Source organism: Monodelphis domestica, chromosome 4 (assembly GCF_027887165.1).
Source record: "Monodelphis domestica isolate mMonDom1 chromosome 4, mMonDom1.pri, whole genome shotgun sequence".
NCBI lineage: Eukaryota > Metazoa > Chordata > Mammalia > Didelphimorphia > Didelphidae > Monodelphis > Monodelphis domestica.
The window spans coordinates 145,685,336-145,757,424 of NC_077230.1; positions in this window are offsets into that span (position 1 = coordinate 145,685,336).

Below are 72,089 nucleotides of genomic sequence, written 5' to 3' on the forward strand. Positions count from 1 at the left end.
TTCCTGTTGCAAAAATTGAGCCCCCACTGTATACCTAGAAAGGCATGACATAGGAGCTAGAATCAGAAGCTCACAGCTTTCATGGACTTAAAACATGACAAATCCTAATATTATAAATAAGGACTTTAAAATATGATGGTGACCCAAACAAATAAATTTAACTGAAACTGGGACAAACAACATCATGCACCAAAATGTTGTTTATAATTACCTGGTCATAACCTTGATCCATAAAATTAAAAAAAAAACAATCATCTTAATATATTTTCCTATACCAAATAATTCATAAACTCCAAGCTTTATAAAACAAAAAGCTTTCAAAATATGGAGATATAGCAGAAGAAGAAAAATCATTTGGAACCAGGATGTTATATATCAATTCAGCTAAATTCAATACAATTTATTAAGCAGTTACCATATGCTTGGCATTGTGTTAAATCCTATGGATACAAAAAAAGGAAAAAGATAATTTCTATCATCAAGGAGCTTACAATTTATAGGAGAGAAAACATGCAAACAAATATATACAGAGAAATTTATACAAAGAGTAAATCAGAATTAATTAATAGAGGGAAAGCACTGAAATTGAGGGATGAGGGAAGGCTTCTTAAAGAGGTGAGATTTTACCAGGTAGAAGTAACAGCGAGAAAAGAAATGGGATGATAACAAGGATAGGATTGAGGGTTTTTTATTTCAGGAAAGGGGAGATATCATGTTTGTAGGCAGTAGGAAAGGAGGCATTATAGAGGTAGAGGAACTGAGCACATTTTCCACAACTCTGCAGAAGATGAGCTATGGATTCATAATTTTATTGTGCTACAAAACAATATTATATTATCCACCTGATCATATGTTCAGAGAATATAAAATTAAAAAAAAAGGAATTTTAGCAAGATAGGGACTTATTCCAGAAATGTTTCTGTCTAAACTTCATTGAATAAGTTTTGAATCAATTTTTATACTTCTACGACTGCTGCTGCTGCTACCTTTATTACCACCACCACTATCACCACCACCAACTACTACTATTACTACTACTAGTAGTGCAAGTGAGCCTACAAAAAATAAGTTTATATTCTAATATGCTTTCAAATATAAAATAATAAAACTAATCCATTTATTCAATAATCTACAGAATATTAAAGATAAAAAAATATTTCCAAAAAACATTTCTCACTGAAATCCAAAGGAAAAGATGACCAGTGGGATGAATAATAATGATAAATGGCTGACCTCTTATTGCATTTTAAGGTTTGTGTGACAATTTACATTAAAATTAAAATTTTAAACTGCACTAAGAATTTTGGAATATCCTGTATATTATCTTCACACCAACATTGTGAAGGAGGCATTGCAAATATTATTACTCTTATTTTGCAACTATACAAATTGCCTAAGTGAAACCTTCCCATATTGTTTCGGTTGTAAGTGCTCTATCTCCCTTAAGTGATCATGTTTATACATCTACACTTATCTGTATACTTGTAAACATTCTCCAGTAGACCATTAATTCTGACAGAAATTATTTTGATTCTTTTGCCATTGTATCCTTAACACAGGTACCAGCCATATAGAGCTTAGCACAGAGGAGATACAGTAGACATTTGCTTGTTTGGATTGGATTGAGTGGAAAGGCTCATTTCACTGGGTGAAATAATAAATAGTTACTGAGTGTCAGTGAGGTACAGTTTGAATTCATGGCTGTCCTGGCTCTGAGTTCTATACTCTAATGCATGTTATTTAGTTGTATTTCCTCCCCATCTTCTGAGCTAACAAATACTCAATAACTATTAAAGAGAACTGTTTAATTTAACTGATTAAAGAGAATCCAAATTGTTGGATATAAGAAGTATGCTCATGGGGTAATCCACTTAAAAAGGTAAAGACAAAGGTTATACAATTTTAAATGTGCTATAGTTGGGGAAGAAAAGTTGAGGTGAAGAAAAAAAAGTATGAAAAGTTATCTTTTTTTTTCTCAAAAGTATCCAATGATTGTGTCTTCTTTTTTCTTTTGGCTTCATAATGTCAGAGAATGAATCACCCTGTGACTGATGAGCAAAATTCAGAAGACTTGACAGTTCTGTTCAGATCAGATAAGCAGTGGAGCCTGTTTGGGGTAAAAACTGAGCAGGAAATCTCATGAAAACTGCCTTTAAAAAAAAATTCCCATTACTTGCTGGAGTCTAAAGGGCTGGGTATACTGCAGGAATAGTCTTTAGAGTATTCGGGGATTTCATGATTGATCTCAGGAAGCACAAAAGTGTCCATTGCATTTTGAGAAGTATAATCACATCCCTCCAAACAGAGAAAAGTTTTAGATCAGCTCTTATTTTAGCCCTGAATACTTACTTAACCTTTATACCAGCCATTTTTTTCTCCTCCTTCATCAAATGACATACAGATTTTAAATATAATTTTCATGTAATAGTACTAGATAAAAAGGGTAATAAATTTGTGAAAATTAGAAAGTGACATCTTCTTATAGTATCAGTACTTAAAGCAACATATTGGGTTTCTTACTTCATAGAGACCCCACTGGGAAGCATGGAGGTGGTTCATGGGTAGAACACTGGGCCTAAGGTCAGGAAAACAATTTCAACTTTTGTCTCAGATATTTGCAGTATTAATTTTGAGATCCATGGGCAAGTCACCTAACTTATTTGAATCTTGGTGTTCTCATCCATAAAATGAAGATGATATTAGCATTTACCTTTCAGGGCTATGATGAGGATAAAATGAAATATTTACAAAGTGCTTTGAAAACTAAATCATTCAATAAATACTAGCTATTATTATTGTGAATATAAGATCACTTAAGGCAGTTTTCTTATTTAGTACCCAAATTGTAGAACATGTATCTAGTACATAGTGGGTGCTTTAAAATGCCTGTTGATTTATTAACTTTCTAAAAATGTAATGAAAGAATTAAAAGAATTGAGGAGGTAGATGAACTTGGGCAAAAAAAAAAAGTAGTCCCCAATGTAAATTTCTTATGTCGTATTACTTATCTGTTTCTTTGTTTAATGATCATGACATTGCAATGGTTGCAGGATCTAAAACTAACATAGATGTGTCCTGAAGTTGGATGTCGGTCATCACCAAAGGTTTCAAAATCACGCAAACATCATATTTTCTATCATATCATTCCCATACTAGAAACTTCAGAAACTTTCATAGGTGTCTTATTGATAAAATCCAAACTGCTGTCTTTCTGATTAAAATAGAAAAAACAGCTTTAGCACATGAATTATTAAATATCCCTGAGAAATCACGCCACGGAAGCACAAATAGAAACTATCTTCTGTAAAACACATAAACAACTGAGTTTTCTGAATATTCTCATCATTGTTTCATTATAAAGCTATGCTGATCAATTAATTCTGCTCCCCAGCATGTAACACACTGCCTGGCATGCCAAGTGTATGAAATGTGGGAATTAGAAACTCAGAATCCGGAATGACTAGAAACCTGGTGGTGGGAGTGTTAATGTACTTCCTTTATAGCTCATGTAATAAATATTTCTCCCTATGAGAAATTCACCAAGATTTTGATATAGAGCTCAATAGTGAATGCTATAGCTTTTCCCAACCTCCTCAGGTAACTGATAGAGCAAGTCAAGTTAACAAGCTTTTATTAAATGCCTACTATGTTCCAGGCACTGTGCTTTGTATCCCTGTGAGGATTCAAAGAAGGGGGGGATAAAAGCCCTTGCTCTTAAGGAGCACATAATCTAATGAGAGAAACAACATGCAAAAGTACTATGTACAAACAATATATATACATATGTACATAGTACTGTGTATATATATATATATATATATATATATATATATATACAGGATAAATTGGAGTTAATCTCAGAGGGAAGGCTCTAAGATTAACATTTGTTGTTAGCAGATATCCTGTCTCACCATTTCATGGAGGAAGGACATATGGGTTCTATTTTCCAGATATTTTCTAAAGATAAAAAGGGAAAAAAAATTTGAAAAGCAGATTATGCAAATGGAAACTTATCTATCTGCTGTGTGTGTGTATGTCCCATGTGTGTGCATGGCTTTCATTTCCTAGTTGATGTGAAGAAAAGAGTAAAAAAAAAGAATGAAAGAAATTTCACACATTCCCAACCCAGATTTTAATATCAAATATTGTAAGTGACAGTCTTTATCAATTTATGACATTTTGCTTACAGATTAGGTGACTACTATAGAAAGAAAAATCCTCACATTAACCAACATAGAAAAAATTTAAAGTTCTGTCCTCAAGATCTGAGCCATGTTTAATCCTAGAAATAGTTTTGACAATTGACTAAAAGGACTGAGATGTCAATCTGGTATAATATATCTATTTAGAATAGAGAGTTAATGGTTGATTATGTATACCAATTTGTTTTCTCCATGAAACACTGATAGCTTCACATCTTCTCAGTTCTTTTCTTCTATCTAAGCTATGTATACATGCAGACATCTACTTCAGTCATTTGAATTGAATTGCTGGTGATTAACAAAGGTCACTTACTACCTATTACCCAAATGGATTTGGGTTCTCTGCCTTAGCAGAATATTTGCCATGTATTGGGTGCTTCATAAGTGATTTTTGATGGACTGAACTGAAAATATATTTTTTTGCTCTAACAGCAAGTGCCAAGAGCTTTATTCTGCGACTTACCATCATACAAACCTAGTGATATAAACCCAGGTGCCACCTCACAAATCCTACCTTGAACTTATATTAAAAACCACATATGTATAGCCCACAAAGATTGATCCTAATAGTGGAAGAGTTTCCGTGTGCAATTGTAGGCACCTTGACAGCTTGACAGCTTAGTGGATAGACTAATGGAATCAAGAATAACAGTGTCAATCCTATCAGAAAATTAGGAGCTATATGACCCTGGGAAAATCACCTAACATTCTGCAGTCTTGGTTTTCTGTTCAGTTTAAAAAAAAAAGGAAAAATAATATCCCCTATCTTCCAAAGTTATTGAGAAGTAGAGTTATCCAACAGGAGGCTCATGAGCTGAATGAAGTTCATAATACTCTTGAATGCAATCTGAACCAGATTAAAATGTATTTGTGAAATATTGAACAAAACAAATTAAAAAAAAAAAACTTGGGTAATATTAAAATTTAAAACTAAATCAACAGATAGACTTCAGGGAGCTTTAAGTACACATTAGTGACCTTCACTTCTATTTTAGTTTGACATCATTGGTAGAAAGATCAAATGAGAAAATACTTGCAAAGTGCTTCTTAAACCTTAAAGTGCTATATAATTATTAGCTACTATTATTTCACTGAAGGGAAACCAATCAGCATATAAAATTCCCTGATTTTTAAGGTGATGGAAAGGTGTGTAAGAAAGAAAATTGCTTGAAGCAAAGTGACTGCTCTGAAATCATTAGGATGATTAGCTTCAATATGGCATATTAATTATATAACTAATTATATAATTATAATTATAACTAGTAGCATACATACATATAGGCTGATATATGAACTATGAAAAATTAGACCATTAGAAAATACTTGATAGTTTCAAAGTTTTTACAACTAATTGGTGAAAAAAAGACACAGTAAAAAGGAAACAGTTCAACAAATTCAATTTCTCCTTGTCGATTATCTGTTTCTCTACTGCCTTAAATGCATGCCCAGGTTTTCCCCATTATCACTGAATTTTCACATGATGGATATCCCTACAAACTCTGTCCTATATCTCCTTTCAGTTTCATTGTAAAATTACTTTAATTTCTGCATTTGCTTCCTCTAACTACCAACTATTTTCTTAAAAACTATTTTTCAATCTCACTACCCAACCAATCCACTATTTCCAAGATCACCAATATTTTCCAAATTTTAAATGCAGTGATTCATTCTCAGTCTTTATTCTTATCCTCTATGAAGCATTTGATATCCTTTGTCACACTTCTCTTTCTGGGCATTGTCTTTTCTCTGACGTTACTCTCTTCTGGACTTTTTACTGATTATTACTTCTTAGTCTTCTTCCTTAGATAATCATCTACATCTTTTTCCACTTAGTGCAGATATTATCTGTGCCCCTCCTCCCTTGCCCCTACTCTATTCCTCTCCCCTTCTTTCCCCTCCTCTGCTATCCTCTCATCTCTTCTCTTTTTCTTTTTGTGAACTCATTTGTTCCCACTGTGTTGTGTCACATGTTAACTCTACATCAATGTCATTTACAAACAGACATTCTCAGATATATTCACTTAATATCTCTGAATTCAACTCTCAAATCATTTACTGCCTCAAAAGATGTCTCCTAAATGCAATATTCCTAAAACTCAGTGTCCAAAGAAAAATATTATCCTCCCACCTAAACCTGCTGCTCCTCCAAACTTCTTTTTTTTTTCCTTTTGAGGGCAGCATATTCATCTGTTAATTTCATTTTAGAATCTCAGAATCATTCTTGGCTCTCTGTCAACACAGTATCCATCCAGTTGCCATATCTTGTTTATATCTCTATAAATTCTCTCTTTCATATCCAATTCCCTTCTCTCCATATACATAGCTACTGTCCTAGGACCCACCAAATTAATTCTGAATTTAGTGCACATGCAAGATTGACCTAACCCACCGAAGTTCAGAAATCTTGAGTTCAAGAGATCCACCAAGCTCCAACGACCCAAGTAACCATAGAGATCATAAGTATGTTCCACCATGCCTAGGACAACTTTTTCTTTTAACCAAGCTTCCTTTTGAAACACTGAGGTCTGAATATTTATAAATTAGAATAGAGATAGAAGAAGGGACCAGAGAGCAACCAGGGCACTTTTTACTATGAATATCTCTTACATAATAAAGATTTAGAAATAGTCTAAAGAAGGAAAAATAATATTTTGTATAAATTTATAGTTATTTAACTTAGTATAGGTTTGACCATAGTATACTAATCATTTCATATATGTCTGAAATGATATATTGATATTTATAAAAGGAATAAGGAAATGTGAATATAACTGAGATAATATCAGATTTAAAAATATTTCCCTTTGGATTGTAGCCAAATAAATGGGCTTAATCTAGCTCTAATTTTTCTTTTCTCTTCCTGCATTAAAATAAATAATGACATCAAATATGATGAACTGCTTATGACAAAGTGGTAAACAAATATAATAAACATGTACATACATATATTTGCTATTGGGCTTTACTGGCCCAAACCTAGCTTTGATTTTGATTTTTTTTTTTACTATTACTATTTCACTATTTTAATATTACTTTTACTTCTAATATTACCATTATACTTTTTGTGTGTTATGGTTACTACATCCTCATTAAAAGAGTTGGTTTTATCGCATTATTTTATTGTTTTGCTTACCATGTCATACTGTTGACTTCTTTTGATCTTATGGAACCCTAGGGCCATCTTTTTTCTCCTTTTCCCTCCCCCAAAGGACTAAGGATTGGAAGAGACATTTGGTGAATTCTGTGCCTGTTTTTTCTCAGTGAGTTGTGCAAGAACTCAAGGAGCTTAAGCAATAAGCCTATAGTCTCAAAATTTTCTCATGAATCTGTGAATTTACTAATTTGAATGTTTCTTCTATGTAGAATAAAATATCCTTTTCTGTCAATTCTATGTGATTTCTGACCCTTATTTTCCACAAATATGATACACCCATATCACCAAAGTGTAGCTTTAGGTTCACAACTTCTTACAGGATCTCCCTGATCGTTTGGTAGACAAATTCTCCCCTCAGACTCTTCCCTAGTATGGAAAAAGCATAGTGGTTTGATCTTTTGACCTGGCTTCCAACTTCCAGGGGACTTCAAAATGATCGGTTATCAATTCTCCATGTGAATTTGGGAAATTATTTCACTTCCTAAATGAGGTATCAGTTTACCTTTCTGTAAAATGAAGAGTTTGGATACACTGAACCGTCAGGGTCCTTCCAGCTCTAAAATTCTTTGTTTCTATGATTTTGTGGATCTAGATGACTTTTCCTTATTATCACTAAGGGATTTATTGTCCATGAGGAGCACTCAGGCATATGGAGAGCATAGATAAGATTTTGTACTCTATACATGTAAAACTTTGAAAGGTTATAACTTTTGAACAACGGAAGAAAATAGGGAAATAAAGAAGGGCATATAACAAAAAATGAGATTGTAGTCAAGGCCCGCTGTAAACAGTTTGCTTAACTTGTGGTTTAAAAGGCTTTGCATTAGGGCATGGCATTGCCCCTTGGTAGAATTGAAAAAAAATGGAGCACAAGTAGTAACAGTGGCATGTGATATATTAAAAAAGATTTAAAAATGTATTCTTCCACCAAATGGTGTAAATTAATGTAAGCTGTCAAAATAACAGTATAATAATGCCATCTTAGCAGTAGCACATACTGTACTACAGTTGAAATCATATCAATTTTGTAGAGAAATTACAGATGATATTGGAGAAAATAATCACTGGAAATGCTTTTCTTTGTAATTTCAGAATTATCATTACTAGCCGGAATCCACTACAAACACATAACCACAAGAATAACCATAATAAATCATGATAATTTATATCACAGCTAATTCTGGGGAAGGAGCATCAGATACACTTCATACTACTCAAACTATAATTATTTTCATTAAACTATAAAATTGCTTACAGCAGATTTACTCTAAACACATAAAATCATATCCTTAACAGTGAACATACAACCAGGCCACAAGTGTTCAAAATAACTGAAGTCAAGTGTAAAATAGCAGCCCTTGATTTATACTTTTTAATTATATATCTTTGTAGTCACAATCAATGTACTTTTGTGTGCTTTTAATGTATTCCTTTTAAAAAAATTTTAGTGAAACATTCGACAGGCTTATTCAATCACTCTCCTGTTGATTAAAAGTCAGTGTCAAAATAAACTTAGGAAAATGATGTCAGGTGCTGGTAAACACAACCTCCCAAATACTTTGTGCCTGTCAGAAGTGCAGACTCTTTTAGAAAATGGGGCTGGGGGAGGGCACTGAGAAAGCATTTTAGACTTCGTGACAAGGGAAAGTAGAGACGAATGATGTTTAGCTAATTAAGAATTATTAAGGAGACTATAATGAGGCTACTGAGCTGATGAGATAGTTCTTACTTTAAAAAAGTGGGAAAAGCCTAGAATTTGGAAGATAGATTATTTTAAAGCATATAACTTCCAATAATCCTTACTTGTCAAGAAAATAAACAGCATATACAGGTACTTGCATGTGCACATTGCATGGAGTGGCGGGGAATCAACTTGTGTTTTTGCTGTCATTGCATGGGCTGATTGGCATTGAATGCCTCATCCCACACATGGAATTTCATAGCTCTGTAATGAGTATGACCTCAGCATCCTTGTTATTTTAACACTTCTCAGGTGTCTTCTCAATTTAAACTTGTGGATCATTAACGTAAACAACTCTTTTGGTATTGATAATGTATAATGAATAAAAAAGTCCATCTATAGCTGATTTAACTTTCTCCCTTTTGGAAAAGTACATGTGATTTCAATGCTCTTAAAAATATACACAAGCTATACTATTTAAGAACATGCCAAGGTGATCATTCAGATATTCAGGGTTAGAACAGGACTCTATGATTTACAAAATCTTTATGGTTTTTGCCAGTTTAATTCAACAATCATTTATGAAGCAGCTGTTTTATTCAAGACGTTGACTCAATGGCAGATAGGATTTGTTGTCGAATGACCAGTCTTGCTAAAATCACAGAGGCTTGTCATGACATTGGCTAGAAAGTAAAGAGCTTACAGTCTTATAGAGTTATTGAAGAAATACTTTCTTTTTTGAGTTTGTGTGATAAGTAACTGCTACTGAAATAATCACCAATAGCAACTCATTTTAAGGCACAGAGAAATATCATTCTCCATAAATATAAGGCTAATTGGCAGTCATTAAATCATGGATCCCAAAAACTTTGACGCTGGTAGGACTATTATTCCTTAAAGTATCCAACTAGAAAAGGAAACATTCTAAAGAAATGGGGATTAGCCTTTTAAAAATAGTCACCACTACTCGAAAGACCTACGGGAATTGAAGCAGAGTGAAAGGGGCAGAACCAGGAGAACATTGTACACAGAGATGGATACACTGGCACAATCAAAGGCAATGGACTTCTCTACTAGCAGCAATGCAATGATCCAGGACAATCCAGAGGAACTTGGGAGAAAAAACACTATTTACTTCCAAAGAAAGAACTGTGGGAGTAGAAACACAGAAGAAAAACATATGGTTTTGTAGTTTAATGGGGATATGATTGGGGTTTTGGCATTAAAGGATTGCTTTACTGGATATATGAATAACGTGGAAATAAGTTTTGAACAATGATACATGGATAATCCAGTGGAATTGCTTGTCAGCTTGGGGAGTGAGGAGAGAAGAGTGGTGGGAGAAATCACGAATCATGTAACCATGGAAAAACATTTTAAATTAATTAAAAAATAAAAATAGTCATCACTTTTATCTTGGGTAATGACACTTGAACATTTCTTTCACTTAAGCCCTGAGAAATATAATTCAGACATTTCTCCTTCATCTCTAAGGTTAGTTCATCCAGGAAAATGAAATAACTGTTAAATTCTGTTGAATTTCAATTCAAGTTGCCAACAATGGTTTGTATAGACAGCTTTCAGTGTGAATGTTTTCAAATGAATGTCCTATCTTGATTTTCTTAGAGATTGTAGGACATCTTTCCAAAGGCAGATATTTGATTGAAATCCATTTGCACCATTACTAATGGTGATAGAATAATTAAGGACAATGATTTTTTAAATATTTTTTTTCCTAAATCACATGGAAAAGCATTTTCCCCTCTTTTTAAAAGTTTGAGCCAAATTCTCACCTTCCCTCTTCCCTTCCCTCCTCCCTCCAGCAAGCAATCTGATATAGATTTTATATGTACAAACATCGTTTCATGTAACTCATTTTGTGAAAGAGAACTTGAAAAATAAAAATGGAAAAATAAACAGAAATATAACATATCTCAGTCTGCATTCAGACTCCATCAGTTCTTTCTTTAGAGAAAGGTGGCTTTTCCATGATGATTTCTTTATTTTCTTGGATCAATGTACTACTAGGAATAGCTAAGTCATTCACAAATGTTCATCATATAATATTGCTGTTACTTTTACAATGGTCTTATGCTTTTGCTCACTTCACTTTGCATCAGTTCAAGTAGGTCTTTTCAGTTTTTTTTTTTATCATCCTTCTCATCCTTTCTTGTAACACAATATGATTATCATATGCCACAACTTGTTCAGCCTTTAACCCGATTGATGGACATCCCCTCAGTTTCTAATTCTTCACCAATACAAAAAGAGAGACTATAAATATTTTTGTGCAAACTGGTCTTCTCCCCTTTTAAAAAATAACTTTGGAATATGGACACAGTAGCAGTATTTCTGGATCAAAGGGTAAGGACAATGAATTTTTTACTCATTTCTGAGTATGTTTGGATCATAACTCTAGTTCTCCATTTCTCAAAAACTCAATATACGATCTAGATATATTCTGAAACATTAACTAAACCAAAAATTTCTGAAGAATTTTCCATTAGTGCATTGGTTAAATTAGTACAGTGGTTCTATTAGTACAGTGGTTCAATTAGTACAGGTTACATTAGTACAGTGGTTAAAAGGGGACAGAACAACTGATAGACTCATTGGTGAAAATTGCATTTATTCAATAAATCCATTAAATAAACATTTATTAAATACCAAACAATGTATATATAGATCATTTGTGCTAAGCAAACAATGAAAGATATACAAAAATTAGGTAAATCATAATCCTTGTTCTTATGGAGCTCATTGTTTAATAGTGCTATGGGAGAAATATCTTCTTTTTTGAGATTGTGTGGTAGATAATTGCTACTGAAATAAATTTACTATAATACATAAATTATAGAGGTAAAAACCTAGGTTTTGTTATATTAAAGCATAGGTTCAGGATTTTAAAAAATAACCCTAGACAAAGATAGTAGTTTCTAAAAAGTCTCTATAGAGAAAATTATGTCAGAGAAACAATTTTTAATATATAACAATCTTTATAACCTTTAAGTCCATAAAAGTCACACAGGCAGTGTCAAATAGATCCATTATCTCATGACTTTTTCAATTAAAGTTGAACAATCCAAGTTAGAATCATAATCTCTTGCATCCCCTTAGGAAATAAAACTAGTTCAAGAGACTCTACAGGTAAACTAGGAATAGCTAGATGGCTCAGTAGATAGACTGCTTGGCCTGGATTCAAGAAATCTTGAGTTCACATCTGGCTGGCCTCAGACTCCTGCTAACTGTGTGGCTTTAGGCAAGTCAATTAATATTTGTTTGCCTAGAAGGCAGTTAGGTAGCCTAGTGAATAGAGCTCTGTGCTGGAGTCAGGCTTCAGATTCTTATTAGCTATGTGACTCTGGGCTAGTCACTTAAGCTCTGTCCACTGGAGAACGAAATGGCAAACTACTCCAATATCTTTGCCAAGAATACCTCATGGATAGTTTGGTCCATGGGGTCTTCAGGTCACATGACATTTAAAGGGTTTACAATGGATTGATTGGTGGGAAGATTTAAATGCCTATAAATATGGCATCAGATGATTCCTTCCTCAAGTCAGATTATGTCAGGATGCTTTGATTCCTTTTTTTTTTTTGGCTTTTTGTTTTAGGAATGTTTGATTCACATTCCATGGGACAGATTTCAGCAAGCTCAGTAACCTCCTACCTCAGAGGAAAAAGCCCTGATCCCATTTCCTTCTCAATAAAAATGAATAAAAGGAAATAAAAAATCGAATATTCTCATAGCAGTCAGGATTATTTTCTTCATTGGATTCATACTGATGGATTCCTTTATGATGGAAAGCAAAAGGTTATATGAGGACAGAGGAGAAAGTTTTTATAAACTGGGGAATATAAGGAAGGTTGAAGAAGTGAACATTTTAGTTAGACTTTAAAGAATGAGTGAATATTTAAAAGGAGAAGAGAGTGAGCTAAAGCCGTGTTAATATGAAGAACAGTACTGAAGGCTGCATGGAACAAGGTGGGGGACAAAACCAGGCTAGTTTGGCTTTGAATATAAAGTGAGTAGAGTGAAGTAATTTGATACATGGTGACAAAAGAGTTTAACTTTATTCATAGCAATAGAGAACCATGGAAAATTTTGCCAGAAAAAAAGAACAAAATATGATGATATCATCAACAATACAGCCACTGCATTTGACTCTCAGAAAACCCTGCTAAGTAGGTGTTGTTTTATTGTCTTCATTTTATAGATGAGGAAACTGAAGAACAGAGATATTAAATTAGTTGACCAAGGTCACACAATAAAATGTGACAAAATCCATCAGGATTTTGGACTCTGGTTTTCCTGACATTTCCTATGCTCCATTCATACCCTGGGCCACATACCTGATAAGTATCAAAGAAAATATAAGATTCTAATTGTAAAATAAATAAGATATTGTAAAAGACTTTGAAAGATGGGAGCTCAAACTTTATTAAATAGGTAATTAGGGGTCGTTAAAAGCCTACATACTAAAGAACAATATGAATAGATATATATGTGAGAAAAATTATTTTGGCAAGACAATTTAGGGCATAGAATACTAGAAGACAGTAGCCAAGGAAACATTAAGATGACAGACTACATGCTAAAGGCATAGTACAGGAAGAGAGACAAAGAGAATAGGGAAGAATAAGGATTAGGTTTAAAGTGAGTGGAAGGAGGATCAGGAGAGGTAGAATAATACTTTCAACAATAATAATTGCTAATAATTATTTAGCACTTTTAGGCTTACGAAACACTTTCCATATATTGTCTTATTTGAGCCTCTCAACAACCCTGTCAGATAGGTTGCTGAATAGGAATTGATGGACAGAGAGTAGATTGTTCAAAGTTCCAGGTGTTGAAGGGTTTCTAATTAATGTATGATCTTACTGGAGTGAATTGGAGAAATCCAAGGGAGTCTAGTCACATAAGGAGTTGAGTTGACTGGTTATGACTATTGTAATCAATATAAATATTAAGAACTCAGGTTTTGTGCTAAGATTCTGAGGTTAGGAAGATCATGAACCAGCATCTGGGAAAGTTGAGCTACCCAGAGGTTGGTAGATGATAGCAACGTGAATAGGGGTGAAATGGCTAATTGTCATAGACATTGAAATGTAATGGTTATGTTATGATCTAGAAGCAGCAATGGAAGACTAGTTCTCCCCACCCCCATCTTTTCTTGGCCATCTGACTTAGTGATGAGATCAGGGAATGAAAGGAGTAGAAAGTGTTTCAAAGGATGTTTTATCATTAGGGCAGAGATGAGTTTCAGTGAAAATGAGGCATTGTAACTGAGAAATTATAGAACAAACAACACTAAACATATAGGTAATGATAGACAATATTTTCAGAGATTAAAAACAGTCAAATAACCTAATTTTGATTGTTGTCATTTTTGAAGAAAGAGACTAATATCTAACGCATAGAGAAATATATATCTATTGATCTATCGATTTATCAATATCTATCTCTGTCTATGGAACATGATTTGACCTATCTACATCTGGATTCATATATTAGCAAGTTCCATTTGTAATGGAAATAATTTTATGGATATTTGTTAAATTGAAGGTAAAAAGTTATTTAACATTTATAATAAAATTCAATATGCAAAAATATTCAGGGAATTAATTACAGGGAAAAGGCAACATATAAAAGGAATGTGGTATTCATTTGACCATATTGGGGATAATGTAGCTAGACAGCACATTGTCGTGCAAAGACTCATCTTCCCGAATTCAAATAAGTTCTCAGACACTTACCAAATATGTGATCCAGGACAAATCACTTCTATTTGATTCAGTTTCCTTACTTATAAAATAGAGGTGATCATATTTATCTCCAAGGATTATTGTGAGGACAAAATGAAATATTACCTTTGGAACTTAGCACAGTGCCTTGCATATAATAAGGTCGACATAAATGTTAATTATTATCATTTTTAATGGTGATTGAAACTAGTATAACTCAATCAAAATTTCTTTTGGCAAATTTTGGTTCCTACTTTAAATTTAGCATATGAAGTTCAGCCATTTTAAAATAATTAAAGTAGAAATTGGAAAAAAAACTGTCAATCCATGTGTAAAAGGTAAACAAACAACAGGTACTGTTGCCAACACTTTATTTTTTTAATTGCATGTAGAAACAATTTTTGAACTTTTTTCTGACATTTTGCAATTTAAATTCTCTTACTCCCACCCTTGTTCCTCCCTGAGGTGCTAAATAGATTGATGTAGGTTATACCAGTGCTTTCATATAATACTTATGTCCAAATTCCTCATGCCATAAGAGAAGACACACATCAGGCATAAAATAAAGAACTTGGTGAAGGAAATAAATTGAAAAATTTTAGACATTGATCTGCAATTAGATTTCAATAGTTTCTTTTTTAGCTGTTGATAGCATTTTTTAAATTATGAATCCTCTGTAATTATTTTGGAACTTGTTTTTCTGAAAATAATTTAGTTCTTCACAACTGATTATGATATTTCTTTTACCATCTATAGTATTCTCTTGGCTTTTCTCACATCACTGCATCAGTTCATAGAAGACTTTCCAGGATTTTTCTGATCTCATCTTCTTTGTCATTTCTTATGATGCAATAGTATTCCATTACAACCATATACAACAACTTGTTCAGCCATTCTCTAATGAATGGACATCTCCTTGGTTTCTATTTCTTTCCCACTACAAAATGATTTTTATACAAGTAGGTCCTTTTCCCTTATCTCTGATCTCTTTGGGATACAGACCCAATAGTGATATTTTTGGATTAAAAGTGCATAATTTTATGGCCCTTTGAGAGTAGTTCTATATTGCCCTCCAGAATGGTTGCATTGGGAGACTTCTGGAGAAGGAGCCAAGATGGCAGAGTAAACAGAGTAGCCCTGAATCACCACTAGAATTCTCTCCAACCAATATTAAAATATTACCACAAAACAAATATAGGAATGAAAGAACCAACAAGAAGACATCAGAGAACATCTGGGACCCCAGGGTGAGAGGGGAGCAGAGCCAGCAAGAGGCTGTAGCAAGGAGGGAAAAGCAAGTCAAAAGCAAGCCATACATCTCCATCTCACATTGACTGTCCCAGGTGTAGAACCCAAGTCCAAACTAACTTTCAGACAATGAGATCCTGCCTGTGCAAATAGTGGCCCAAGCCAACCCACACCCTTTGAAATTTCATACCTGAGGAGAAGTCAAGAATCTTAGCTCAAGACAGTTTGGACTGAAGTGGATTAATCTGTGTGGTCCCAGAGCAAAGCCATGAATCCCAGGCTGGTCTTGGGATAAGGATATAGTTCACAGTTTGAGGTGACTGATAGTATTAAGGGTGTGATGATGTATCTTTTTGCCTAAAGCACAGGGCAAAGCTCTAGGACAAGGCATTCAAGGGTGTGCCCAATTAGAACAAGTATCCACTCAGACCAAAAATTGACACCTAAACCTGAGGCTTTAATTTAAGTATTTCCTGACCTGATCAAGATGAAAGTAAGACTAAAAGCTTACCACCAAGTCTAAGGCAAGTCCTTGAGTCATCAGTATTTCAAGGGTCAATTGAATCAGCAGAGGGAAGGGTTCTCAGAGCTCTAAGCCCTCAGACCATTCCATCAGCCTCTAAGAACTGAAACTGGTAAAAATGCAGAAAATAGGCTAAAATAGCATCAAGGAAGGACTGAAGTTTAAGAGGGGACCCCAGCTTCCCAGAAAACAGAGCCTACCTATAATTAGGCAGGAAAAATGAGCAAGCTACAAAAAAAAACATGTAACTAAAGAATTTTTATGCAGACAAACAGCAAGGTATAGACACAGAAAGAGACAGTGAAAGCAAAGCAAGGACATGCAAACTCCAAAAGAAAAAAACATTGATTCTGGAAGAGCTCAAAAAGAATTCAAAAAACAATTAAGAGAGACAAAGGAAAAGTGCAAAAGAGAAATGAAAGTGACACAAGAAGAAATGGTCCATTTGGAAAAGGAGAAACAAAAACTGACAGAAAAATCAGATGTTAAAAATCAGAATTGACCATCTAGAAACTAATGACTTCGTGAGAAATCAAGAAACAATAAAGCAAAATGAAAGGAATGAAAAAAGAGGAAAACATGAAATATCTTAAGAGGGGACCCCACCTGCTTTGCTTCCCAGTTCCATCAACAGTATATTAATGTCCTAATTTCTCCCAACATTTAACATTTTCCCTCTTAGTCATGTTAGCCAATCTGGCAGGTGTGAAGTATTCTCTCAGGGTTGTCTTAATTTGTATTCCTCTAATCATAGTGATTTGGAGTATTTTTTAAATATAATTATAGATAGTTTTATTTCTTCATCTAAAAATGTCGTATCATATCCTTTGACCATTTATCAATTGGGGTATGAATTGTATTCTTATAAATTTGACTTAAGTTTTCTATATGTTTGAGAAATTAGGACTTTGTCAGAAATACTTGATATAAAAAAAAATTCCCCCAATTTGTTATTTCCCTTCTAATCTTGGTTGTACAGGTTTGTTGTTGTTTTTGTTCTTAATTTAATATAATCAAAATTATCACTTCATTTCTTTGTCATGTTCTCTTTGTCTTGTTTGGTCATAAATTCTTCCCTTATCCATAAATCTGATAGGTAAACTTTTATATGTTCCCTTAATTAGTTTATGTTATCACCATTAATTTCTAGCTCAAGTATCCATTTTGATTTTATCTCACTGTATGCTTTAAAATGGTGGTCTACACCTCATTTCTATGATACCATTTTTCAGTTATCTCAGCAATTTTTGTCAAATACTGAGTTATTCCCCCAAAAGTTTGTATCTTTGGGTTTATTGAATGCTGGGTTACTGTGTGCTAATTTCCTAACACATTCCATTGTTTCACTACTCAATTTTTAGTAGCATGAGATTGTTTTGATTACTGATTTTACAGTATAGTTTAAAGTCTGGTATGACTAGGCCTTTTTCTTTCATATTTTCCCCATTAATGCCATTGATATTTTTTATCTTTGTTTCTTCCAGATGAATTTTGTCAATATTTTTTCTAGTTCTGTGAAATAATTTTTGTGTATTTTGATTAGTAGGGTCCTGGATAAGTAAATTAATTTAGATAGGATTGTAATTTTTATCATATTGGCTCAACCTCTTCATGAGCAGTTAATATTTTTCTAATTATTTGTGTCTGACTTTGTGTGAAAAGTATTTTATAGTTGTTAGGTTTGTTTTGGTGGGTATAGCCTCAGATATTTTATATTGTCTACAGTTATTTTAAATGGAATTCCCTTTTCTGTCTCTTACTATTGAACTTTGTTGGTGATAAATAAAAATGCTAATGTTTTATATGGGTTTATTTTGTGTCTTGAAAATTTTCCAAAGTTTTAAATTGTTTCTATTAGCTTTTTTAATTATTGAGTTCTCTATGTATACCATCATATCAGCTGAAAAGAGTGATAATTTTGTTTCCTCAATACCTATTCTAATTCCTTCAATTTCTTTTTCTGCTCTTATTGCAATGGCTAGAATTTGTAGTATAATATTAAATAGTAATGGTGATAATGGTTATTCCCTGCTTCACCCCTGAAGCATTACATAAAATGTTTCCTGATGTTTTTAGATAGATGCTCTTTATCACTTTAAGAAAAATTCCCTTCATATCATATCAATGTTTTCTAATGTTTTTATAAGGAATAGGTGTTGTATTTTGTCAAAGGCTTTTTCTGCATCTATTCTGATAATAATTTCATTTCTATTGATATGGTCAATTATGCTAATAGTTTTCCGAATATTGGACTATTCCTGCATGCCTGGAATAAAAATCACCTGGTCATGTTGTATAAACCTTGTGATATAAAGTTGTAATCTACTTGCTAGCATTGTATTTTAATTTTGTTGCCTCAAACATGACAGCAAAGGAAAGTAATGAATGCTGGATGGGATGTGGCAAAGTAGGGACATTAATTCTTTGCTGGTGGAGTTGTGAATTGATCCAACCATTCTGGAGGGCAATTTGGAACTATGCCCAAAGGGCGACAAAAGACTGTCTGCCCTTTGATCCAGCCATAGCACTGCTGGGTTTGTACCCCAAAGAGATAATAAGGAAAAAGACTTGTACAAGAATATTCATAGCTGTGGTTGCAAAAAATTGGAAAATGAGGGGATGCCCTTCAATAGGGGAATGGCTGAACAAATTGTGGTATATGTTGGTGATGGAATACTATTGTGCTCAAAGGAATAATAAAGTGGAGGAATTCCATGGTGACTGGAAAGACCTCCAGGAAGTGATGCAGAACGAGAGGAGCAGAACCAGGAGAACTTTTGTACACAGAGACTAATACACTGTGGTACAATCGAATGTAATGGACTTCTCCATTAGTGGTAATTCAGTGATCCTTAACAACTTGGAGAAACCTAAGAGAAAAATCACTATCCACAGTCAGAGGAAACACTGTTGGGAGTAGAAACATAGAAGAAAAACAACTGCTTGATTACATTTGTCGAAGGGATATGGTTGGGGATATAATGATCATCCTAGTGCAAACATCAACAACATGGAAATGGGTTTTGATCAAAGACACAAGTAATACCAAATGAAATTATGAGTTGGCTTCGGGAAGGGTAGGGAAAGAGGAGGGAGGGAAATAATGTGATTATTGTAACCAAGGAATAATGTTCTAAATTGACTAAATAAATTAATTTTTAAAAAAAATTTAAAAAATCAAATTAGCTTAAGGTGGGAAGTTCCCAGTAATCTGTGTCTTTCCTGAGATATGATTGTCCCAAGGAGGTTAACTGTGTGATGCCTATGATCATTTATATCTTTCATCCTGATTAAAAAATTCTAAAATTAAAAAACAACCAATTTTTATCTATCTTATTTATTTTGTCTTAAAACTAGCTCTTTGTTTTATGTATTAGTTTAATGGTATTTCTATCACTTTAAAGGAGCCATGGACAAAATTCCAATGCTTGGTAGTTGTTTAATTGGAATAGGTAACAATGATCTCTCTGAATTTGGGATAAATATAGTCATTTGAATTGCCTCAGTATGGTCTTCTACATGGTATCTCATTTTAAAAATGAGCTTCTAGGGGGCAGCTGGGTGGCTCAGTGGATTGAGAACCAGGCCTAGATATGGGAGATCTTAGGTTCAAATCTGGCCCCATCAGATACTTCCTAGCTGTGTGAGCCTGGGCAAGTCATTTAATTCCCCATTGCCTACCCCTCACTGCTCTTCTGCCTTGGAACCAAATACATAGTATTGATTCTAAGATGGAAGGTAAGGGTTTAAATTTTTTTTTAAATAAAATATAAAAATTCACTTCTATTTCAATGTAAGATTTTGGATTTTGTTTTTCCCCTTCCAAGGTTTGTGTCTTTATCTATAGAGGCTTCCTAATTTGTAAATTAGAACACTGTTTGGCATCTGACTTGCCTAGGATCATACAACATATAAGTGTCAGAGGCAAAAATTGAACCCAGGTCTTTGTGACTCCAACCAAGTCTGGCCCTCTAGCTACTACATCCTCTTACCTCAATCTATATTGCTATACAATATTTAAAACTTGCTTTTATTATTTCAATTTTGGTCAATTTGGAATGACCAAATATTTGACATTTTTGTCTTAAAATGATGAAAAACCATCAGAGAAATAGTAAGTTGCTTTCTCATAATTCCCTTAAAATTTATGTCAGGTTATAAGATTAAAATGTACAACCAGGTTTCAGATCACCCAGTCAATTTGTCTCTCTGAAAACAGTAAAAGCAACATTTGTGATTTTTTTGTTTTTAAAATTTTGTGAACAGTAATTTACTGTGAATTAAAAGCTATTTCCCACCTTTAACATTTCTATTGCAGTAATGGTAGTCAGTCTATTTGCATACGGAATGATGACTTTAGAAATAAAATCTTGCCCCTCCTGTCTTTCTCCCTGCCCATTCATGGAGATAAAAAAATATATGAGTAGGACTTTGAAGCTGAGTCTGTATAAAACAAGTGTTTCCAGGTGCTTTATTGAGAGGGAGCCTGAAACATCGAGGGCCATTTAGTTTGTTTTGGTCTGAAAACTTCAAAGTTAGTTACAAGCATTATCAAATATCAACTGTGTCTGAAGCATAGTGCTAGCTACTACTGGGAAATATGAGTAAAGACTTTTCAGTAATTAAATTAATATAAAATATAACAATTTATACATCTAAATGAGTCTTTTCCTTCAAAGTAGTCCCCTTGAAAGTCTATTATATACTTATTTCAGTAATGCTGCCTTTTTTCCAAACATTTTTGGAGCTCATTTGAAATTGCCTTCAGAACCAGTTTATGAGATGCATAAGTAAATCTTGCTTCCTTCTATTAACACTTTATTTTGGCACAAGAATCCCATCACCCTGTGCGATTCCCCACCACATTCATTAGATTAGTTTCCAAATGTCTTTGGCTGTTGACAAAAAATCAAATCCACCCTTAAAGGAGATTTGCCAATGAGGATATTCAAAAGAACATGTCACAAACTCAGAAGGCAGCTCTTAGAGTAGTTTTAGATGATATTAGTAATGATGTTATCAGAATCATGATATTCAAGTACTCAAAAGGAGCTGTGTTTTCAGTAATTTGGAATTTCTCTCCAAAATGCAGATCATATACCAAATTCTGCCTGTCTCTCCTCCAATAATGTTGTTTATATCTTCTTATACATTTTCCAAAGGGGCTAGGGAGTCTCCCACTGTGTTCTGGAAGCCCTCCTTATTGTCCCTGAATCTCATGAGACAACCAATGGAGTAACTTGACTAGCCAACTAGCATCTTTTTTCTTAGCCATGTTACCTATTCATTTCCTTTTTTAAAACAGACAGTTATCTGTTGAAAGTTTTTGTTCCCGTTTCTTGGGATTCATCATTCATTATATATTGTAGCCTACTTAAATCTACAATATACCTCTTCTTTGCTCCCTTTCTTATTTTCATGTTCAATTGTTTAGAAACTATTAGATTATATTTCATAATGTCATATAAGCACATTGGTAGAATAGTGATATTACAGTGATGGTTGTTTCTTTCTAAGAGAAGTTTTGCCTCATTAAAGAATCTGTAATTTTTCCTCAAGGTACTTCAGCAAATTTCTATTCCTCTTAATTCAGGGCACAGTATGATGTCTGCCATCTTCTTAGATATACACATCACTACATAAGCTAGTTCTATAGGTTTTCTGTGCAATCGCATGTCATAATATGGGCAGCAAACATTTTTCATCCTTTTGGTATTGTACTGTAAGGATAGTCAGCCAACTTTTCAACATTTGTGGATATTTTCCAAGATACTTTACAAATAGTATGAATAAGCATATAATAAAACCACATTTATATCATACTTTATAATTCAGAAATTTACTTATTTATTGAGGCCAACAAATCTGACATATTTGGACTCAGGTCTTCATTTGCCCCCTTATTTTAAATTTTCAGAAATTTTAAATGCAAATATGACTTTCTGTGTATCTTATTTTTTTTATCTAGCTTATAAGTCAAGACACTAAAGATTAAAGGCAGGTTTCTCAATCTTACTGCATTGCTTCCATGTAAAATATGGCAAAACAGCCATTAAAAGTAGATTTTAATGACAAATAATACTATCCACCTCCAGAGAAGTGTTGGAGTTGGATGCAGATCAAAGCATATTATTTTTCACATTATTTATGGTTTTAGTTTTATATCAGTATTCTCTTATAATAATGACCAATATGGAAGTATGTTTTGCATGATGATACATGTATAATTGTAAACCTTAAAATTTCTTAGACTTATGAATGTTGGAAATTTCCCCATTGGGAAATTTCATACTTGAAAAAATCTCCTACAGATAGTAAGAACTCTATTGGAATATGAAACTCCTTGGCATGGGAGGATCCTTCTTCTCCCTACTTAAGACTACTTTAGGACAGAAACCTTTTGCTAAACAATGGAAAGGGCTTTGACCTATGCTTAAGCATAGAACAGGAAGTTCTTTGAGCCATGATTGATTTTAGAATTGATACAATAGAGATACTTGGAATGACAGAACCAGGTCTTGGAAACTACAATCTCCACCCTACTCAGAGTAACAGGATTTAGGAAGGGCTGCAGCAAAGATCAAGATTTAATTATTTGAGAATATGACCTTCAACAGACATGTGCAAAGGGGCCAGACCTCTGGGGGGGTCCTGGGTTAAGCTAGAGCCACCATTGGCACAGGGGAGACATTGACAGTGATTGGTGGATGTGAGAACTGAAGGGAGGGAACTTAGATTGTTGGCTTAGAAGATAGTGGGGTCTGGGGACTAGAGGAGAAGTTGTTGCTCTGAAGGAGGTCTGAGAGGAGAGGTCCTGGAGGGAGAGTTCCTGGAGAGGTTTTGAAGGAGGCTGTGGAGGTGAACTCAGAAGGAGTCAGGAGGAGAATTCTCTGGAAACATTTCTTGAAAGGAGGCTCTCTTGAAGGTGGAGCCTAAGGTTGGCATGAGAAGCCTTACCTAGAGAGATCTTGGGTGAGTGATAAAACCAACTGACTGATTTATCTCTTAGGACTGAGGTCTAGGCCTTATTGGTTTGAGGCCCTTCATTCTTATTCCTTTCTTACTTTCTCTCTTTTTCTATTGATTAATCAGTGTATTAAATTAATTTAATTAATTAACTTTTAATTAATTAAATAAATAAATTAAATTTCTCTATAAAACCCAGTTGGCTTGGGCATATTCATAAATTGGGAATATATTCCCTGGTGACCATCTTATATTTATATAACCCCAAGACACAGTAGAAAACATATTTCAGTGGTCATAATTGTTATATATATTTCCATTGCTCCCAAACATTTTAATTATCACAGTTTATGGCTCCCACTCTCTTATCTACAACAATTTAAGCCCCAAAACTATTTTAAATCTAACATAACCCAGACTAAATTGCTTACAATCTCCAAGAAGGGAGAGGGAAAGAAAGGAGGAAGACAATTTCAATTTTATAGTTTTAGAAAATTTATTATATGTAATTTGGAAAATAAAATATTTTTGAAAAAAGAAGAAAAGACAAACTATGTTTTGGGTAAACAAAGTTTATTCTTTATGACATAATTAAGTAGGAAAACGTAGACTCTTAATGAATTCAAAGCCAAAATACTGTAAGGTGACATCCTCAAGGAAAATATATTGAGTCTCCTTTTCTTTTAAAATAATATCTTTTTACTTAAAAAATAAAAGAATCTTACATTTAAAAACCATTAGTCTTCTAGATCATCCAATTACTAATAATACTTTTCTACAATAAAAGAAATGGGATTTAGGGAAGTATTTAGGGAGAATCAGGTATTCAGATCAAGATCTTCTTTTGTAAAATCCAGTGCCATTTACATAATATTCTGCTGCCTCCACAAGGACTATTTTTAAGGAAATAACTCTTATTTATATGCATAAATTTATAGATTTAAAAATGTTTTTATTATATACTTAATCAGTAAACCCAATTTTCAACATAGTTGATATATATTCAAGAAAGATGATTGTATAAAAACTGTAATTCATAATATTTTAGATTTGGGAAATACTTCAGTGGCCATCTAGTCTACCTTATATCCCAAATACATATAATTCACCAAAAATTGGACAGGTCTCTAGTCTCTTCTTGAGGAAATCTAAGGCAAAGTTGCTTAAGCTATCTGTTTCACTTTTGATAGTCATAATTTTTTAGTAAAGTTTTCTTGACATTAGGGCTAAAATTGCTTTTATGTATCTTCTACCATTCACTCTACAGTATATGGAATATTTGGGACTACCACTTCTGGTATGAGAATTAGTCAAGCCCTTTTCAGGTTTGCTTGCCTTTGATTTCCACTTTTCCCAAGTCTCACTAGTAGTTCCAAGAAGCTGTAGTATGTGCAGTTGCCACATCTTGGTAAAACTGTCTCCCCAGATGGACTAAACCAGGTTGAGAGTAACCAATAGACCTCAGACCCATCAGTGAGTTAGGGGGATGTCCACCCAATTCAGGTGAAGACTTCCCTCAGGAGAATGTATGGAGGTTATCCACTGCATTCCAGGCCATTATCAGTTGTCCTAACTTTTGTCTTACCACTGGACTTTGCTGATTCTGGAAGAGAGTGAAGTCAACAACTTTGTGCAACTCTGCCAATTAAATCTGATTCAGGTACAAGACAATGCATCACCCTATGTTGTCACTGCTTCTCTTCAAAAATGAAAGACAAAAATAACTTTTTGCTGTTGGTTATGCCATGTGGGGCCACATGGCATATTCTACTTCATGTTCACAATGACAGATCTCCCAATATATAATAGTGTTATCAGTTTCTACTTGACATTTCTCTTCTTCAGGTTGAGTAAGCATCCTGAGTTCCTTTAACGAAGTCTGAGAGTTGTATAAATGGCAATTTTGAACCCTAGACTTCCTTCCCCAGAAGTCCTTGGTATTTCCCAGAATTCCCTATAATCTCTCCTATGTCTCCATGTTGGTGAGATCACATTTTTGGTATTTAAGTGGCAGTAAGTTCTCCCACATTCTCTCCTTGCAGAATGTAGAATCAGCAGTTATGGTGGTGCATGGGGATGGCTAAAAATGGCTGGTTATGGACACATGGTTTTTATTTTATACCCTCTTTATTCCTTGATTTCTAATGATCTTTAATAAACCTCATAAAATATAATTTTAATTATTAGAGATTATAAATTTAATTTTTACAGAGTACTGGATACTTCAATGTTCAGATGATCTACTTCTTGCTCCTCAGTTTATGAATATTTTTCTTAAGCTTCAATGGCTAAAATTGAACACAACATATCATATTACAGGGCAGAAGACATAAGTACAATTACTATCTCATCCCTGGAACTTTGTTCTCTCTGAAGCAATGTAATATTGACATCACATCATTGATTGAGCATTCTGTTCTCCAAATCTTTTCTAAATTGTTGTATAACCATGGGCTGGCCATTTTATACTTTCATATCACATAAACTTAACAATTAATACCAAGTATATAGGAAAAAGAGCAGATCACTGAATCTGGCATGCAACTAAAAAAATCTAGAAAAAGAACAAATTAAAAATCTCCAATTAAAGACCAAGTTGGAAATCGTGAAAATCAAAGGAGTGATTAATAAAATTGAAAGAAAACCATTGAAATAACATGAGACATTGACCTGGTTTTATGAAAACATTTAATATAATGGATGACAAAATTGAACTGTTTCATAAAGATCTTGAATGGACTAAATAAGAAGATATCTATCAGGTATAATAGTAAATATTTAAAGATTTGATTTAAATTTAAAAAAATCAGTTTCATATGTAAAATACAGGGACGCATAGCTCGTTGTAGTTTTTGTTCTGAAAAAAACACAGTTTTTAGTGTACTTCAAAGTCATGATTTGTGAAAAATATTATATTATACCTAGGAAAGTTTACATTGAGAGGCATAACATATAGTAATACAGAGATTACACGCCCTCAGAGTGTCTGTCTCAAACCATATCAGAGTATTATATTTATTTCTTGGTAGCATATTTTGGGAAACACATTAATAAACTGAAGATGATTTAGAGTTGATCAACCAGGATTGTGAAAGACATTAAGGTTATTCTTTGACTACATCAGTTGAATGCATTAGTTCTTCTATTATAGAAGAGAAACCTCATCAGAGCATATGATAGTTATCTTCAAACATTTGAAGGACTGTCACATAGATGAAGGATTAGAATAATTAAACTTAGACCCAGATGGCAGCTCTAAAAGCAATGGGTAGAAGTTGCACAAAATTAAATTGAGGCCTTATGTCAATGAAAACCTTCAACAAAATTTTTTGAAGGGAAATGGGCTGCATGAGGAGGTAGTATGTTCTTATTGGAGGCCATTAAGAAAATGAGATGACCACTTGTCAGATATGTTGTCAAGAAGATTCTTTTTCATATAGATTGGAGTACATGACTGCTGAAGTCCCTTCAGACCGTATGATTCTGAGAGTCCTCTGTTCCTTCTTTTTCTGATATATTCCTGGAATAACAGCAGTCAATAGCAACCACTGCAGTTTTTATCACATAACTTTACTGTTGGTAATTCTGCCTTTTCCTGCTTTCTCACACTTCATATGGGAAACAATGAGTTTCTCATTCCAACTTGTAGACAATCCCACTTAAAGAATGTTTATTGTAATTATTCCCTTCTTTTCACTCCTACTACCACAGTACAGTTTAGAGTCTTACTTCTTCTCTTCTAGAATCACTTTATTAACTTTGAATATAGTAGATATAAAGAATCTGGCCACCAGCCATTGACCTTGCTAAGCCATTTCAACTCTCTGGGTCATGAATTGCTTTGTTTAGGATGATCCAAAGAATTATTGTGTTTCACCCTATAACTTTCACCTCTTAATACTTTCCCAAGACTCCTCACTATCACATTCCAAGGATATTGTGTTTCCTGGCCTTTCTTAGTCCTTAAGCTTAAAGATTTGCTATACTCTATCCATACCTACCTTCAGCCTCATTGACCTTTCTTTCTCCAATGTCTCACAGCTTCTTCAGTCCTTACTTTAATCTAACATTTGCTCCGTATTTCTCTACTCTTTATGACTCCACATGTACCAGACCAAAAAATGTTGTTTTTTAGATTTTATTAATAAAATAAAAGAAGAATATAGAAATTCATAAATAATACACACATATTACAAATTCAAACAATAAAAAATTAAGGAATCACATACTCACTACAATTTTAATAGATAAACTGTCTGACTTAATCTTTAACTGACATTCTTTAGCTAGTATGGCCCATCACTACTTCACCAAGCAAAGAATATCTAGTTCTTTTGTAAGATGGAAAGTGGTAAACTGACAGCTTTATTCGGTGGTACAATTTTACAAATTTTAGGAATGTCTCACCAGGATGCACTCTACTAAACTCCTTTATCCATTTTTTAAATTTCTAACTCTTTATCATGTGATAAAAATTCTGTGTGTTTGATGTATTTCTGCTACTACTATATAATCAATCAAACAGGTATTTTGCTTCCTTCTGCCCAAATTGGGGAAAAAGGAATAAAAATAATTATCAAATGTTCCCATCACCTTAAATCAGAATAATACAAACCAATATTTAAATATTTAATGTATATTTTTAACTGAATCAGCCTCTTAATGGATCTCTTAATGGGTCTCTTCATGTCCAGTCTCTATGCCCTGATGGAACTCACACTCTGGAGTCTTGAACTCCTGTCAGATGACTCAGTCTCCAAGAACCCTCTTTCAGGAAAGCCCCAGTCATGATTCAGCACACTCCTTCCTTTCTGGATATCTCCCTCCAAAGTATGTGACAACTAAATATTTGCCTCCCTGGAGACCATATCCTGTAGGAATTTCAGCCTCCATGTCTTACTCCTCATATTGGTGACTACCTTGCCAACTGCCATGCTACCAAATACTTTGCCTAATCTTTCCTTGCTTCCACTCCTCTCCATTTCTGGAATCATGAACAATGATAACCTCAACTCTGGATGAGATTATATATTGCTTTCCCTAATTAGAACATCTTGAATGTAGAGACTATCTTTACTTTTATATATGTATCCCCAATACTTAGCACTCTTGGCATGTATTAATTCTCAATATATTATTTTTCACTCATAAATGCTTTTTAAATTATTTCATTAATTTCTACCCTCATGCTCCTTCCTACCTAATTCTACATGTCAATTATAGATTAATCTACAACATTATTCTGTTTGGAACTGACTCTCTACCATTGACAAAATAATGTCCAAAGTCCTTAGCTTAACTTTTAAGGTCCTTGCTGCTTCAGTTCCTATCTACCTTTCTTGTCTTTCCAGTAGTTTCCAATCATTCCTTTATGTATACCCGATGATTCAGTCAAACAGGAATATTCACCATTCCCAAAAGCTCCCTAAACTTTCTAGGACAATTCCCGTGATGGTTTCTTCTACTTGTAACCTAGTTCCTGAGTACTTGTAACCTCACCAACCAGCCTGTTGAACTCTTACTCATCAATATTCAACTCAAATGCCATATTCTCCATTATACTTTTTTCTCATTCCCCTGGGTGGAAATGATTTGTCTCTTCTCTAAAGACACATGGAACTTTGCTAGAATGTGTCCTCTGACTCATGTCATGCTGTTCATATACTCAGTAGACTTGGGTTTTTACTGATGGGAGTATTTTACCATTTATGAATATAACAGCCAATGGACACCTTCTAATCTATTTTATTCTGATCATATTCCCTGATGCTTGTACATAGCAGATTAATCCAATATTTGGAAAGCTAGCTATCCTTATGTCCAGGACTCTATAAACTCATCATTTAAAAAATAGTTGCTTATTAATATAATTGATTCCCTTCGTGTTTTATTTTATGTATTTAAAATGTTATTTTGAGAAGGGGTCCATAGAATTCATTGGACAGTCAACAGTTTCCATGGCTCATAAATGTTAAGACCTCCTCTTCTGGGCCTGTTTTTGTATTGTATAAGTAACAATCCAGAACTCAAGTTGCCTTGTCCTCTAAGCCATTATTTGTGACACATGACTTCATAACCTTTCCCATATTTCAATGACTATTCAAGAAAATGTTGATCCAAACCTAAACTCTCCCACACTGCCTTCCAATTTTCTCAGCAGTTTTTATCAAATAGTGGATTTTTGTACCAAAAGCTGGGATCTTTGGGTTTATCATATACTGTCTTGCTGAGGTCACTTGCCCCAAGTCTATTTCACTGATCCTCCTTTCTGTTTCTTAGCCAGTACCAAATTGTTTTGATGACCGCTGCTTTATAATATAGTTTGGATCAACACTTCACACCCTACACCAAGATAAATTCAAAATGGGTGAATGACTTGAACATAAAGAAGGAAACTATAAGTAAATTAGGTGAACACAGAATAGTATACATGTCAGATCTTTGGGAAGGGAAAGGTTTTAAAACCAAGCAAGACTTAGAGTCACAAAATGTAAAATAAATAATTTTTACTACATCGAATTAAAAAGTTTTTGTACAAACAAAACCAATGTAACTAAAATCAGAAGGGAAACAACAAATTGGGGAACAATCTTCATAAAAACCTCTGACAAAGGTTTAATTACTCAAATTTACAAAGAGCTAAATCAATTGTACAAAAAATCAAGCCATTCTCCAATTGATAAATGGGCAAGGGACATGAATAGGCAATTTTCAGTAAAAGGAATCAAAACCATTAATAAGCACATGAAAAAGTGTTCTAAATCTCTTATAATCAGAGAGATGCAAATCAAAACAACTCTGAGGTATCACCTCACACCTAGCAGATTGGCTAACATAACAGCAAAGGAAAGTAATGAATGCTGGATGGGATGTGGCAAAGTAGGGACATTAATTCATTGCTGGTGGGGTTGTGAATTGATCCAACCATTCTGGAGGGCAATTTGGAACTATGCCCAAAGGGCGACAAAAGAATGTCTACCCTTTGATCCAGCCATAGCACTGCTGGGTTTGTACCCCAAAGAGATAATAAGGAAAAAGACTTCTACAAGAATATTCATAGCTGCACTCTTTGTGGTGGCCAAAAATTGGAAAATGAGGGGATGCCCATCAATTGGGGAATGGCTGAACAAATTGTGGTATATGTTGGTGATGGAATACTATTGTGCTAAAAGGAATAATAAAGTGGAGGAATTACATGGGGACTGGAACAACCTCCAGGAAGTGATGCAGAGTGAAAGGAGCAGAACCAGGAGAACATTGTACACAGAGACTGATACACTGTGGTACAATCGAACATAATGGAATTCTCCATTAGTGCTAATGCAATGTCCCTGAACAACTTGCAGGGATCCAGGAGAAAAAAAAAAACACCATTCATAAGCAAAGGATAAACTATGGGAGTGGAAACACCGAGGAAAAGCAACTGCCTGAATACAGAGGTTGAGGGGACATGACAGAGGAGAGACTCTAAATGAACACTCTAATGCAAATACCAACAACATGGAAATTGGTTTGAATCAAGAACACATGTGATAACCAGTGGAATTGCGCGTGGGCTATGGGAGAGGCGCATGGGGGGGGGGGAGGAAAAGAAAATGATCTTTGTCTCCAATGAATAATGTTTGGAAATGACCAAATAAAATAATGTTTAAAAATAAAGAAAAAAAGAAAGCTTCAAAAAAAAAGAAAAGAAAATGCCTCCTCTTCTTGATACAATTATTTATATTACTAACCATTTATGATGCTAGTCTCTGCTGCCAGGTCTGCCTTCTACCTGACACCAGGATGATGGTAAGGAATGAAGCAAGACTCCAAGGTCACAAGTCTTATCTTAATCATTCTTCAAAATGAGAAACAATTGACCTGAAGCTACACCAAGAAGAGATATAACTTTGTAAGGTGAAAAGTGTCTCTCCCCATGGCCTCTAGACTAAAATATGAACTCATTTGTTTGACTTTTATTGGCCTTCATGACCTGGCCCCAACTTGCCTTTTCAGCTTCATTATCCATTCCTTCCCATATTCTATGGACCATATGCCCTCCATATATGCCACTATATATCTTGTCTCCATGCCTTTCTGCTAGCTGACCCCTTATCTGGAATGCATTCCCTCCTCACCTCCAAATCTTTAATTCCCTTTCTTCAAGGTGGAGCTCAAGAACCCTGCCTACCTTCCTGGTTTTTATTTTATATTTATTCTGTATTTTTATTCTTCACATTTATTGTGGATACATTGTCTCTTTTGATATAATTAAGCTCCTTGAGATTAGGATTTCTAATTATTTTTTGTCTTCACATCCTTAGCACTGTGATAATGCCTAGAAGAGAGTAGGTGATGAATTAATGCTTGTTGATTGATCTAAAAATTCATCTAGTTATGAGAGTTGATTGGCTGCCTTGGGTTTAAAACTTAATAGTTCTTCTCATTGAGGGTCACGGTTCATTCAAATGAATTGTTCCAGAGTTGAACCTTCCTGCTATAGGGAACTTCCTGTCAGTTTTGTGGAATCATTCATTTGGAAAGTACATATTCAATTGATTTAGTTGCTCTCCAAGGAATTCAGTTATTCTATGATATGTATGTATGTATGTGTGGATGGTGTGCATGTGTATGTGTTATTTTTATCATATAGAAATGGAGAATTTTTTAATACTTTTGGCTATTACTCTATATTGTGGGAAGAATAAAAAATTCTGGTCAGTCAAAATACAATATACAGGGTAACTATTGGCTCTAGAAACAAGTCCTTGAATGGACAAGAGGCTGATGCTGGCCGTTTGAAAAGGGAAATGACACTACTATACTATTGCAGCATCTTAGAAAATCATCTGGCTTTGTCTCCAGGGTTCTTCCATGCTCTAAAATTTTGATGTCATTCCAGAGCAATTCTGGTTGTCTGGGAGAAAATTGATGTTGAGTAAGAAATAAAAGCTGATTTGAAGCTATGGCATCTGTGCTACAGATTAGATCAACTTCTTTCCTACAGCCCTGAGAGTAAATTTTGAGACTAGGGCAGCTATCATTCATTGCAGCTCACCACTGAAAATATAAACAAAACTGAAACACAACTTAACTTAAGCCTTTATTATTTTTTTTTTTGTAGCTGACCCCCATCACAGACTATGTTTTTCCATAGGCATTATTCTTTAAATAGGACACCTCCCAGCTTTCTGAAACCATGCACAGAAGAATAATGCTTGATCTCAGGCCAGCTGGAGAAGGGGTTATGTTCAAATCACCACAGATATTGTTATAAAGAGAACAATAGATATTGGCAACATTGTTTGATCACGGTGCCAAGGGCAAAATTAATGTCTTATGCTCACCCCAATTGATCCCTGGACAGATGTTTATACAGAAAGAGCAACCTCATAGGCAACATCATCATCTTCTTCCATACTATTACCTGGTATCATGAATTGGGAAAAAGTGCCCCTTGCAGTAATTTAGAACTACTGAAAAGGCTCAATAGCAATTTGATTAGATTTAAAGAAACTTGATTCATCTTCCTTTTTTGGGTTGCTCAGTGGTTTCTCTGCAGGCATTACAAGCAAACATTGCCAACAGGCAAAACCTAGTTCCCTCCTTCCCATAACTGGGGACAAATGTTCCATGATGGAATAAAGAACTCTAGGTTTCTTGGAGGATGTTTTATGAATTGGGTGGGTGCTGTGAAGTTGGCTAGGATCATCCCTGGCAACATCCTACTGTTCCCTACCTGAGTTGCTGCAAATCCAATATGCTCTCTGAATGCACCTTCAGTGCTATGTGTTGCATTGTTACAGAGATTAGTACAAAATGAACTTGGACCACTTCCCAGATTATACATCTGCCCCTTTAACTTACACCTCACCAGCCCACCCCAAGACAAGTAAATGACATGTGGTGTGCTCTGTAGTTGGATCAGCAGAAGCACAAATACAGCTGTGCATTTCTGGCACACCAGCTTTTGATTTTGTGTTTGCCTGCTAGCCAGACAGAAGCCAGATTTGGGGGAGGAATCACCCACAATTGTCTCATTGAAAAAACAGTGAGAATGAGAAATGTGGCTCTATTGCCTTTTTTCATCATCTCGTACCAAGCGAGCTATGTGCTCTCAAAGAGAGGGAGGGCTGTAGGAGCCAATGTAGTGTAATGGATGAGGGTTGGGATTGATTATTCAGTTTGGAAGACTACAGAATAATTCCATAGAGACCTTGGATACTTGGCCACCAGCTCAACTTGACTTTCAAAAACCCATGTCACTTGGACTTCATTTTGAAGTGTGGTAACTTTTGAGTAGTTGACAATAAGATCATTATCTTATTTTTCATTGTCTTGAGCATAGTAAGAATTCCTCCTTGGCTTTCCTTGAGGCAATCTCTTACACTCTATGATTTCAGTCTTAGAAGCAAACAAGATCTGTTGTAAATTTGGTCATAGTGTAGTTCTTATTTAATTGGCCACAGTTATGCCCAACTAATCTTAAAAAGAGAAAAAGAAAAAAGATAAAGACAACACACACTACCTAAAGCAGTTAATATCACTGAGGACTGATACCCGAGCTGCTTTAATTCTGCTCTTCCCAATCAATTGTGGAGATTAGAAAGTTGTTGGAGTTGGAGAGATATCACTGGAGGCTCTGGGATTTTCTTCTGAAGTCATTCTGAATTAGCAGCTAATGGGGAGCTTTCTTTGATAGCTCTTTTATAATTAAATGCAGCTGGATGAAAATCAACCACAAAGGGAACTCGTTTGTTTATCATTACTTCTGACTTTGTTAGCAGATGTTTTCTGAGTACCATAGTAGCCTGCTTAATTTGTCTCTGTGTAATGTGAAGCAGGTAAACTTTGATTAATAAACTGACAAGTACATTCCTTAATTTCTTTTCTGAAGTTTCCTTCTGTGTCTCTTATAGCACATATGTCAAATCCGGAAAGCACACGAGTAAACATTCAGTTTCTTTTTATATATAACTGGCCAGCTGAAATGGAGGTGTCAGTCGGCTGTGGGCTGGCTTGTCAAATGTTCATCTTGAAAGCTGCTCTAGTATTATCACATGTAAGTAGGCTAGTGAATAAGATAAACACATATGGCATGTATGTACCAGGCTATTTAATGACAGCTCTCAGAGCTGTAATCATCATTGGCTGGCTTTAAGGGACTCAGTATTTTTCAGTGGGATGGATCTTTTATGGGGCTAAACATTAATTCATCTATTTTAAAAGGGTAATTTTGACATATCCCTTGCTCATAATAAATGCCTCCTCCACGTCTTAACAGGCAGATTTGCTTACCACCTACTTTCTCATATCTTCCCATTTTCAAATCTGAATTTCCTTTCAGACTGCACCCTCTGCCTGCTTCCTCTTTTCATCTTTTCAAAGTCTCTCTTCCATTATTTAATCTCAATTTCTTCTAGTCAAATTTACCTCAGAGAAGCATCCAAGTGGCATGACTCAGTCTCTCTTCATGTTTCATTTTTATCTCAGTAACCACAGTGCCTGAAAAAGTGATTGGCATAGAGTAGCTACTTAATAAGTGCCTGTTGAATGAATAAAAGTTGGGTGATAAAAATCCATCACTCATACATCAGTGTACTTGTGCATAGTAGGTCTGTAGTCTACTGTACTTAAGATAAAAGGTAAAGGTTTTAAAAAAAGATTATCACATTGGGTGAGAAACAAATTATGTGATATATTTTATTCTATAATAGCTTGATTATGTGGTAAGAAAAGATGATGAATTGGTGGACATTGCTCTATTATAATGTTAGGAGATAGCAAGAAAGATCATTAGTCATTAAGTAGAAACCTTATAATGTTATGAGGGACCATAGAAGAATCACTCAGAATGGATAATTATAGATAGGTTATCATTTGCATTGGATGAGATCTCAGCTCGACTGGAGTAATCAAAACAATGGGAAGCCACTAAAAGTTTTTGAAATAGAGAACTGGTGTGATCAATTCCATATTAACTAGCTGTTCATTATCAAAATAATCTTTCCATCTAATGATTGGACTTCTTGATCACAGTTTTCTTCTTTCTCATTTCTGTATTTATCTATCCATACATACATGCATATGTGTGAATATGTATATAAATATATAGGAATATATAATACATATATGTATATAGATATTTTAACCTGGAAATAGACAAAATATAATCACCATGTTTTTTTAAAAGATAGCAACATACATTTATGATAAGGCTGGTGGAGTGTTAGGCATTGAAAAGGAATTTCAATTGTAGTAAAGAATTATTTGGAGACTTTGGCAAAGCCTCCATGTTTCTTATTTTGAAAAACAGAATGACCTATATCAGAGTGATATGAACAAAAATAACTGCAGCCATTGCCCAAGTTTCCAGTTAATAATATGTAGCCATAATTGCTTAAATAATCCTAATTAAACTTTAGGAGGCTGGGTGTTATGACAAGAAGGAGATTTCATAATCACTGGGCATCTTCTTGAATGATTTGTGATAACAAGGATAATATATTAGTATAGAAGATATACTTCAGAATAATAAACTGAAATGTGCTTAAGAATAATTTTGGGGAGGCCTCGGGATGGAATCAGACTTTGAAATCTGCTGAAGTGACTTATTTAAAGTCTTAGAAAGTTATTTGGGCACTGAGAGGTTTGCCTGTATTCTCATTGAAACATAGCCATTATGTGTCAGAAAATGGACTTGAACTCAGGCTCGCCTGATTAGAAGGCAAGACACTGTCCGCTATGCTGCCATGCCTTTTTAAGAACTGACACCTGAGAAAGTTTGTTCTATCCCGTGCCATCAGGCAGACGGCAGATCCTTTGACTTTGATTGCTTATTTAAGACTCTACTCTTTCAGGAAAAAAAAAAGAGCATGAAGAAAGTCAGTGTAAGACGGGTGTTAAAAACTAGGAACATCAGTTCTAAAAGGTGATAACAATTCGTCCCAAATCGTACACATCTAAACAGGAGATAACTCGGAAGCATGTGCAGTTCGTTTCTGAAGTTCGGGGGGAAATGTGTCCAATTGTAAGCTGACCAACACAAACCATCTGTGAGTAGTGCCAACAGTAATTCTTCTGGTGATATGTGTCTGCTTTTAAATTTCCAGAAGCCCTGACCCTGACCTCAGTCATAGCAGCTTATCTTGTAAGCTTTTTTTTTTCTTTCTTTCTGGGCTTTAAGTCCTTTTGCTCTATGCCTGAGACACTAAGTGAGTCTCAGCCCTGAGGTGATAGTGAGAATGACCTCAGTGATTCCCCCGACTCTGATATACCTGCTGCCTCTCAGCACCGGACAAAGGCAAAGCCTAATAAGTACTATGGAATTTCTTGAAATGAAAGGGAAACAGGGAACTAATTTGAAGAACTGTTTCTCAGACCTTTACTTCTGATTTTTGCCTGGTGCCTTTTGCAAAAAGTTCTATCACAAATTTCAACAAGAGATAAATAGAAGAGATGAGAGAAACTGATGACTAATGTCTATTGATCCTCAAGAGAGGCAATAGCCATAGCATGAAAGCTAGATATACTTTTTCTTTCTTTTTTTTAAGTGGCAATGGAAGACTGACATTGAATCTTTATGAGGTTATCATTACTGTGTGTTGTCTCATGGTTTTATTTGAACAATTAATACTCGTATTTTGCCTGAATACATACATGAAGTATAGCCCCATGTTAGTATAAATCATTAAATATTCTTTTTTTCCACTTTATGAGGCTCACATCTTAAATTTTAGTATTGTAGCTATTTTCTGAGAAGCCACTTGAATAATAAAGATAATTTATGCACTGTCTTTACCCTTTTCTTTATCAGATAATGGGAGGGGAAATAATAAAAAATTACAACTTCATGAGATTTGCTTGCAGTTTTAGTTTTTGTTTTCAATGAGCCTAAACAGGTTTTTCTGATATTTGCAAAAGATTTAACTAATGATTGAACTGTAGGACAAGTTTTCTCCTCCAAATGCGGTTTCAGGAACTTCAGCTATGTCTCTGTAGTCAAATGTGGTTCATGCCAGCATTTTAATGCTTACCTTTTACAAGAGTCACATACTGGAGAATGTTTTCGTTTTAGGGGAAAAGCCTGATCAAAGACAGGTCATATGTTTCCTCCTTTGAGGGAGTGAGGGCAAATGGGCAAGATTCAGAGCAAATGTTTTTGCTAGCACCATATTCAATAGGCAACACTTGCCCTAAAGCAGGGCATGAAAGAATTAGTGGAAAGAATAATAAATTTTTTAAAAGTCTTTGTAAACCTATATAATATTAGATAGTATGTACAGAATCTTCCTTGTGGGAATTATTGAGGAAAGAGGTCTTAGGTCCAAAATTTCAGTAGTTAAGGGCAATGAGTGTACCTAATACTCCCTCAGCTTAAAAAAATAAATTGTTATATGGAAAAGGGTAATCATCTCAATGTAAGGAGGAGGGAAATGCCTCTTTACAACTACAGTTTGGCATTGAATTTTAATAAGGATTATATACCATTGCTTTGCGATAATCCTGATTCCTCTAATTCTCTAAACAGAAAAATTATTTTCAATATAATTTTGTCAAAAATTTTACTGAAACACAGAAAGGGGCTGATATGCCTACAAAGGAAGTCAGTTCCCTGTTTTTAAAGATGCCAGTACAGGAAAACATTGAATTTTCATTAATTTTATAAAAGTTTTATTATTTGTTACTAATTTCTGGTGGGAGAAATTGGATCCCAAGATGTTACACTGAAAGATACTTAAGTGTAGCTATGACTGTATCTTTTAAATTTTTAAAAATATATTTCTGTGTCCTTCATTAAATATTTCCCAATTACCTATAAATTTGTTAATAATCACTTTTAAAACTTTTGAATTCCAATTTTTCTCCCTCCACCCTGAGAAGGCAAGCTATTTAATTATGAATGTGAAGAGGCAGATAGAGACTTAGTGGACAGAATGCTGGGCCTGGAGTCAAGAAGACCTAAGTTCAAATATGGCCTCAGATACTTATTAGCTGTGTGGCTCTGGCAGCTCACTTAACCTTTATTTTAATCCATTGTAATGGAAATGGAAAGTCATTCTAGTATCCTTGCCAAAAAAACTCATAGATAGTAGAATCCACTGGGTCATGAATAGTCAGAAAGACTGAAAAACAATAACAACATACATTTGAAATCAGGCAAAAACATTTCTATATTAGGCATATTGCAGAAGAAAAAATAGACAAAAATAAAACAAGAAAAATAAAGTTTTAAAAAGGTTGTTTCAATCTGCCCTCAGATTTCATTGGTTAGCATTTTTAATTATAAATCCTTCAGGATTATCTTGAATTCATTGCTGAGAATAGCTGTCTTTCACAATTGATCATCGTACAGTATTGATGTTACTCTATACAATGTTGTGCTGGTTCTGCTCACTTTCCTGTGCATCAGTTTATAAGAAACTTTCCAGGAAATTTCCTAAAATCATCCTGTTCGTTATTTTTTATAGCATAATAGCATTCCATCATATTCGTGTCCCCAACTTGTCAGTCATTCCCCATGTTATGGACATCTCCTCAATTTCCAGTTCATCACCACAAAAAGGGTTGCTCTAAATACTTTGGTACAAATAGTTCCTTTTCCCTTTTCTCTGGTCTCTTTGTTTTATAGACCCAATAATATTATTTGATCAAAGGGCATGTGCAATTTTATGCATCTCTAGGGATAGTTCTAAATTGTTCTCCAGAATCAACGGATCAGTTCATAATTCCTCTGACTGTGTTACTGTCCTAGTTTTTATATTTCCCTTACAGCATTTGTTTTCCTTTTCTTTCATCTAGCCAATCTGATGAGTGTGAGGTGGTATGCCAGAATTTTAATTTGTATTTCTCTAATCAATAGTGATCTTTTTAAATATGACTGTTGATAGCTTTTATTTCATCTTCTGGAAATTTCCTGTTCATGTCCTTTGACCATTTATCAACTATGGAATGGCTCTTTTTTATAAATTTGGTCCAGTTCCCTATATATTTCAGAAATGAAGGCCTGCAGCTAAGTGACTCAGTGGGAAGAACATTGGGCCTGGAGTTAGGAAGAAAGTCTGAAAGACTTTAGTTCAAATCTGGACTCAAGCTTTTCCTAAATGTGTGTCACTAGGAAAGCCACTAAACCCTGTTTGCCTCTGTTTCCTTATGTGTAAAATGAACTGGAAAAAGATATAGAAAATCACTCCAGTACCTATGCCAAGAAAACCCCAAACGGGGTCACAAAAAGTGGAACACAACTAAAATGACTGAACAACAACAATAATTTACCTTGAGGGATCCCATTTTCCCTCTTCAATATTTTGATAAACATGGGTATTAATTTCATGATCTGATACACAAGTTCTTAACCTGAGATCTATGAATTTACTTTTTTAATGTTTTTTTTTCCAGATGACGTCAGTACAATTTTCAATAATTGCTCTTTGACATTTTGCAATCCATGTTCTCTCCCTCTCTCCCACTCTTTCCCCCAAGATGGCAGGTAATATGATGTAGATTATAGATCTGTTATTATACAATACATAGTTTTATATTCATCACAGGAAAGAAGATACATATAGCTTAAACTAGAGAAAAATTGATGGAGAAAATAAAATGAATAGTGGTATACTTCAATCTGCATTCAGATTTTGTCAGTTTCTTCTATGGCAGTGGATAGACATTTTGTCACAAGCCCCTTGGAGTTATCCTGGACCCTTGCGTTGCTGATAATAGTTATCATCATACTTTATTGCTGTTACTATGTAAAAGTACTTTTAAATTAATAGTTTGTTACTAGTTTGACATTGATTTTCTTTGCATTCCTATTTATTGTACATTTGAAATTATTGTGAGGATTTCGCTAGACTGCCAAATCTATTTATGACATCAAAAAGGTTAAGAACCCTTAGTTTAATAGGCTATTTTAGAGTTCTTAAACCTGTTGTTAGATCATTCAATTTCTCAAAACTAAGTTTAGGTCATCCTGCTAGATTCTTATTCCATCTCTAACTTCCTTTCTTCTCATCCTTTCTCTCTTTCTTCCATATCTTTGTTCAAATAAATCTTTAAGGGTACCATAACCTCTTTCCTGGCTACTGTAGTTATAGTTGTAACCCCTTCTCTAGGGTTAACTTATGATCCCAGGCTTAATCTTCTAAAAAAATTTCCATAATTTAGACTAGTTATCCTGGCACACATTTGGGTCCAGGTAAAACAAAACAAACAAAAACAAACAAAAGACTATTTATGAATTTAATTCATTTGTTTGTCTATGCTTTATTCAGAAATTTTTATTGAAGACACTGAACATAAGGAATTAAGGGATAGGTTGCATCTCTGAGGGTAGCTAGTTGGTATAGTAGGTAGAGTGCTACAGACTGGAGTCACAAAGATTCATCTTCCTGAATTCGAATCTCACCTCAAGTACTTACTAGGTGTGTGACCTTGGACAAGTCACTTAACCCTTTTTGCCTCCGTTTCCTCATCTGTAAAATGAACTGGAGAAGGACATGGCAATCTACTCTAATATTTTTGTCAAGAAAACCCAAAACTGGGTCACGAAGAGAAGGCTATAACTGAAATGCCTGTACAACAAAATTGTACCTTTGAGTTTATGAAGTATCTTCTCTGTTGTCAGTTTGTTTTTTTCACTTATCAGTTTTTATTTGTTTTGCTGGTGTTTTATTTAACTTTTGTTTTTACAGACATTCCTCATCTCTATTCTGTGAGACAGAGACTATGGCTTATGCTTCTTTGCATCCCAAGCACAGATCCCTGATTAAAGTCAATGCTCAATTTTTTTTTAATTTTTTATTTTGATGCTGTGGATGATGGTGATGATGATGACAATGTGCTAGTGTATTCACTGGGGAAGATACAAAGACCAATAAAACACGATCCCTGCCTGCTCTGAGCTTCCAGTTTATTAGGAAAGTCAAAGAATGTACACATATAATTCTCAAATTCATTACACTTTTCCCTTCAGCGTATTATTACTTTACATTTTGGACTGGCCCTGTGACTTCATTGCTTCTGAGAACTCCTGCTGAGGAACTTTCTTTACCATTGTTGATGGGCACCTTCTCTGTACTTTGTAATTGAGAATTGCCTTAGAGTACTGAGATGTTTGCCACACGTATCCAGGGTCTCCCAGGTATTAAATGGCAGTGGTGGGACTTGAACTGATGTTCTCTCTTGACATCAAGGTTAGCTTTCCATTCGCTTTAGCACGCCTCTTCTCACTTTCCTACTTCCAGCCTTTAAGCAAGCATTTTAAAATTGTTTAAATGTTTGTAATACTTATTTCTTCTATTAGAATATAAGCCCCGAACTGAAAAGCACTATATAAAATCTACATTTACCTGCTCGTTTGTCTTTCCTTAAAAGAAATCTATATGAAGCAACTAAGTTAAGAGGTTAAGACACAAGTTATAAAATAAGCCTGAGCTCTGTGAACCCTCATGTATGGCACTATGTTTATAGTAATTAAACATTTGCAACGTACACTCATCCTTTTGGCTAGTTAGATAACAAAGCTTGAAGTTAATCTAAGGGTATGAGGTGAAGCAGAGTAAAACAATTTAGTGAAGGACAAATTAGACCAATGAGACGCAGTTAAATGAGAATTTTTTGAATGAAGTACATTTGAATAAATAAAACTAATCAAATATACAGTCAACCAAAAAACATTTAACTACCTACTACTTAGAAGGGAAAATTTATTATTAGATTAAGAACATTATTTGTTTAAAAAGCAAGCATCCTTACCACATGGAAGTATAACTTTGTTCAATACCTCCCCTTCTTGACCTCCAATACCATGCTTTTTAGGAATAATTTCTAAAATAGAAAATGAATGATCACAGGATATTATCTACCCTTTCTAACGTGCTAAATGAGTGCTTCTTGATTTAGTAAATCAGGGTGGTAGCTGAGTGAATATAGTGATTAAACTAGAGTCAGGAAGAAACAAATTTAACACTACTCCAGATGCTTGGTAGTTGTTTGACCTAGGGCAAGTTACTTAACATCTCTCACATCTCTCAGACTCAGTTTCCTCATCTATAAAGTGGGTATAATGTTAGCCTCTGAGAGGGTTGTTACTGTCAAGAACTTTACAAATCTTAAAAGTAGTATATAAAAGGTAGCAGTTATAATTATTTTCTATTATTGTGTCATATGCAGAGAAGTTTTATGCTTTTCATTATTTTAGGATACAAGACAACTATGTCTTCTTTCACTGACATTCAGTTGAGTTTATGATGTGTAAATGAATCCTTCTTTAGACTTTCCTTTCACTACTACTGTTTTGGAATATTTCAAATGAGCATAGTAGAGACCCAATAATGAGATCCAATAATGAGACCCAATATAGGGGACAGTTATAGTCTGTTGTTCAGTCATGCCTGACTCTTTATAACTCCATGGACCATAGCTATCCAGAACACTAAATTAGTTTATCATAACCTCCAGTGTATCCTTTGCCAGGCAATAAAGATTAAGTGACTTGTCTAAGGTCACACACACAGCTGGACAGTTTCTGAGGCTTGATTTGAACTCACTCCCTTTGGGCTGCTGGGCAGAGGGTGGGTGAATTAAGGACATTTGTGGAGAGAGGAGGGGAATGGCTCAAGCACTCCAACCCCCTCCCAGCTCTGCCACATGTGAAGTACTCTGTAAGGAGTAAAATTTAGGGGTTATTGACTGAATATATTATCCTAGTGGTCACCAGGGATTAATTCAATCTCAATAAAATACTCAAGTCAGTTTGGGATTTTTATGGTGGTTTAATTACAATAGAGGGAAGAAATTAAGAAGAAGAGAGAGGAAGGAGAATTTTAAACTATTCCAGCTTGGGCTGAAACAGGCAGGAGTTCAGAGGCCTTGGCCAAGGAGCCTTCTCAATCTAGTTTGGCTACCAGCCACGAGGCCTCCTCCGAGATGAGGGGTCTCCTAGGAGGATAACATTTTAGGAGGTAAAGGAAAAAGGAATCAGCCTAAACCATTCACCAAACTGCCAAGACACAAACCGCACTGCCACAAGCCACAGGAGCGAGACAGAGAGCAATGTCTCCACCAGAGAGAGAGAGAGTCACATCTCCTTCAGAGAGAGAGCCTAGAGAGAGGAAGTGGCATGAAATATATAAACCGTTCTTTACATCACTTCCTGCATCTTGCATGTACCAATGGTAGCTTAAGCTTGGCTTAGGACAGCCTAGTGGGTCTGTCAGTTTTTTCTGATTTGCCACTTGCTAACACATGTTGGTCATAGGCCATCCTCTTAATAGTTAATCCGTAAGTGGGGGTATATACTTCATTGGTTGCTAAATTTCTAAGGGCTCAACAGGATGTAGAAAATCTAAAATTCACAACTCCCATTGGACTTCTGGGCAAAGGGGAAAGTGAAGTGAAAAAAATCTTCAAACATGGTAAAGAGGGAGAAAGAAGGGAGCAGCTCCCCTGAGTCCTTCTGCCTTTCTAGTAATGAACTCTAATGGGTGATGGCTTGCATGCCCACAGAGAAGGGTTTTCTTGTGCCTTTTTTTGGCATGCATGCCAAGGTTCACCATCATGATCCTAAGGTTATAGTTGGCTTCTTAGTAAACTAATTGCTTCTACCTATTACAGGTTAATTATAAATGGAAGCTTAGATGCAATTTGGTCTACAATTTTCTTACTCTCATGAGCATTGTTCATACCTTTCGATCTATATCTACTTATCCCCAAATAACTTATTTTCCAGTTCTGAACTTGGACTTCGTATTGTGCCCACTTCTGCTTTCCATTGTTGGTTGAGTTAGGCAGAGAGATACAACTAAGGGCAGGTATGACTTGCTAGATATCAAATCACTTTCCTATAGAAGTCACTGGTTTCACTGGAGAATCTTCTCTTTTGGTGGCAGATTGGTTATAAAAACTCTGTGGTTATGGTGATAACAATTAATTTAAGCACATTTGAGATATCAATATTTACCCAATAAATAGTTAGGATCATTTCACCACATCTATCATTTTTATATACTTTTAGGTGCAACATTTTAAAGATTTCCCTTTGGTGGTACAGTCCAGTTCATAACTATACTGTTGTGGAGTTTGTTGTGTTACCCAATCTAAATCCCTTATGCCGCAGTTTCACATTGCCCCTTCTCTCAGACTATTTTAAGGGGATTTTGATTTGTAACAGAAAGCATTTTCACTGAGTCCCTCTCCATCTGCTTTTCATTGGCTACTAGAATGTTTCTGCCTTTCACTGGTCTAATTTCTCTTTCCCTGAACAGCTTTACTCTGCCTCACCTTGTAACCTTAGATTAACTTCTAGCTGTGATTTCTGACTAGCAAAAAGGCTTGTCCATATTGCAGATACTTGGTAACTCTAAGCACAGTACCATGTAGGAAGATTCACAGGTCTCATGGGTATTTTTGAACTTGTGTCTTGAACATTTACTTTACTCCTAGGAAGGATAGGGATTTTGGCCCCGCCAAATGGTGTTAAGTGAATGTGTCAATAAACAATAAGATAATGGCACGTGCTTGAAATATACAAATAATAATAACTAATAATAACTCAGTCCATATAATACTTTATAGATATACTTCATAAAAATCATTTGAGGTAAGAAGTGAGAAATAATATCAATTCCATTTTAATCACCTTTTTTAGCTCTTATTATGGTTTAAACCCTCTAATGTCTACATGTTTTTCTTCTTTCCTTTAAAGGAACAAAAGAATTATCAAAAGAAGACAATGTAAAATATGATAAAATATTATTGCATATTGCCTAATCATTCAATATTTGATTGATCTGTGATTTCGCTATATGAACACTGTATCCAGTGATGTCAATCATCACCTTTCATACCACATCTGTGTCCTCTCATTCTGACTCTTTTCTGTGTTCTTCCAAAGCTCTTTTGGTAGGGTCCAGCCATGTTTAGGTAAGTTTCCTCAATGTCTCATGGCACTAATGATCAATAAAGTATATAGACTGATTATCAATTATATTTTTCTTTCGCTGAATTGAATGAAAGAGCTACCTTCTTTTCCTATTATACATTTCTCTGATAACATCCTTGAAACCACTTCTCTAGAATAATTCTTGGTTGCTGCTGGGTATTGGCCTATTTAGGTTAGACATATGACTTTCCATTGTATTTTGGGTGTCCAGCAAATTAAATTCTTCAGAGACTATGGTTTCCCACTAGTTAGAGCTGTACAGAATCACCAGAAGGACGTTGTTTATTAAAAAAAGACCCAACTTTGTTTTGACCAGAAGATTGGAACTGTAAAAGTCACTACCCAATTTTCCAGTTTCTTCCATATAATTTTTCCCTAGAAAAGTAGGAGATTGATTTATAATGTATTAAAAAATTTTCACTTATAATCTTACTGTGAGGAATCCCACATATTAATATTTCTATTTTATTATTAAGGAAACTGAGACCTAGAGGAGTTATTACCATGGATTTAGAACTGTAAGGACTTGGATCAAATAACTTGCTAATAGTCTAAGAGCTACATAATATTAGAGATGAGATGTGGCTTAATATATCTGAATTCATGTATCACTATATTCCCATTACTCTGAGCTGCCTGCCTCTCATGAAACACTATATTCTATAGATATAATTTGTGGTAACTTAGAATTTTTGAAAAATGCATGAAATAGATTTATCTATTTACTATCTATCTACTCTTTATTTACATCTCCGTATGCATCCATCCATCCATCTATATGTCTATCCATCTCTCTCTCTCTCTCTCTCTCTCTCTCTCTCTCTCTCTCTCTCTCTCTCTATCTATCTATCTATCTGTCTAGATTTTATTTACTATAGAAGTATCTTTTTTTTCTCATAGTCTATGCATGGCAGAAAAAGTATAGATTCTAAATCACTTGATCTTTGAGGGCTACCTTTTCCTCTAATGTAGATGTATTTCTTGATTCCTTCTTTCAATCCAATATTTACTGAGTGACTATTCTGACCCAGAAAAGCTATTGTAAGTATTATCTGAGATTAAAAAAAAGAGAGAGAGAAAGGTCTCTACTTATAGGGAGCTTGTATTCTAATTAGGAAAACGAGAGTAATAGAAGAAAAGAATGAGATCAATATAGTCTTTTTCTTTCTCTTTTCTGAAATTATATTTTTATGTCTCCATATATATACTATCACATTCATACATATGTTTAGAGTCATTTAATTACTATCTCAGTCTCTGCACATTCCTCTCCTTAAATATCTTCCTTCACATTTGTATTTTCTTCTGTTTTAGGGGACTCATTTCTTTTATACAAAGTTCCTGTTCTCATTGCATTGATCTTGGGAATGAGGTATAGAAACTACACTTTAAAATAACTTATTTCTGACCCCTTTGGAGCAAGACTGTATGGCAGACTAGAAAGAGATTTTGAAAAGAATTTTAATGCTCAGAGTTCAAGTTCAGGTTCTGCCTTTGCTTAACTTTGTCAGCTTAAATCACCTGATATTTCTGAACCTCAATTTCCACATCTATAAAATGGGGATAACAATGTAAGTCTTGCCTCCTCTTTCTCACCTTATAATTGTTGTCAGCATAGACTGATCACACATGTGATGTGATTTAAAAAAGTAATATGCAATTATATTTTCCAATGTCCCATTTTGTTTCTAGTATTTCTTTTGTGAAACCAGATGACAAGGGAATGATGGGGGACAGATTTTGGCAGAAGCAACAACAAAGGATGCTATCTCTTAGCAATCATCAAAGTCACCAAAATATTGCCTAACAGGATTTTTGTGCATCCTAATAGATATATTGCAGCATTTTGACAATGCTATGTGGTGTTAATGTTTGTATGTAAAACTGCGTGTTTGCATTTCATCTAATCTGCACAACTCTGTTATTTTGAAGTGTATTAATCTCTTGTTACATGCCAAATATCTGATTACAGGTAAGAGCTCTTGGTTGCTCCCACTGCTTTTTACCTCAATAACCTGGATGAATTCTTTTAAAACAGAGCTTTGAAGAAATCTGTATATTTTCTTAAAGATGTTTAATGAGTAGGAAATGACCAAGCTTGATGCACTTTTTAGTTTAGCTCTTTCAAAGTAAACTTTGCAATCTAGAATTCTTGTTAGGTAATCTACTAGAGGGGAAAATATTTTCTTCTTTCTTAGATTATTTCTTTTCTGATTTTTTAATTCCTTTTAAAAATAATAATTTAAAATATGAGGTTATAAGAAAGCAATGACACAAATCATTAAAGACAGAAATCCAAATGGAGCTCACAACGGAATTCAATAGAGTGTTGCTGGCAGAGCTCCCTGAGGCCTCTACAGTGGAATATTCTACTGTAAGGCAAAGCCAATGGCTTAAGTGTTGTCACCATTGACTATGTTGAGAAAAGCAAAACTAATTGTAATTAGTGAGATTCCAGGTTTTAGTGATCTCAACACTTATGAGAGTAGCTGCCCCATGAGCAGAGGGGGAAATTAGAGAAAAGAGGGAATTAGTGAGACCTTAACACCATTCAGTTGGCACTGGCTTCTAGATCCCAACACTGCTGGGCTCTAACACGGTGGTGAGCCTTCAGCTGTAGGGTATCACAATGTGTGCTAGGGTACGAAGTGGCGAAATCAAGAGACATGACTACAATCTTTCACTGGGCAGAGATGGAATGTCCATAACATTTGGAGCTAGTATCTATTTAAGATTGCTTGTATCTATTTAAGATGGAGTAAGCCACTGTGTATCTTAGTGAAAGAGAATTTGGATATTTGTCAAGCACAACAATATCCTTTAATCATTTTCTGAAAATGTACTCAGATCTGAAAGAAATGTCTTTGGCCAATGCTCTGTGCTTCTTTCTCCTTGCCATAGTTCAAAAGGAGAGTTTAATTTCAGGTTTCTACTGGGGAAACAGCATCCCCATTTTCTTTGTTTATTTCTCTTTTAAAGGACAAACAACCTTTAAAGAAACAATGCCGTGATATGATAGGAAGTTACTTGCTGAGCTCTGATATGACACTGGAGAGCATTGCTGAGAGCCAATCAGGTGCTGCCTGTGGAGATGTTTTTGTTTGCAGCATTTTCACACATATTTATTCAATAAAGCTTTTGTTTTACTGACACTGGAAAACAGTATACTGCATTATGCTGTGATTTTGAAGTGACAGTGCCAGTGGGACTGGAGTAAAGGATTTGAAGGGAATTGAGGCTGAAAACTAAAGCTTTGTTCTTGCTTAGTTTTGAAGTAGCATTAAATTTAAGATTTGTGTCCAAAAAGTCCTCAAATCTTGTGTCAACATTATACTACTGGTAGAGAAGTGTTTCCCTCCAAAAGATCTTCTAAATTTCTTTAAGGGAAATAAAAGAAATATCAGGATTTTTTTGCTACTGAAAAACAAAATTGTAGGTTAACATACAATTATTTATTTGGCAGAATATAGTTACCACTTGCCTTTGTGGGAAATGTTAAATGTTTTATGCAGGATTGCATTATACTTGTGAACTATAGAGAAAGGTGAATATCGAGGAGAAAAATATGCCTTGGCACAAGTTTCTTTCTTATGACAGAATTCTAATGGTCAAGATATAGTCCATAAAATAATAATGTTTTCTACGATAGATAATTCAAAGATCTTCCTGGGCCTTATAGATAAACACATTAATTGTGTATAATTAGTTAAAATTTCCTCTGCAAAAATGGGAAATAAATTGAAACACTGTTTAGCATAACAGAAGTCAAAACAATTCTGACTTTTGAATGGTTGAATAAGGCCTGTTTAATTGATTAAATTGGAGGGATATGCTACAGGAAAAAGAGTTGGAAAAGACTGAGGGACAATAGGACATTTGTTGTGACAATATTTTCCAGTGGTTTTTACATTATTGTTTAAAAATTTATGTGAATAATATAGTTACCTATATATCTATAGATTCATAGCCTTTCTATTTCATTTATCCATATAAATACATACATACATATATACATATACATGCATTTTTCCCCCTGGGAAAAAAATCAGCAAGGAAATACATTGGTCCTGAAGTCTTGTGGGTTGAAATGGTTGCTGATGGGGAAAGATCAAGAGGAGGAAGCTGGAGTATTTTTGGGTCCTTCTGAAAGGGAGATGGAGACCATCTGGAGAAGAGGATGCTGCAGGAATGAGTGCCAGGACAGAGATAAAAGTGAATAGAAAGGAAATAGTGGCTAAACAACATCAAAGAGCCAGCTTCTCGGCAGCGTGAAACAAGGAACCATGTTCTTCCACTGGCAGAGGTACAAGGGGGTGGCATCGAATAGTGTCCCAGAATGGTTATGACAAGGACTCACGAACAGCCCATAATCTGGTTTAAGATAAGTTTCCTCCAAAGAGATGCTATGTTAGGGATGTTTGTAGATGGGAATAACATGAAACAAACTGCAGCTCCTGCTGTTTTAAATTTCTTTAGTTTTTTTTTTATCCTACTTTAGGTAAAGGTCATAATTTATGATCTTGAAGTATCCAGAATAGATTAATCCACATTTCTCCTTTCCCTCTCCTTCTCCCTCCTTCCTTCCTCCTTCTCCTTTCTTTGCCTCCTTTTTCCTCCCCTAATCTCTCTCTTCCCTTCATCATTCCCTCTGCCTTCCTTCCCCCTCCTTCAGTTCCTATTCCTTCACCTCATCCATCTCTTCCCTCTCCCCCTTTCCCTTCTTTTCCCTTCCTGCTCCCTTATCCCTTTCCTCCCCTGCCATCCCCTGCTTCCTGTCCCTCTCCTTCTTTTCTCCCATTTTTCTCCTTTCTCCTCCTTTCTCCCTTTTTAAATGCTTCTACCTCCCCCTCCATGATTCCCTTTCCCTCCATGTTCTCCACTCTCTTTACCTCTACCTCCTTCTCCCACATGTCCTCTCCCTCCTCCTCCTCTAACCCCCATCCCTCCCCACCTTTCTACTTCCAAGTCCTCCCTCCTCCTTTTCCTCTCCTTTCCTCTTCCTAATCCCATTTATCTCTTCTTCCTTTCTCCCTTTCCTTTTTTTTTTAAATGGAGAGTGCTGTCAGATCACATTTGATGCTCAGTCTCATTCAAGCATGACCTATGAGACAACTACTAATTTTGCTAGTACCATCAGATATTTTGGAAATTCAGGTAGAACAAAAAAGGCATCAACTTTGTACCAAAGAAGATACTTCACTAAAATAAGAAACTGCATTTGTCTGACTTAGGGGGAGGGGCAGAACTTTTCTAAATGCTAACATATTCTTCAACCATTTGTTTATCATTAATTGCTAATGATAGATTGAAAGCTTGAGAGCAACAGGAAGTGTAAATAATATAGAAAGAAAAAATAAAAGAAGAGTGTTAATAATAACAGTTGCAGATGGTTAATGTTTTCCCTGGAAAGCATTGTTTTAAATTTCTGTTAAATCTTGCCAGATTTGGAGAGCTTGTTTGATCTTAAGTAGAAAATGTTGCCACCACTTCAGTGATAGCAAACGTTGCTGAAAACATTTGCAGAATATAGGGCAAGACAACTGAAATGTATGTACCTATATGTTTCGCTCATAAATTCATAAGTGCTAGGAAGAAGTTGCTTTCTGGTGGTAACCATTTCCAGAAAGTCAGTCAGCCCCCCAAAGTGTCTGCAGTACCCCAGTGGAAGTCACCATATTTGGCTTTCTGTTATTTGAATCAGGTTTTCTTTGGGACAAAATAAATTTTGTTTTAAAATGATCTTTCCCATGCATATCTTTGAATACTTGAATGCTTACAGAGGCTTTCAGTTTGTGATTTTCCCTTTTATGAATGTTTATGAAGTAATGAAGCACAACTTGGTCTCTGTTTCTTCTCTCCTTCCTTCTCTCCCTCTCTTTCTCTTTCTTCCTCTCTCCTTCTTTCTCTCCCTTTTCTCTGTGCCTCTCTCTCTCTCTTTTTTTTGTCTTTGTCTCTTTCTTGAATTTGCTAAGCACACATATTTAAATCAGGAGAATGTATGCCAAGATGTAACAGGGGTCTGTTTTCTAAATAATGTACCCAGAGTTAAGGCAAAACTCATTAATAATAAGTTGAAGGCAGGCAAAATTCTTTATAGTCATTATAAAAATATTATTTGTAGATGTTACATACTGATATCAGAATTATTCTTTTAAAAAAACAAAATGAAACAAGATCTACAAGGTTCATAATCAGTTTTGCATTATTATTGTTAATAATAACAATATTATTATTTTTAGCCTTTGAATAATAGCTTATATTATGGCATTCTAGATATTTGGAGAAGAAATAATGTTTGGTTAATGAAGAAAATATTTGTGAATGTTCTATAATCAACTAAGTCAGCTGATTGGCTGACTAGGGATTCTTGGTTTGACACATTGGTGTGATTGTGGAATTTTCAGAAAAAGAACCAAACTACTTACCATTTTAGTAAAGTTCTGTTTTTCAATATGTATATTTATTATTGATTTTTAAAAATATTTTAATTAGACTATCACCATAAATCCACAGGCCTGTCAACCCGTATGAATCTTACTGAATCATGAGCTAATCTGTGGCAAATTTCTGATATGGTGAAAAGCCTAAATGAGGGAAAAACTACTGAGTAATATTTTGGCCAGCAATAAGGTATTTCCTTAACCATATGGGAAGAGAGTGGGCATTTTAAAACAATTTCCACTTTTCAACAATTTCCATTTTAATGTATTTGCAAAGCAAAATAAAAAGCATTTGAGTTTGGGTCAAGTTTCACTCACTAATTCTGCAAAGAACACATAGTGGGGAGAGTGAGGAGAGAATACCCCTTTTAAAGCTGTTATTGTCTAATAGGGGTTATTCTAAAGAAAAACTTTGGAAAATTGCCCTGCTTGAATTTATATTCCCTTTGTGATCTATGTAAGAAAGATTCATCTCCTGTTCAAATGACTAGTCAATATGTTAGTCAGATCAAATGCCACTAATAAGATGCTAAAAAGTGCTTCTGAGGAACAGGGGGATTTCTTTAACAAGGCATAAAGTGCTTTTTAATCCATTTCTTACTTGTTAAAGGCCTTATGATTCTCACAGACTGTTCTATCATGATGTGGTTTTAATCCTTCATGAGAAGGAAAAACACACTGTAGAATTCAGAAGTATAAATTAAGGGCAGAGTTGGGATATTGCTGCTTTGTAGACCCTTCCTTGAGACATCCCCCAAATCTCCACTATTAACATGGAGCTAATGAGGTGATGGGCCCCAAAGCAAAAGATATGACTTGCAAGAAGCAAAATGAGGGAGATATTGCTCTTCCTGCTTTCAGTTTCCTTCTTTCCTAATCCATTTTCCATTTAGTTGCCAAATTGATATCCTGATACACTGAATCAGATCCTGTCATTTCTCTAATGAAAAATCTTCATTGACTCCCTACAGCCTCTGGAATAAAATACCAACTTCACAACCTTAGGTCTCACTGCCATTTCTGGTTTTATTTCCTATTACTCCCTCTTCACCCTCTCCATTCTAGTTATGTCAGTTTGCTAGATTTTTCCTTTATGCAATATCCAATTTCCTATCTCCATGCCTTTACGTCTGCCTCCAAGAAACTCTAGGTTCCTTCAAAGCTCAGCTCTAGTGCCATCTCCAAAGTAATACCTTTCATGCCTTCTCTCCTCCAAAGCCTTGTCCCATATGCAAGTTATTTTTATTCTCTCCCTCTAGAAATGACCTTAAATATAATTTTCAACAATTTCTTCATATATACCTTACATTACCACAAAAGAAGATGAGCTTCTTACAGGCTGTTTTATCTTTGTCTTTATAAAGATAACACATAAAGTACTTTGTAAATGGAAAAAGTCACATAATTTATATAAATATATGTAAAATTTTATTAATAAAATATATTAAAATTATTATGATTAATTATTATTCCTAATTTCTAACAAGAGGCAAAAGACTCAGTGGATAAAGTTCTGGGTCTGGAGTAAGGAAGTCATGAGTTAAAAATCTGTTTCCTACACCTCCTAGGTGTGTGGCCCTGGGCAAATCACTTTGCCTCTGATTGATATTCATTGCCTGGATCCACTGGAGAAATAAATGGCAAACCTCTCCAGTATCCTTGCCATGAAAACTCCAAGACTAACTGAACTGCAACAAAAGGGTCTACTATAATGCTTTGCACAGCATAGGTACTTGATATTTGTTGACTTGATTTGAATTTAGGAATGACCTTTTCAATACTTTATCGTTACTTTCAAGAAATTAAATTCTTAAATTCCAAATATACATGCTATCAACTTTAAAACACTAACCAGCTAAAGAATCATGAGGCCATTCATAGACAATTTGAGGAGATTCTGACTTTAGTCTCTTCTTTAATTGCCAATTGGTTCAATTTTAATGGCAATCAGTTGTTTCTGGGGTAAAGATGCCCTTTACCTATATAATTATATTATGACTCTACTTCATGCTAGTTCCTGCTAGTCCTTTACCTCATATCTTATCATTCCTGGTGACTATTCTTCTCATTGAGTAAGATTTAGGTTCTTTTTTTTAATAGTCTATCAGCAGTGTGAAAGAAACTATTTCATCTGATTGCCTGAAGTTTTAGTTATCACTCAAATATACTATTTAGTTTTTTTCCATCTCAATTTCCTTTTTGTTTTGTCATTATTTTTTGAAATCATTTTCTCTTATATAAGCTCTTCATAAATTTGGCAATAAATATCCTTGTAATCTCTCAAATGAGATAACATATATAAAGCACTTTGCAAACATTAAAGTACTATACAAATGCTAGCTTTTATTTATAAAAATGCCCAAATTTGGGGGTCATTCATTTAGAGCTGCAAGGGACCTTAGAGGAGATCTAGTTCAACCCCATCTTTGTAGATGACAAAATTGATACCTAGAGACATTAATTGACTTGCCTAAAGTCACACACAAAGTCCATGGACATATAAAATTTAACGTGTTAGACATGGAGTTTTTATATGTATTGAATTTATTTTCTCCTCTATACCAGGACAACACTATTCCTTCAAGTAAATGAACCAAAGGATTCTTTTGCATCTCACATCTGGCCTTTCTTATCATTTGTTTTTTAATTAACATGTCAGAAAACAATCCTTTATTACTCCATCAATCATTAAGTAATTATTAAATACCTACTGTGTGGCAGGCAATAGAAATGCCATGACAAGCAACTTACATGCTCCTGGGAGTGGGCATGTAGAGATCAGTGACAACATATTCACAGACAAATGAATGCAAGATATATGAAAGTCTACCCAATTGACAAAGAGGTAATGGGAGGGCATCACTAACCATGAGTGGAATCAAGAATGGTCTTGACTTAATCTGAACCTTGAAGAAATGTAGGAATTTTCTAAGAGTCAAAGGTGAAAAGAGAGAGCATTCTAAATGTGTGGATCCTAATTGTCATGTGCCAAAGGATGGAGATAAATATAAAAAGTGAAGAAGAGTAAACAGGCCAGCTTGGCTAGAGCATAGAGTTCATGAAAAGAAGTAATTTATAAGAAGCCTAAAAGATATTATAATCCAAGTCCCAGGGCCCATTGGAATGAAATTCTCTCCTCATTGGTGAATATTAAAATCTGCACTCGTTTGAGGGGCTGGGTGAAGTTGGTAAAAGTCAAAGAAAAGAGAGAGAATCCAGGGCTCTTGGATGTCTGCAGGGCACTCTAGCTTCCAACTTTGAGAGAGAAGATGAGTGATGCCAATCCCACTTTGGAGCCATGAAGAAAGAAGGACTGGGAAGAAGGGGACATGAAAGGAACTGGCACTTTCTCTCCCCATCCTCTGTGCTACACTAGAGGAAATCTCTCCTAAAGTGATATCTGTGACTGTCTTGATTGAGAGATACCTGCTTCTGATGAGAGAATTCCTTCACTCTGTATATATTCTCATACATATGCTTTATCAAATTTCTGTTTTCCTATCAATTTGGAGAAATGGTTTTCTTTGCTATTTGCTATGTGTTCTTTGTAGAACTGGCTTTTGATAGCAAGGGAGGCAAGCCTTACATATAAAGCTCAAGGTTCCCCTTTCTTCATTAAGAAGTAGTGATTAGGGGCAGCTGGGTGGTTTGGGTGATAGAGAGCCAGTTCTGGAGATGAGAGTTCCTGAATTCAAATCTGGCCTCAGACCCTTCCTAGTTGTATGACCCTGGGTAAGTCATTTAACTCCCATAGCTTAACTCCTTACTCCTCTTTTTCCAGTTTTGTTCTAAGATGGAAGGTAAATATTTTTTTTGTTGTTGTTGTTTTAGTGATCAGAAGTTTAGCTTGAACCTAAAAATGACGTCTTTTAGAGACTAATAATATTTAAGTAATCAAAGAGATATAATTTTAGCTGGCTACCCTACTGTCTACCCCCAGCCCCTGAGGAACGTCCCCTGCTTCTCTTCCTGCAGGATTAAAGTCTCCCTTGGAAAAGAATTGGGGGGAGTTGATGCTAGAGAAATAGTCATTTTGACTTTTCTGCTAAGCCAAATCAAAGTGATTTCATTTCAATATTTTAATTTTTATTTAATTTTATTTATTTATTTATTATTTTTATATATTATTATATTATTATTATATTTTATTATTTATTTTATATTATATTATTATTTATTTTATATTTTATTATTATATTATTATTATAAATATTATTTATTAAATGTTTATTTATTTAATTTATTTAATTAATTAATTTTTATTTAATTTTTAATAAAAGAGTTTCTATTTTATCCCATTTGGTAATAGTGAACCATTGAAGATTCTTGAGTAGAGGAGAGACATTGTTACATTTATTCTTTAGGGTTATCTTTTTTGGCAATTGTGTGGAAGTTCTGTTAGGAAAGTTCTAGGCGGGGACTGGAGACTAATTTGACAATATCATCTTGCTAAGTACATGGAGACCAGGTTAGAAAGCTGAGAGACTAGAGGATGGATAAAATAATTAGGAGACAATTCCAATTTCCTCAAAGTCCAGGTGAGTAGTGATAAGAACCTGAACTAGAGGAGTGGTCCAGTGAATCTTTAAATATAAATATGAGAGATGAGTTAGGAAACTATAATTCAGTTTCATATGCATATAAGATATTTAAGTAGAGAAATTCAATAAAATATTATTGATACGGGTCTAGAGCTCTGGAAAGATGTAAGGAATGGATGTGTAGATTTGGGATTTGTGTCAGAAGCAATAAATTAACCCTTAACCCTAGCAAATTGAGGTCAATTTTTACTTTTTATTTTTTTAAGGATATTATAACCTTCCTTCAGATTTATTTGACTCAGGATATTAAAGGTTCAGATATACCAGGCCTGGTCCTAAGCACTGGTAATTCAAAGAAAGGCAAAAAGGAGTCCCCACTCTCAAGGCACTCACAGCTGAGTCAAATGAGGTAAGACAACATGCAAACAACTGTACAATTTAGACATGCTAATTCTCGCAGGAAAGGCAGAAACAATAAAGGTATATCCAAAAAGCGACATAATTATGTCACTTCTTTATTACCTGAGTACACAATAATCATAGGGAACTAACTAGACTTCTTGGCTGGGCACAACAAAATATGAGTAGAAGCTCTCTCTGATCGAGATGTCATGGGACAGTGATTACAGTGAAAGAGGTGGAATCATGAAGCCTCGAACTTTAATCATGTTTCAGACATGTTTTCGGCAAGTTACCTTTTTTTGGTATAGATCTCAATCTATTTATCTGTAAGACTGGTATAATAATGTCTATAGAATTTACTTCCAAGGGTTTTTGCAAACAGCAAATCAAGTAATGCATTTAACATATTTTTAAATCTTTAAATAGTTAAATGAATATTAGTTTATACTTTTATTAAACACTTTGATTCTCAGATTTTGTACAGAAACAAGATAGTAGCAAAGACATAGAAATGATCTGAACAATTCAAACAGAATTGTATTCAGTTTAAAGAAAATATTGTTTGGATTTTACCAGGTTCAGACTAATTGCCTATATTTGTCTAAAACACTAGGCAATTGTTCACATCATTGTATTGTTACATTTTTATATTGATGATGGTATTGGGTAGAACTCATCTCAATACCAAGTTGAGTGCCTTGTTAAAAATCCATGTGATAATGTTAGCCCAGATGTGTAATAAGTTCATTATAAGAAGCTACTTTATCCTCAAAATGAATTTCTAAAATAAAAGTAATTGCTATAGTCTATATAGGAATTGCACTTCAGAGAAAGATAAATTCTATTGACTGGACACATTTGAAATCAGTTAAACCTTGTGCAAAAAGGCCTGAATTTAGAGCCTTATTCAGTCTAACTTAAAAACTGGCAAAAGAACAACAAGTTAATCCTTCAGACTGAGAAAAATTTTAACACTCAAAAAACCAAATCACTCATTTCTTCAATAACACTTCATAACTGAATTCATACATGAATAATTCTTGTTTCATTTCATCACACTGATGTTTCCAAAATATAAATTTTAGAATATTTTATTATAAGGTTTTTTTGTTTATGTTTTTGGTTTTTGTGTGTATTTATGTTTATTGGAGTCATATAAAAGTAGAAAAAATTTAATTCCATCTCAAAAAGCAGAAGTCTGAGAAATCATTATAGAAAGATCATCCTTCAAAGTATTCAAAACTGAAATAGTTCAGATAAACACAAAATACTTATTTTTGTTAGCCATTGATGATGATTGGTGTAAATTCTGCTCAAGCAGATAATGCATTTTTTTCTTTATTGAAAAGTACTATCTGACCAGACTACACAATAGCCTAATTACTGATAATCTTAGTTTTATACATCAGGCAGTATTACACTGTAAAAATGGTCCTGTTTCAGTATGAGGAGGGGAAAAGTACAAATACTGCAACAAGGGTAAGAAGTTAGTTTTTTTGTTATTCTTTTGAAACATTTAACTTATATTAAAAGCAGATCTTTTGCAGTGGAACAACACGGATACAGGTAGACTTCCTACTTTTGGAAAAAGATCTGGTATTTAGTTTATGGGACCCGAGCTGAAGCAGATGTGAAAAGTTCAAATGAAGGAAGAACAGATTAAACGCACTTTGGGGGTTGAAAAATAAAAACAGATGTTATTATTAAACCACAGAACCTGTGTACACTTAAGTAACATGAGGTGTCTGCATTTACAATTCATTTTTTAAACAATTAAAACATTTAAAGTTATATAGACTCTATAGTATGCATCCAGTGTGATAACCTCATATGATGAGATGGATATAGATAAGAAATCTTATTTTGTGTGGGACCTGAAACAGAAAAAGAAAGAAAGATAAAATTAAAAAAATATATTGATGACCTCTTAGATTTCAAGAGCACTGTATAAAATATTGATGCTTAGTGAAAATTTTCTTGGTAATATTATAGAACAACCCTTTTTAGAAAGGTTAGATTACTCTTAGAATCTGAACATAAAAGAGGAACAGAAAAATACTCAGTGTTCCCAGAAATCAATTAGCATTTATTAAGACCCTATTATATTCTAGACACTGTGTTTAATGCTAAGGATATAAATATAAACAAAAAGGCAGTCCCTGGCCTCAAATAGCTTACATCCTACTGGGAGAAGAAATATATAAAAGTGAGCTGAACATTAGACCAGGTAGGAGGGTTGGGAGACAGGATAAGAGAGGAGGTGGAAGTAATATCATGATAGTCAAAATATATAAAGAAGAATAAAGGGCAGCTGACCTCTATCTTCCTTAAAATGGATTTTCTAGAAGGAACTTTCCGATAGGAGGAGGTATTCTAGAATGAGAAGGCAACAGTCACTGAGAAAAACTGCCAAGAGAGAGAAAACAGCTGAAGCATGACTATATTAAATATATGGAATAAAAAAAAAAAAACAGAACTAGAAGAGAAGTAAAAGAGAACAATCCAGAGCAGCCATCCTTTATTCCTATACCAGCTACTGACTCCCTCATCTTAGACTTGTAGTTTTCCTGGTTTGATTATAAGGTATTTGGTATAGCAACCTTTAATAAAAATGTGGTTTTTATGGATCAATTATTATATCCATGCAATTGTAGGCAACAATTCAATCTTTATTAATAATCAGATCTGAAGTAGTCCATTGGTAGAATTCTCTAGGACATTTTGAGGTCTGTTTTTATAGTATAGGGATTATTTTTACTCCACCAAAGATAGTAAGTTTCTGATGTGTAATTCTAGCCACCAACGTTACTCATGCCTTAATGGATATTCTATAGGGGATACACTTTTGAAGTATACTATGATCTGTTGCCTATTTTCTACTCTGTGGATCAGTGTAATGTACTATTTGGTACCTATATCCTCTTTCTCACCTTAGCTGGCAATTCTAAGTAGTTTTCCCAGAAGATAGAGAAGAAGATATCATTGACATCACACTGCTACAAATTAGTCAGTAGGAACTAGGAGTGATGTTAGTTTCGGAAATACATGTCTATACTTGACTGAGCCCCTATGAATGTGCTTCCCATTTATACAAATCAAATAAGATAATACAATAAATTCTTAAACATGAAACATATACTACAAAGAGATAACAAAACAGTACTTATAAAATAAAAGTCACTAAATAGAAGTCAAAAGCAGGAATAATAAAATAATAATATTTTACCCATAAATCTAGGCCATGTTCTTCTGCCACTGTGCCTAGTGTCTGGCTTGAACTCATTAGAGAACAGTCTGCGCATAAACAACTAGAACTCTCTTCCCTTCTCAATCTCTTTGCTTTACTGATGGATGAAGCCATTTCTCTACTATTTCCAAACTGCTGGGGGCAGTGTTAAGCATTTATCTCTAGTAGCAACCTTAATCCTGGGATTTTCAGAGCCTTTTAGGTTTATTCCCTTCACTAGGCACTGAAGTAATGTGACAATCTTTTATTGAAAAGCAGTTCCTTTTAATCATGGTATATGCAAAGTTATTCGGGTCTTATTCCTTGACTGAGCATGAAGTAATATGAAACTCTTTCAGTCAAAGCCAGTTCTCTTTAAACCTAGGTTCTTCAAAGCTATTCAGGTCTGCTCTATATAGGCTTTGAGCAGTTTTCTGTTCCTGAGTGACAGGGGACAGTAAAGGGCAACACAAGCAAGGCTTTGAGTTGTTTCTTCTTTCTCAAGCTGTAGATTATACTAGAAAGTATGAAAGGCAGCCTTTCCCTAACTAGCTCTTTATATACAACATAGGATTCTGGTTTCCCTAATCAGCTCCCAGGATTAAAGCTTTTCTCCAATCAGATCAGCTCCCTGAATCAACTATAGAGCCAGGCTATCTCAAGCCAGCTTGTCCCAGCTTCTGGAACCTCCTTAGGCTAATCTGCTCCTTTGCTTTGTAAGCTTCTGTGTTCTATCTTCTGAAGTCTTGACTTGTAAACAGCATCTCTGTCAATTTCTCCATGTCTTGAGTCTTCCCAAATTGTTTTTTCAACTTCTGATATGACTCTTAGTACTTCACATTAAGACCTTTTCATTTGTAGCAAACTATCTCTAGCTCATGATAAGAAACCCTAATCCCATAATTCTCTCACACACAAATAATTATTATAGAATAGTTCTGCAGTTTAAATACAATTCTTTACTACAATAATCTTACAACCCTTACTAAAAGTGTGTATGTATGTGAAAATTAGCAGTGGGGAAAAATGCATTTCAGTCATCAATCTTTATTTTTTGCTGCTGAGAGTTATGCTTTATGTTAGTTCTTCTAAAAAAGATAATGTGCTCAAAAAGATAAAAAAGATAAAAGTGCTCAAGCACTTTTGTCTGAGGGGCTCCTTTTCTCTCAATTTCTCTGCAACTCTGTTTCTTTGCAACTTGCTTTTCTCTGAGGATTCCTAAATGTATCTTCCTTTCGATCCCTTTTCACAAACAGTATATCAACAAAAAAGGGGGAGAATGTTTTACAATACTATTTAATTTCATATTCTATATTGATCACTAAATTTTGAATGTTTAAAAACAAGCATTCTCTAATTTCTGGTGGAAATGATTTGATCCTGAATCATAAACCATTTCCACAGACAAATCTGACTGACACAGATACTCATTCTGCACACTTTTGTTATCATCCTAATGGATGGTTTCATGTGCTATCGCCCATGGAGGACCTTTTGATTCTACTCTTTTATCTTAGCTGTGTCATAGGTTCCATCTGGATCTAAATTACTTCAGTTAAATTAGACATACCCAATGCAGTATCTGAAATTAGTGTTAACTATTGGCTGGTAAAGTTTGATTTCTGTTTGTCAAAAAATTATTTTTCTTTCAAAACATGACAAATATGGAAATGTATATTGTATGATAAAACATGTACAATTTCTATTATATGCCATTTTGGGGGAGAGAAAAGAGAGGGAGTATGGGAAGGAGGAAAACAACCTGATTCATACAATGTCAAAATGATTATTAAAATTATATCATAATGTAAAAAAGATAAGAAATAAATGAAAAACCTAAATTATTTTTGTAGGATTTTGGTCTTTTTTTTTAATGTACTATGCTAAGAACATCTATAAATCCTTTCCCTACTAAGTGAGGAAGTATTAATAGTTACCCATGTTTAATTATTAGTGTGCAAAGTTTTATTATGATCATTTTAAAATATTTTATGGCCCATTTCTCATTTCCAAAACTATAGGTTATGATTATTACATAAATAGTGTCTTAAATATGTTTTCCCATTAAGCTTTGGTTTTAGAATACCAGTAAGGGTCTTCACATGTCCAACCTTGATTTACTTTTTGATAGTCTTTCGCTCAATGTATTTTGTCTGAAAAAGAATAAGGTATTAAAAGTATCCTCTTCATCTCCTGATTCAATTTAATATTCAGATATCCAAAGCTTCTAGCCTCTACTTTTCCTTGGCACATGTCAATAATTTTACATTTATGATGCCCAGCTATTTTTTCCTTGTTGGATAAAGTTTCACTGACACTGAGCGGCTATATGTGTTTTGTTATTGTTGATTTTTTTTTTGGAGCCATATCTATCTATATAGAGCATTTATTAATATGACTTGCTTCAAACCCATATTTAACTTAAGATCCATGCTTAGTTCTATTATAGAGGAATGGTGGATTTAAGACTCAATAGAACTATAATGGATTTAAAATATCTTACTGAAAAATGTTAAGGTATCAATTGTCCTTGACATTACTGTGTTTTGTGATAGGGAGAGGACGTTTTGCAAAAGACTGTGTAATGCAAACATTAGAGTGATTGATAGGAGTATGTGATTGAGTCAAATGGGAGCCTAAGGGTCAGGATCTGGGCAAAGATTCTAAGGTCCCAACAGTCTTGGCACTTCTCTCCTGATGGACCTGGACTTGGAGGTTTGAAAATAAGTTTCTGGCTTTTTGTTGATACCAGCTGAAGAAAGGAATCTTTTGAACTGGCTGTTGGCAGTTTGAAAGAAGACTGAGGATCCACTTCTCCACTGGACCTGTTTTATTGTGTTGTTACTTTTGCTATGTCATGTTGTTTTGCTATTTTAATGTCAGTGTTACTGTTATGTCAGAGTTATGTTACTTTTGTATGCAACATACCCCTATTTTGGATCTTTCTTTCTCTTCTCTCCTCCTTCTTGAATAGTTATTCTTCTGCAATTCCATAGTAGTAAATATATTTGTGTTTGTATATGAATAAATGCTATGCTATTTTGTACTATAACACATTATCCCAAAGTAGCAATTCATTAGTCCATTTCCTGTAATTGTCTTCATTGCAAATTTCACAAAGTCTTCAAATTTGTAAATTTTTAGTCTTTTAACAATGTCCATCAATTCCTGAATTTTCCTCTTCATCTGCATTATCCTCTTCTATCTTCTTCCACAGGAATGGTACTCTCATTTCTGATCTTTTTGACTACAGACTCAATTTGATTGATGATTCTAACTTTCTGCAATCTCTTCTTCATTTTCTTCTTCTTCAATGATATGTACATTTTCATTATTTATACCATGTACTAATTTTATATGTGAATAATGAAACCATGAATCTCCATCCAAAACTTTTACTGAAGATGGAGAAACTAACACAATAGTGTAAGGACCTAACCAACTATCTTGTATTGCTGATGTTTTAGCAAAATTTTTTACATAAACCATATCTCCTGGTTTATAATTATGAAGAGAATAATCCAAAGGACCAGTATGAATTAATACTCCTATATCATGTAATTCTTTTAGTCTTTGTTGTTAAGCACTTAAAGTAAGAAGCAAGTTGACAATCTCCTTCTAAGAGAGATGTATAAACTGTCTTACAAGATTTTGCCTGTAGTGCAGTATGTCCAAAGAGCATTTCATAGGATGATATATGTAAATCTGTTCTTTGTCTCATACGTAGGTAAAACAAAGCTATGGGAAGAATCTCTGGCCATTTGAGATGAGTTTCAGCACAGATCTTCCCCATCATAGTCTTTAGTTCCTTATTTTTACACTCCATTTGCCCTGAATTTTGTGGATGATAAGGAACATGATATCTTGTTGTTATTCCTAGATTTTCATAGAATCTTTTCAGGATGTCATGAGTGAAATGTGATCCTTTATCAGAGTCTATTGTTAGTGGTACTCCAAATCTAGATATAATTTCCTTAATCAACATTTTCACCACAAAGCTAGCTGTATTTGTATTTGATGGAAAAGATTCAGGCCTTTTGGTTAAACTAAAAACAATTATCAAGCACAACTTATATCTTCCATCTTTTGGCATGCTGCTGTAATCAATCTGCAGACTCTCAAATGGACAATATGCTAAAGGTCTACCATCTAAACCTGAATGCCCCTTGATTGAATTTTTGGCAAACAAAACAGGTTGAACAGATCTTATTTGCTACAGTACTTATTCCAGGAGCTACCCATTGTCTCTTTACAGTGTCAATTATAGCTTGATTACCAAAATGACCTTTTGTGTGAATGGCTTTACACAAATAGGTACAGGTCTTTTGGTAACAGCAGCTTTCCAGTATCTGTTAACCCTATACCATGTTCTTTTCTTGCTCCAAACTTCTTCCATTTTTGTATTTCTGAGTCTACATAAGCTTATTCTAGATCTAGATCATCAGATTCTATAGTTGATAAATTCATAACATACACTGGAGCATTTCTGACTACAAATTTCACAGTTATATCAGCACTATGATTTCCTTTAGCAACTGAGTCTCTTCCATTAGTATGACTTCTACAATGGATTACCACTAGTTGTTTAAGCTTTTGGATAGCATTCAACAACTCAAGTTATTATTTCTGCATGAGCAATTGGTTTTCCAGATACAGTAATAAAACCTCATTGTTTCCAGATCTTTCCTGTAGCATGACACACTGAAAAAGCATAATAGGAGTCTACACATTTGCACTTTTACCATCAGCCAGAAGACATGCTTGCTTTAATGTGACCAACTCTGCAGTCTGAGCACTAAGGTTACTAGGTAATGATCCATACCAGAGTGTCTCAAATTCTGTGACAACTGCAGCACCTGTACATTGAATTCAATCATACAAATATGAAGAACCATATGTAAATAAAACCAAATCTGGATTTTCAATAGGAATGTCTTTTAATTCCATCCTAGGCATATCAACTAGATCTTCTGCTTCTATACATTTATGTAATGGTTCACCGTTCTTTGGCAAATCAGGAAGAAGTGTAGCCAGATTTAATATACTACATCTCTTCAATTTGATGTTTTCACTACCTAGAAGTATAATTTCATACTTAGATATTCGTTGGTCTGAATATGCTTGAGTATGAAATTTCCTCTTTAGTGCTTCTATTGATGTGAATAAAATAATATCAATGGACATCCTAAAACTAAGTCTGATGACTTTTGAACTAACACAACTGCAGCAGCTACACTGTTTCAACAAGGAACTATACCTGCAGCAATTGGGTCTAGCTGACAACTATAGTATCCAATTGGATGATAACTTTGTCCTAAAGTCTGTGTCAGTACACCAGATGCAATTCCTTTCATCTCATTCACAAATAATTGAAAAGGTTTAGTATAGTCTGGGATTCCAAGAGCTAGTGCAGATAAAATCACTTCCTTAAGCTTACTTAAGGCTTGCAGATGTTCAGGTTTGAGTTTCAGAGGTTCTGGTTTTGTATTCCTGGTTAGATCTCTTAAAAATTTAGTAATTTCACTATACCCAGGTATCCATTGTCTACAGAAACCAGTTGTTCTAGAACAGCTCTGCATTACTTCTTAGTCTTAGGTGCACTCAGTTTCTGGATATCAGCTATTCTTTTCTAAGTGATACTTCTGGAACCCTCTGACAACACAAAACCAAGATATTCAATGCGAGGCAAAACCCACTGAAATTTTGCCTTATAGTTTTTATGTCCATGTTTATATAATTCAATCAAAAAAATCTTGCTATCTCTTAAACACACTTTAGCAGATGAAGATGCTAGGAGGAAATCATCTACAAAATGTACTATTTTACTTTCCTTGAATGTTATTGTTTTAAGGTTTCTGTTCAAAATTTGTGAGAATTGTCTCAAAGACTCACGGAAAACTTGTGGAAAATGACTCCACATCCACTTATTATTCTCCCATGTGAAAGCAAAGATTGCTTGAGAATCGGTATTAAGAAAAATGCTGAACATAAATCTAACATGGTGAAATATCTTGCTTGACTTGGAATGGATGAGATTATAGCAGCTGGACTTGGTACTAATAGGATGTGTTTTTATTCCATGATCATTTACAGCTCTAAAATCCTGTATGAATCTGTAGACAATTCTTCCATCTTGATCCAGCTTTTGCTTTTTTATTGGAAGTATGGGTATATTGTATTCTGAGAAACATGGTATTATGATCCCTTGTTGAATTAGGGACTCAAAGATAGGTCTTATCCCATCTATAGCTTCTTTACTCAAAGAATATTGAGGAACACAAGGAACTGGTCCTTCTTTGGTTCTCACTGTTATTGGAGTAGCTTATTTCAATAGGCCTACATCTGTGGAAGACTTTGACCATAAATCTTCCAGTATATCCTCAGGAATAGAATAGATGGAACCCAACTCATTCTCTGCACTGACTGAATCTAAGAACAGCAATGGAAAAGCTTTCAGAGATTCTTCTGGGAGTTGTAATGATAAATTCCCAGTGTTATTACATTAAATCATTACTCATAATTTACAAAGCAAGTCCCTCCCAAGAAGGTTCATTGGGAATTGAGGCATACAAAGAAATGCATGTTCCACAGATAAAGGACCTAGAGTTATCATTTTAGGTTGTAATTTTGCTACTCTCTCTGGTTTTCCAGTAGCTCCAATCACTTCCATAGTACCAACAGCTTGACAATCTTTAGGAAGACTTTGCAAAACTAATTTACTGGCTCCAGTATCCACCAAAAGATCATATATCTGATTCCCTATAGTTATAGAAACATAGGTTTCAGTGCTTTTTGGAGGTTGGAAAGTTTCAAGAATTGGTGCAAATACAGTAACATCAGTACAAAGCTCAGTCATTTCCTGACCATCCAAGTCTACATCTGCTTGAATTACATGATTTTCCCAGGATTTTGTATCATCAGCTTTTATATTACTCTCATTGGTCCTTAAATTCTCCATCTTAGTATCATTGTTCCCATTTAAAATTTCATTATTATTATTTAGTTTATATTCTTCATTAATTCCTCCTATTCTGCATTCATTAGGATTTTCAATTAAATTTCTATTACAAGGTTCTTTCTCTGTACAATTATTTACACTAACTATATCCTCCTTTGATTCAATTAATTCATTTGTATCACTATCTATTTCATTTTCATTACTCTCAATTTCATTTATATTTTAAATAGAGTATAATTTTCTATTGGGATATACAATTCTCTTATCAGTTTTATTCAACTCAGGTCAAATTTTATATTTGTGGTACATATACAAACTACCTGTGTGGGGTAGAGTCAAAGCTTTTGTAATAATAAGATTATTAAAAATGTTATGTTACTTTTGTTTAAGTGCTTTTTTCAATAATTGCTTAATCAACAATAAGTTCCAATTTCATACTGGAATTTTTTGTCATATCCTTTTGGCCCTTGAGCCTAAATATTGCTTTCTGTGGATATTTATCCTTTGGCTGTTTATATGTAATACACATTTTGAAGTCTTTTGACAAAGTACATATGTGTAATTGAACATTATTTTGTGGAGAGATTGGTATTTACTTGTGGAAATAACCATATTATGCTTTTTAAAAAAAATAATGGTACTATCCCCCAATTGATAAATGGGTAAGTGACATGAATAGGTAGTTTTCAGGAAAAAAAATCAAAACTATCAATAAACACATGAAAAAGTGTTCTAAATCTCTCATAATTAGAGAAATGCAAATCAAAACAACTCTGAGGTATGTGAAGATTGGATTTGGCTCTCCCCTGATTATAACAATGAAGGTACTTAGCTCTTCCTTGATTGTGAAGATTAAACTGTAATCCCCTGTCTATTTTTAGATTTTAATCCCCAAAGTATATAAAGCATAGTACTTAAAGTTCTATCCATTTTGAATTTTAACCACAAAAAGGTATGAAGACCCATTTCATACTTATGTGGGAGGTCTGTGAGACATGTGTGAAAGAGTAGGCAGTCCTAGTAGGAGCATCAGCTGTGATTGGTAGATATAAAATTTAGGGGAAGTGACACAAGAGAAAAGGACCTTTAAAAGTGAAAACAGACACACAGACAATTGGACTTGGAGTGAAGAAGGATACTTGGCTGTAGAACTCAACCCTGGAGGAGCTCATACAGGAAACCTCAGACATCTTTCCTTAGAATTCCTCCCTGGCTCAGAGGAAGCCAGAGTTCATTCTCTCTTTTTCTTCCTCTCCCTCTCCCTCTCCCTCCCCCTAACCCTCTTCCTCTCCCTCTCTCCTATTGTAAATAAAATCCCATTCTGACTTGAGTATTTCATTGGGATTTAGAATTTAAATCCCTGGCAACCACTAAATAATGTATTCAGTCTCAACCCTAAATTTTACCCTCAACAGGTACCATCTCATACATATCAGACTGGCCAATATGACAGCAAAGGAAAGTAATGAATATTGGAGGGGATATGGCAAAATTGGGGCACTAATGCATTTCTGGTAGAGTTGTGAATTGATCCAATCATTATGGAAGGCAATTTGGAATTATGGCCAAAGGGCTTTAAAAGACTGCCTGCGCGTTGACACAGTCATAACACTGCTGGGTCTGTACCCCAAAGAGGTAATAGGGAAAAATACTTGTTTAAAAACATTTATAGCTACATTCTTTGTGGTGGCAAAAAATTGGAAAATGAGGGGGCTCAATTAGGGAATGGCTGAAAAAATTGTGGTTTTTTATCATGATGGAATACTATTGTGATCAAAGGAATAATGAACTGGAGGAATTCCATGTGAACTGGAAAGACCTCCAGGAATTGATGCAGAATGAAGGGAGCAGAACCAGGAGAACCTTGTACACAGAGGCAAATATACTGTGGCACAATCAAATGTAATGAACTTCTCTACTAGCAGCAATGCAATGACCCAGGACAATTCTGAGGGATTTAAAAGAAAGAACTCTATCCACATCCAGAGAAAGAACTGTGAGAGTATAAACACAGAAGAAAAAACATGATTTATCACATGGTATGATTAGGGATGTAGTTGCAAATATTAATAAAATGGAAATAGGTTTTTAACAATGATGCATGTAAAACCCAGGGGAATTTCTCATCAGCTCAGGGAGGGGGAAAGGAGGTGGGAGGGAAAAAACATGAATCATGTACCATGGAAAAATATTCTTAAGTAATTAAATAATGAGTGAAAAATGAAAAAAAATGGTACTGATTAAATGCCCATCAATTGAGTAATAGCCAAACAAATTGCTATATATAAATGTAATTAACTATTACTGAGCTATATGAAATAATGAATATGATGAATACAGAGAATTTAAGGACTTATATGAAACTGATTGAGTTAAAGTGAGCAGAACCAAAAACGTAACATATACAATGAATATAACAATTTAAGTGGAAAGGACATCAACTATAAAACAATTGAAAGTGAAGAATTAAAAAGAGCAAACAGCACCAAATAAAACATATGAGAAGACAGCTCCCCTTCAGTATTTATAGAGATAGAGGGCCCACAATGTAGAAAATTGAAATGTTTTCTGTTTTTTTAATATATATATATTGATTAGTTTTGTTGATTTATTTCTTTTTCTTAAAAATTATAAAAAGAATCTTAAAAAATAGGAAATGGTTCTCTTGGAGAGATGAAGAAGAGTATACTGGAATAAATTTAATTCATATAAAATAAACATATATCAATGGAATTAATGAAAAAATAATAAATCAGCTATAAGTCTAAGAATAAACTGGTAGTTTTTTGTTGTTGTTGTTGTTTGTTTGTTTGTTTTATGTGCCACCAGGAAGATTTGAAACCAGGTGACACATCCTGTTTGGTTTTTTCAATTTCCAACAATTGGAGAAAAGCTATAGTTTCAGTCACTTCCCTTAATCTAATATTTTTTTTTCTTTTATTGCTATTCATTCTGTTAATGGTGGCATGTTCTTTTTTGTTTTTGTTTTTCATTGGATCTAGCTTGAGTTATCATTGTTTTACACTTTCTGTGAAAATACACATGAATAGTAGTTTCTTGCTTCTTTAGCTTATCTTATTATTTATTTCTCTAGTTTAGTAAGTAAAGTTTTTGATTGATGTTTTGTTAGGATATCATTTTCTTCCCTTTTTGCCAGTTTATGATTAAGGATATAATTATCTTCCTGATATATTTTTGTTTTCCATATTCTATTTTCATCTTTTTCTTTTGTTGTCTTTAATCAGGCAAATGGTTTTAAAATGTTTAACTGCACATACCAGATACATTTTAATATAATATTATAGTGCCTTACCATAGATCTTTGGTAATTCTTTATTTTATTTTATTTTTATTTTTTCCAGGTTGCACATGTATTATCATGCCAAGTATATTTCCATATTATGCATTTTTGTAAGTAAATAATCTTATAAAACCAAAACCCAAATCATATGCCCAAACAAATGATAAATCATATATTTTCATCTGCATTTTTACTGAAAAAGTTCTTTTTCTGGAGGTGGATGGCATTCTTTTTCAAAAGTCCCTCAAAATTGTCTCAGATCATTGTATTGCTATTAGTGGCAAAGTCCATCACATTTGATCATTCCACAATATTTCAGTTACTGTGGATAATTTTCTCCTGGTTCTGTAAGGACTCCTTCATTGCTTATTTTACTAAATAGTTTCTATAGTTTTAGGAGTAATCATTCTTTATACCCCCTCTTACCTCTCTATAAGGTAAGATAGCATTCTATACCCCAATGAATCTGGCTGTTCCTTCCCCTCTGAACCGATTTCAATTAGAGTATGGTTTAAGTGTTACCCATTACCACCCTCATCCTTTTCTCCAATGTAATAGTACCCCCCCACACCTTTATGTAATATAATTTGCCCAATTTTATTTCTCTAATACTATTTTTGTACCATTGTCTTTTCATCCCTAGTTTTTTCATATCATCCTAAATAGCTTACTGCCACACCTTCTATGTATACTTTTGATTAATATTATGATAATGATAGCAATTTTTAAAGAACCCTTACCTTCTATCTTAGAACCAATGAGGTCCAAGAGCAGTAAGGGCTAGGCAATGGGGGTTAAGTGACTTGCCTAGGGTCACATAGCTAGGAGGTGTCTGAGGTCAGATTTAAACCCAGGACTTCCTGTCTCTGGGCCTGACTGTCAATCCACTGAGGACCCAGCTGCCCCAATAACAATTTTTAAGAATTACAGATATCATCTTTCCATATAGGAATGTAAACAATTTGACCTTATTGAAGCTCTTAAATTTTTTTTTCTCTTTCTTATTTACCTTTTTTATGCTTCTCTTTAATTTTTTTTTGTTTGGACATCAGATTTTCTATTCATATCTAATCTTTTTTCAGGAATGCTTGGAAATCTTCTATTTTATTAAATGGCCATACTTTCCACTGAAAAAATATAGTCAGTTTCGATGGGGAAGTGATTCTAGGTTGTAAATCCAGTTCCCTTATCTCCTAAAATACCATATTCTTAGCCTTCTGATCCTTCAGTGTGGAAGCTACCATATGCTGTATAATCTGGATTGGGGATCCATGATATTTAAATTGTTTCTTTCTCATTGCTTGCAGTCCCCCCATCCTTTGGCCTGGGAGCTCTTGAACTTAGCTATAACATTCTTGGGAGTTGTCATTTGGGGATTTATTGTAGGAAGTGACCTGTGGATTCATTAAATTTCTATTTTAACCTTTTGTTAAAGAATATCAGGGCAGTTCTCTTGGATAATTTCTGTTATACAATGATGAGTAGGGTTTTTATTTTGGCATGTGATTTTCAGGTAGTCTAATAATTATTAAATTGTTCTCTCCTGAATCTATTTTCTAAGTCAGTTGTGTTTTCAATGAGATATTTTATATTTTCTTTTTCATTCTTTTGATTTTTTTATTGTTTCTTAATGTTTTGTGAAGTCATTAGCTTCTTTTTGCCCAAATATAGCATTTAAAGACTGAATTTGTTTCCATGTTCTTTTGATCCTCCTTTTCACTTTGGTCTATTCTATTTTTCGTGGCCATCTTTTTTTCATTGGTTATTTGGGCCTATTT